A 70,960-nucleotide genomic window follows, 5' to 3' on the forward strand; every position below is an offset into this window, starting at 1 on the left:
GGCGCACAGAACTTGAGTACTGCACCAGCCCCACCTGGGCCAGCTTGTCTGACACATCCAGCGTGTCCACAATCTGGTTGATGAACTTCTTCACCAGCTCAAAGTTCTCCGGCCGCACGCTCTTGGAACCATCAATGAGGAAGACCAGGTCAGTGGCCGAACTTCCACCGCCACCACTGCAGACTGGAGAGTGTGGGAAGGTGAGAAGATGAAGCTGAAGACAGTCATCCATCCTGACCAGTGGCTGGGTACCCACCACACACCAAGCTCTGTGCTGAGGATCATCCCATTTTGTCCTCAAACTCCCTCTAGAAAGCCAAAGTTCCTCGCCCCATTTTACAGCATTGAAAATTGAAGCTCCAAAAGCTCTTAAATCACACAGCTCAGAAAGGCACCAAGACTTGAACTCAAGACTATGTGACTCCTTCCACTACACTAAGCCCACCACCCATTGTGACAAAAAAGAGGGACAGAAATCAGAAAAGAACTTTCTGTAGATACCAAACTCTAGAAGGCCTCTGTCACCTTTGCAGATTGGTCCAGAGGCAAAGTGCAGGGAAGCTCGGATGGGCTGGAGAGTAGCCAAGGCCCCATGCCCTCCCTACTCCACCCTCCCTGGGGCTGCCTGTGTCCAGCCCACTAACCATTGCAGGTCTTGCCATCACTGTTCAAGGTGAAGCCTTCTCGGCAGGCACAGGTGTAGGACCCTGGGGAGCTGACGCATACCTGTTCACAGTCGTGGTCTCCTGTGGCACACAGGTCTGACACCACTGTGGGGACAAGAAGAGACTCAGAATTTCACAGTCACAGGGCCTTGGACATCTCAGCCAGGATGGGCCCTCACACACTCAGGGAAACTGAGGCCCCCAAACAGGTAGTGTCCAGGCCCGAGACCCTCAGCCCGGGGCCGGAATCACTGCATCAGGGCTGACACCCCTGAAGAAGGTGATAATTCTAATGATAAAACTAAAACTTCCTGCTAAAAAGATAAACGTCACAGGGGTAAGACCTTTTCCATCTGTTTTGTTCACTGTTGTATCCCAGGTGTCTACAACAGCACACGCAGCAAAAAACACAGCACACAGAAGACGCTCAACGCATATTTGTTAAATACCACCTACTGAGCACTATACCAGGAGTTATTTCATTGCATCCTCACAATTAAGATACATGTTCTTCTTAGATCCATTTTACAAATGGGGAAAGTCCTTGCCCTAGCTCCGCCCCATCCTACTCAAGACCCCACCCCTTCTGACTGATCACATCCCAAAGATCGCCCACAGGCCCACCTCCTCTCTGCGAAGGACTCAACCTTCTCTTTCTGTCCACTGCTCAAGTTCCTCAGACCCTCCCGCATCGTGGAAGACTTTGGCACCCAACGCCCCAGGACATCGAACCACGCACAGGTTTTTTTAGGCCCTATCTTTACTGCATTCCTGCTCCTCCTTGGTCCCTGACAGGACCCTGCCACATAAAAGGGATCTTGGCATCGCCTCTGCCCAACTCCCTTAAACCTGGACTAGGGACCGGCCCCCGAATCAGGCCCCGCCCCCTAGCCCTGCCCCTGGTGCCGGTCCTACCTCAATCTGACCCAGGTTGCACCTCCAACCTTGCCCCAAATACACTTAGGCCCTGCCCCCAGCTCTGGCCCACCCCAGATGTTGGCTTCTCCTTAGTCCCTGCCCTGTATAGGCTACCACCCGGCCCCTGTCCCAACGCTGACCCTTTCAGCCCCGCCCCCGCCCTGGTTTCGCCCCGCCTTGCGCACAGCAAAAGGCCTCCTGGAACTTCTTCGACAACTTCTCTATGACGTTGTAGCTCTCCACGTAGTCAACGTGCTCGTCCTGCGGCTCGCTGGCGATCTGCCGTAGCGTGGCCTTGTCCACGCGGCCCACGCCGATGGCGAACAGCTCGATGCCACTGGCCCGGGCCCTTGCAGACACGTCCCGCACGCTGTCCTGGGGCCTCCCGTCTGTCACCACGATGACCACCTGCAACGCGTGGGGAAACGTATGAGAAGTGGCGGGTGGGTGGGGAGGAGGGGTTCTGGGGGCCAATGGCCCTTCAGTAAACCCCGGGACCGTTAGCAGAGGAAGAGCCGGAGACCCAGAGAGGCAGAATGGCTTGCCCAGGTCACACAGCTAGTTGGCTGCAGGTGGATCTGATTCCCCACTAGGATTCTGCCCCAGGGAAGAGAACGTGGCTAAAGGAAGACGGAGACAGGTTTTCTCTGGCTGAAAGACATGGCCGGGGTAGGTGTTTGTTCTCCCATCTGACTAAGGCCTCTGAATGTCTCCTCTCTCCGGCTGACAGCTCTGTGACCACAGAGGGCAGGGCCCTGTCTTCCCCCTCAGTCAGGGGCCTTTGAGGACAGGGCCGAACAAGTGGGCCCAACACCGTGCAGTTCTGCCCTTTAGCCACCAGAGGACGACAGAGACTAACGAATGGTAGCTGGGCCTCCAGTCTGGCCATCCTTCCCTTCTAGGCCCCGAGAGGGAGCCGTTCCCACATAGATGCCCAAGAAACGGAAGAAGGATGCCGCCTTTTCTCTATTCCCAGGATGCTACTATATGCCCTTTCCACAGAGGAAAAGACTGTCTGCTCTCCTCCACAAGGCTCCTCTGTTCTGCACCCTGGAAAGGGAGAGAGAAGGGGAGCCTGGCCCTCATTACCCCCTGCCTGACTCTGCCCTGAATGTGGACCCCCACAGCCCTGCCCAAGTCTGGAACTCAGCATCCAGCCCACTTGGCTGCTTCTCTGCTTCTGACTTGGGTCTGCTTCTGATTCCTGGGTCCCCACCCCTGGCCCGGGTGCCCAAGCCCCATCTTGTGACCTGTAGTATAGTGGTTTAGACAAGGCTGGGTTATAAATGCAGCTCCACAAGTTACAGCTCACCTTCTGAGCCTGTGTTTCTTCGTCTGGAAAGTGGGGTTGTGGTGAGGTTCAAGTGAGATGATTCAGGGTAAGAAGCCAGGAAGGAGAACTATTATTTGTAGTGTCGTTACACTGAGCCCCTGGGGAGTGACCTTGTACAATCTCTTCCCCTTCAGAGGCCTGGACTCCTAGCACCGAAAACCTAGCTGTGACTTCATTGCCACATGCATTCCCCCTGAGGTCCTCTGTATCCTTAAATCCCAGCTGTTCCCCTTCAACCACTTTAGGGACTTTGGATCCACCTTTCCCACAGGTGAATTCCAGGCTGAACACCTAATGTCTGCTGCCAGCTCCCCCAGACCCTCTGCCTCTGTGTCAACTAATACAGGAACTCTTTCATCACTTGCGCACCCCAGACCACGGGCCTGATCTGGGGTGAAACGGTAAACTCTGAAGATGTGACAACTGCAGATGTCACCACCATCCTCTTTACCACCTCTTTCCATAAGGATCACCTGGGGCCACCACATCCTCCCAGCCATCATGACCATCTACCTCACCTCATGTTGGAACTTGTAAGTGGCCCCCATAAAATAAGGCCAACAGGCTGCCTGATATCATTTCTTTGAGGGCTGTAATGGCTGGGAGTATATGCTATTGTCTGTGAACACTTCTACCACTTATTAGCTGGGCAAGTTGCTGAAGCGCCCCATGTCTCAGTTTCCTCATCTGCAAAATGGGAATACCACCTCCGAGCAGGACTGTGTTCATTCAACCGTTATGTGTCAGCATCTACTACGTGCCAGAGAGTGGTCTATGGATGAGAATAAGAAAGAGTACCTCTCTGGGCTGGGGCCCTGGGCAGGTAAGTGGTGAGTTCTCAGGCCAACAAGGGCTGCAGTGGGGAGGTGGAAGGACCACTGGGAGAGAAGACACCTGGGCCTCACAGGCCCTGGGCTGAAAAATTACACTGTGGGTACAAGGTCTGTGAAAACGCTCAGCGCTGCCTGGAGCCTTCGCTGACTGTGCGACTTGGGAAACATCGCTTGGTTTTTCTGCGCTCCTGCCCCAAAGGCTTATTAAATAAAAAATTAGCTAATGCTTATATGGGGCTCATTCGGTGCCAGGCACTGTTCTGAGCACTTTATGCGTATGATCTCATCTAGTCCTCCTAAGAGCCCTTTGAGAAGTTTTATGTTACTCCCCTTTTACAAGTGAGGACTCTGAGGCACGTGAGATGAAGTAACTTGTTCAGAGTGGCACAGCCAGGATGGTGGCGCAGGAGCTTGAACGCAGACAGACTGTGGTCATGTCCACGCCCTTAACCATCATGTAAACATCTGGACTGTCTCACTCTAACTTTGAAGAGCTCAGACTGACTGGGGAGGCAACGCCGACTAAACTGAAATAATCAAGTGCTCTCCTGGGATCGGAAGGGTGGTGAAAGATGGGCTCAGCTTTGCCACTTCTCTTAGCTGGGTCTGCTTCCCAACTATACAATGGGCACTTTGTAGGGGTGTTGGGAGAATGAGAAGGTATGCAGGCAAAGTGCTTAGCACACAGTGGGAGCCTGCAAATAGCCGGATCCCAGCAGGGCGGGCCATGTACCTTGCTGATGTCGGGGGAGCTGGCACGACCCCCTTCAGCATCACTGAAGGCCTTGGTGACAGCAAACTGGATGGCCAGGCCAGTCATGGTGCCGGTGGACAGCGGCCGGATGCGATGCACGGCCTGCAGCAGCGCGGTCTTGGAGCCGTGGGCCCGCAGCGGGAACTCCTGCTTCACCGAGCTGGCATAGTTGACGACGCCCACCCGGGTGGCATTGGGTCCCACATTTAGGGACTCGATGACCTGGGACAGGAACACCTTCACCTTCTCAAACTCCACGGGCCGCACGCTGCGTGAGCTGTCGACAACAAACACCAGGTCCGTGGGCCGGGTCCGGCAGAGGTGCCCTGGGAGGGGCAGGAGGAAGAAGGCAGAGATGGAGCAGGGGGTAGAGGTCACTCGAGGAAAGGAGCAGAGTATCAGCAGCTACTTAGGTCCTGACTAGAGGCCTCAGGCCGAGGAGACTGGACTTGAGCCAGGCTGGCTGGGTCCTTTTGCCAGCATGTGGGCACCTGGGCAAGCAACTTGCCAAAGTCCCCACAGCTCAGCCCCTGGGGAAGAGGCTCACCTCCTGGCTTAGGGTAACTCACTTCACTTCTCTGAGCCTCAGTTTCCTCGTCTGCACAATGAGCTTCCCTACAGGATCTTTTGAGGATGAGCAAACGTGCACATAGGGTACTAGCACAGAGCGACGATGGCCTTAATAAAACCCACTTCTCAGGTTGCAGCCCAGAATGGCTGCCATAAACAAGGGGCAGCTGTTTCTCCCAGCTGGGCAGGAGGGCACTGAGGGCGGGCCCTCCAAGGTGGTCACAGTCCTAAAGGCCAACACACTGCCCATCAACCTGGCCACTTTCATCTGCGCATCAAAGCAAATCACCAGTTCCCTCAGCCCGGCGCGGCTGGCTGGCTGGTGTCCAAGGACAGGAAGAAAAGGCAGGAATTCCTAGTGGTCACCTTGGCAGCCTGATCAGGTGGGCCCCAAGACACACCCCTGAAGAAAGATGTCTTTCCAGGCACCCTGGGAAGCAACACCCAGTGCTGGGAAGTGTATGGAGTTGGAGTGAGGCAGACGGGTTCAAATCCTGGCTCAGCCACTCAATGGCTCTGGGCAGGTCATTGCACCTTCAGGAGCTTCAGTTTTCCCATCTGTCCAGTGGGGAGAAAAGGCTTACTGCTTGATGGTGTCACTGGCCTGGATCCGCAGCCTGTGGGGCTCTGGACAAAGGCCCTTCCCTCTCCATACTGCACTAAGTCAAACTGAACAGAGCTGCTTCTAAGCAAGGATGAAGGAAGAATCCGGAACGGAAGGCGTGCTGGGCTGTCCCAGATCCCAGCCACAGTGCTCTACACCCAGGCGTCAGAGTTCCTCAAGGAACCTTTTAAATGACTTTGCAGCCACTCCCTGGTCCCTGCTAGCTAAGGCTACAAATACATAAACTGAGGCCCGGAGAGGGAGGGCGAGTTGGCCGCACCATAAAGCAGGGTTCGGGAGTGAGGAGGCTCTGGGGCTCTCACTGTGTCATCTTAGGTCCTCCTGTTCCGGCCTCAGTTTCCCCATCTGTACAGGAAGAGATGGGTATTCTAGGATTCAGTGTCCAAGGCTGAAACTCTGGGAGTGGTACAGCATGCAGGAAGCCCAATCTGGGCTGTGCTAGAAGGGCTGGTGAAGGGGGAAAGGAGTCTCAGCCTTCCAGGGCTGCACTCATCACAGAGTCATGAGCTCAGCCTGGGCTTGGTGCAGCTCCAGACATCAGCGTCTCTCTGCGTAGCTTCTGCCCTAAGTGACCCAAAAGTCAGCAGTCCCTGCAGCATGCATGATCCCTGAGAAACCAGGGAAGGCTCTGGGCCTCCAGAGAGGGGCCCACTCATGTCCCCTGACAGAACAGACTGAGGGTCACCCCTGACTGAGGGTCACCCTGCCTTTGTGAATGTCACCATCTCTGTCCCTGTACCATCCTGCTGGCCACCGAGCCTCCCTGCCCATCTCCGCATCCTGGATCCCATTGAACCTCTGCCCATCTCTCTGCCCGGTCCCGCAGGTTGTTGGTCAGGGGTCACTCATCCAGGGTCCCCCACCTCATATACGCCCCCTCACCTCTGGACTGAGGGGCAAGCCCAAGTGTGCGCGAGGCCAGGAGCAGCAGCAGCAGACCGCAGAGCACAAGGCTGGTACCAGAGACGACCCTCATGGTCCTGGTAGCGCGGGCACAGCCGGCACAGTTGTGGGGGCCAGTGGGGTCCCAGCCTTATCAACCTTGCTGCCCAGCCTCCCAGCCAGGCGGCCCCCTACTGACGTGGGGGCGCCCTGCCCCGGTCCCTAGCCCCCTTCGGGGGGCGGGGCTGGGCTGAATGGAGGTGTGTGTGCTGGGAGAGGGAGGGAGCCGCCTGGCTTCAGCTGGAGAGGCCCCTGCAACCACAAGGGCTCCTTTGCCTACAGAAGCAACCAGAGCTGCAGCTGGAATTCAGGAAATCTCAGGTGGGTGGAGGGTGGCTCCTCCAGGGGCTGGAGCCTGCACTGACCCATAGCTGCCACTCGAAGCCCAGGGAAACCTGAGTCCGATGGCCTCACACCCCAGCCCTGCCCTGCCCCTCATCCCACACCAAATTCTTCTCTTACCTGCAACTCCAACCCCAATTTCCTCGTTGAACACACTTCCCCTTCTCCAGCCTCGCCTGTCCCCTGCCTCTCCACGGGAGCCCTGCTCTCCAGCTACACCTGGATTCTCAGAGTTTTCCTCCAGGCCTTTGCACAATGCAAGGCCATCTGCCCAGAATGACTTTCCTCCCACTCACTCTGCCTAACAGAATCTTTCAAGATCATAATCGGAGTAACGCGCACATTAGTACCTGATATGAGCAAGTCAGTAGAGAAAATGGTTAAGAGCACAGGCTTGGAGCCACATTAGCTGGGTTTGCTATATATTATTTGTGTGGCTGTTTTTAATTTACTGCATCTTTCTGTGCCTCCAAGTCTTCATCTGGAAACTGGGGATGCTAACAGTGCCTACCTCCTAGGGTGGATTAGAGGAGCAGAGTTATATGAGGAAGTTACTACTTTATCCCCATTTTCCAGATGAGGTACAGAAAGACCGAGGTGAAGTAACTTGTCTGAAGTCACACAGCAAAGAAGTGTAGGGCCAGGATAGGGCCCCAGGCTAGTGCTGTCAGCCACCCTGCCTGCCCACCTTTCCCCTACTCCCCTGGGCTAGGCCCCCCTCCCTGTGCTGCTGTGCATTGTCTGTCTCACCCACAAATGGGTAAGAGTCTGGCTGGTTAATCTCTGCCTTCTGGCCCAGCCCAGAGTCTGCATAAAAGAGCAAAAATAAAGGCTTGTGAATAAAGGAACATAACCAGGAATGTCCCTATAGTTAGTTACATCTCGGTCCAGTAGTTGATGAAATAAAGCAGAAGGAGCATGGGCTTGGCCACCTGAGAGACCCAGGTTCAAATCCACTTCTGCTGTTGACTGACTGTGTGACCTGGAGCTGGTGACTTAACCTCTCTGAGCCTCAGCTTGTTACCATGCAATGAAAATGGCAGTACTTGGCCTGCCCACCTCACTGGGACCGTGTGAGGAGGCAATGAGAGGACAGAAGTGGAGATGAGGGTCCAAGAATTACCGTCTTCCCAGGGGGCAGAATCATTAACACTTAAAGCCTGTGCATGTCACTCTATGTAAATTGTACTTTAGTAAAAGGAAATGTACAGGCTTTAAAAAAAAAAATGATTGCCAGGCACAGTTGACCCAACCAAGCTTCTCACAATCTCCATCAGTAATGGCACCATCATTGACTATATCGCTGTATCTCCTTTGTTCTCCTGACAAACCTGTGATGCCAGCAGATCTGAGTATATTAGCCCATTTCTCAGACGAGGAAACTGAAGCCTGGAGAGATTCATGACTTGCCTGAAGCCACCCAGCCAGTTTAGAGGCAGAGTCAAGCCTGGAACTCAGATCCACTCACCTTTGTCCCAGCTTTAGAGAACAAGCAAGTTAATAGCATTTCCCTCTGACTGTCCCCATTTAAGTTTCATTTATTCATATAATTCATAGCACTCCCCAATTCAAAAACCAAGAGACGGCTATTTTCTTTTCTCTCTACAACTTAGAAGCCTAATTGTCTTCTCCAGAGACGCCAGGCGTGATGGCTACGGTCCACGTCACTTCTCCGAATTGTGTTATAAATGTGTTACCTGTGTCCCCCGGGGGGCTCGCCTGTCTCGGTCCCCGGGAGCCAGTGTGGTGCCTGAAACAGGGTATGTGGTGAGCAAATAAAGAAATGAACTAGAAGAAGAAACTAATGGTGAAGGGTCCGACCAGAGTCAGCAAGGGTGGCCGACCTGTCACCCTGCTGAAGGTGGACGAGGAAAACGTGAGCTGGAGTCCCCTCGCCCACCGCCCCCTCTCCCCAGTGGACAGGGCTGTGTCCAGAGCTCAGGGTACAAAGCTCTCTTGGCCAGGGCAGCAGCTGGGCCCATGAAATAGCTCTTTCAGCTCCAGCCCTGAATGGCAGTTCTATGGACTCTCAAAGGAACACAGGCGCCTTCTCTGTGTCACTTCTCCGCTCATTAGTGGAGCCACAGAAATATGCTACAGGTAAGTTTTCAGGAACAGCGATGGGTTCCCCCAAAAAGGGGCAGCTTTAACATTCCATAGTGGGAGCAAGGGCTTACAGGGGAGGAGACTTGGAAGTTCAGCATATACATTGAGGAAAGAAAATAAATATTTGTGTTTTTAAAGTGTGAAACATTTTTCCCCAGGAATCAAAATTGGGAACAGTATGTCCGGTATTGGCCAGAGGGAAAAAAAAATGTGTTAAGGGGCCTTCCTCCAGGCTGCTCACCCGTCAGACAGCAGCCGTGAAGGGCTCCCGCTGTTCCCTCTTCTTGTTTTCACACACCTCAGGTTTCCAGAAACTTAAAGCTTTTAGTGTTTTATCCAAGAGAGAGCGTTTGTGATAAAGTGAGAGGCTCCTGGGCAGAGTGTTGCTCCACAGAAAGTGCACGGGACTCCCCCTACCAAGCCCAAGTCTCAGTTCTTTTCCTAAAGAGCAGGCCTGGTTATCTCGAGCTGCCAGGATGAGAGATGAAACCTGGCCTAGCTCAGCAGGTCCCCTTCGTTCTTGGCCCTCCACCATCACTGTTTGCTGGATCCACATATACCTTTACCATTATTTATTGAATCTTTCTCCCTTTAAACCTACTTTTTGAAAAAATTTTCCTCCTCCTATGAAATAATAGCCATGAAGTCATTGGTTTGATGTAGTTCGTATGTTCATTCCCATCTGCCTTCAAATAAATTGGAAACCAAGTAAATTTAACTTTGTCATCCACTGAGCACCAAAAATGATTGTGCGTTCTGCCAATGGCAGGCATGCCAGACTTCAAGGAACCCTGTGAAGTGGGGAAAAAAAAAACTGTGGAATCAGAGCTGGATTGGATTCCGTGTTCTGGAACCTGCCAGCTGTGTTGACTTCAGGTGATTCCCTTCTGTTCTTCGGTGTCATGTCTGTAAGTTGGGATCTCAATGCCAGCGTCACAGGGTGGTTGAGAATGAGATATATTGAATGCTGCGTCAGTGTTGTTTTCACCATGGCTTCTGTCTTAGTCAGGATAGAACTAGCTAAGCTGCAGTAATGAAAAAGCCCTTGGGTCACAATGACCTTAATACAAGGGTGTGTTCTGTCTCGTGACAAGGGCTGGTGCTAAACAGGCCCTCTCAAGGCTGCCTCTATCTTCCTGTGATACCCTGTCCAATCCCTCATGTCCAGCCACATGGATGAGAGAGAGACAGCAAGTGTCTCTCTTAGCGGCCTCACGCAAGGAGTGCACCCCACCTGACTATAGGGGTGGGATGTAGGTATTTAGTGAGCAGCGACCCTCTCTGTCACCTTCCCAAGTGAAAAAGCTTCTGTTGGCCCCATATCACCTCCCGGTGCAGATTTAAACTTAGCTGGGCATTTAAGGCACTTCACAAGCTGTTTCTTGCTACCTTTTCCCGGCCACTGCCAGCCTCTCTCCATCCCCTCCTTTGTTCCTCTCTCTTCTCTACCACAGAATGAGTCACTTCTCTTCAATCTTCTCATAGCACTTTTTTCCCTTAATTGCCGCAGATTCCATTTCATATTTTACTTACTGGTTTTAGTGACCCTGGCGCAGGGGACTGTGACAGCCTGAGAGTCTGCTTGTTGGACCAGCATATTATCAGAGTTTGTACTCAATAAACAGTGACTCGTTTTGTTTGGGTGGGGGACATGAAACCTTGAATATTAGGCTCTGAAGGTCATCAAAGGTCATCTAGACAGTCTACCCAGCCTTCCACCCATGACACTCACCTGGAGAAGTTGTTAAAAATACAGAATCTACCCATGTGGGATGCCTTCTTGGGGTCAGAGTGTCAGCCCACAGTCCTGGAGGGCAGCTGTTAGAGCTCCCCGTGGGGAAGAGCTCCCACTGTCAATCACGCTGAGCAGGGAATGAGCATGTGGAGGGAGGGCTCAGGTTTGTTTAGCACTGAGACCCATACCAGATCCAGTTGATACCCTGCCCCACGACCCTTCAGCCCCCCTCTGAGTTCCCCTACTGTTTCAGCGGGCTGTTCCCATCATACTGACAGTGAGCAAGGCAGCCTGAGAGTTTCACATCCTCGGGGCAACCTTCAACCATCAGGGGCTGGGCACTGTGGATAAACACCCCAGGTTTCCCATCCCCCGCTGGACAATTCTGAGATGTGCTCCTCATGGTCCCTCAGAAGGTCCCCAGCAGGAGTGAGCCCCAATTGCCCACAGAGGTGAGCTATTTATTAATGCATTTTTTATTGGCCTTTGTCCCTTCCCTACCTCACTTTCCCCCTCACTATATTTTCTGGGACCACCTCCCAAATAAACTACCTGCACCCAAGTCCTTATCTTGGGATCTGCTTTGTGGGGAACTTAAAAGAAGTTAAGGCAAAGCTTTCTCAAGTGTGAGAGTCCAAGATGCGGTGTTTGGGGTTCTCCTGGGGCCAGGGGAGAACAACCCTAACAGGTGGGGCAGGTGAAAGCAAGGAAAGGAGGTACCTGGGCAGAACCCTGGGGCCATCTAGAATCTGCAGGGCTCTAGGCAGACTCCTCATCTAGATGCATTTGTAAGTTAGTCTCTGTTTTATACTTCAGTTACCCCAAAACTGTCTATAAATTTGGTTAAGGTTTTTCAAAAAAAAAATGCAGATTCTCACGTTCCCATCCCAGACCCAGCAAATCTGGATTTCTAAGCTCTCCAGGTGGTTCTGATGTAATAAATCACCGATCTTATCCAACTTCCCGTATAAAACATAAATAAATCCTCTCTCTGTCTCTGGAAAGCTGTAATCCAGCCTACAACGGAACACCTCTTGGACAGGGGGCTTGCTATCCCCCAAAGTATTCCATCCCGCTCTGAGAGCGAGCAAGTCAGCTGGTGTACCATGTTCAGTGACCTGAAGATCCACTGAGCTGATTCTTCCCTAATGAAAATATCTTCACTGCTTACAAACATCCTTTCCAACACATAGATTTCGGCCCCCTAACAGCCTGGTGCCAGCTCCCAGTGGCATTTCAATTTGTCTCTTTCCCTCTGAAAGATTTGGGCTCTGAATTTAATGTAATCCTCCAGAGAGCTGAACAGAATATATTTTCTCCCACATTTACCATCATACCTAACCTCTGTTCATGTTGCCTGAAATTCCCTGACGTTTTCCCCTCAGCCTCAAAACAGAGCCTCTGGAGATCTGAGAAGAGTACATAAAGATGTGTGCACAGTGGGCAGCTACCTGTTTCATCCTTCATTTTCCAAACTCTGGATCTCCACTGACCAAGGCTTCCGACATTCAGGATTGTTGCTGCTGCTGCTGCCACTTAGAAGAAGGAAAAAAATAAAGCTTCCTCCAAATTGGGAAGAGGTGGTCCATTTGTTTCCTATTGCTATGTAACAAATTACCACAAATGTAGCAGCTTAACACAGCACAAATGTGTTATCTCACAGTTTCTGTCCGTCAGAAGCCTGAGCACAACGAAACTGGGCTCTCTGTTCTCCCAGGCTGAAATCAAGATGCTGCCTGGGCTGCATTCTTTTCCGGAGCTCAGGATCCTCTTCGTAAACTCACACAGTGGTTGGCAGAAATTAGTTCCTTGAGGTTGTCAGACTGATCCACGTCCCTGGCCCCATCCTTTTCCTGGCTGTCACCCAAGGGCCACTCTCAGCTCCTAGAAGCCACCTGCAGTTCCAAGGCCCTCTCACACTTCCAATCCCTCCCATGCCAAGTTCCCTTCTTCAGGAAGAGCCTAGTCCCTTGTAAGGGATCACCTGATTAGGTCAGGCTCACCCAGGATAATCTCCTTTTCTTAAAGTTAACTGTGCCATGTAACATAACCTAATCACAAGAGTGACTATCCCATCAGATTCACAGGTTCAACCCATACTCCAGGGGAGAGATCTATATGAGGTCTTAGTTATTGGAGGCCACCTTAGAATTCTGCCTACATCCAGTGGTGTATATGGGCGTAGAACAAGGGAGGGAGGGAGGAGCGCAGGGGATTGACAAGGAAATACAGCATTTTTCAGTTTAGGGGTAGTTGCTTCAGCATCAGTATGGGAAGGACTAGGTGCTAACTAACATACCCAAATTACACCCCACTGGTTATTCTCATAATTCAGTCTCCAGGCCCTTGCCTCTGGGGTGCCTCAGCGAAGAAGGGTGGTAGGGAAAGTGCCCTGTGGAGTTTGGTGACCTGAGAGCAAAGCCTGGCCCTGTTCTGACCCACGGAGTGTCTACAAGCAACCAAGGAATGTTAGAGTCAAGATTGCTCTACCTTTAGCCTTCATAAGGATGTCCAACCTCGGAAACACTTCAATCTTTCCTTCCCATACTCCCCTAGAGATACCCAAGCAGAGGGCAGGGAAGGCACACAGGAACATTCCTGGCATGGTCCTTGTTCCTTCCATTTGAGATAGGGCTGGGGCAGGGCCTCCAAGAAAACCTTTAACCACCAAAGACAAAGGGCCAGTACATCAAGATGAGACAAGGAAACCAGCCAGAATGACCAAGACGGCCACGAGAGTCACCTCCAAGTAACCTCCACACCATTATACTGTCATTATAATACGTCTCCATGCTAAATGACACACGCACCTGGCCATGAAACCTCCAGAGAGGACCATATAAGAACAAAAAAAGGGGTGTATCCCAAATTCCCAGGAAAACTCACCCCTTCCAAAAACTAATAGATATTCCTCCTCCTTATTCCCATATTAAAAAGCTTAATTAATAAAAACCACAGCCTTGATATAAAAAAAGAAAATCCCCAATAGGAATGGCGGCAGCGAGGTGGTCTTCTTGAGTTCTCCTCCTGAACTTACCACAAATGGAACATCTATAACCCATCAAAGGACTCTCTGCTCATCACGCAGAACAGCTAAGGGACTCGCATGAGGATTACTTGAAGGTGGGCAAACCGGGCGAGCAGGGGACGAGGGAAGGGAGCAGAGTGGAGATGTGGCCTGTATCTGCTGCAGCTGTTGCCAGGACGCGGGGCCTCAGGACTCAGAACAGAGACAACAAGAGCCAGGAGGTGGGCTCTTTCACTGCGTCCCACAGCTGATCTCTCCTGCCAAGAGAGCAACTATCTAGCCTTTGAGGCACTAACCTCAGCTGAGACCTCCAGCTGGGCCCTAGGTCAGACAAAAAAGACAAAAGGCAAACTCCATACCTGGGCCCCTCCCCCCACTATCCCACAGCAATCCTACCCCTGCCCTTCCAGAGTCTCAAGCTGGTCCCTGAACTGAAGAGTAGTGTCAGATTATAGAGAAGCTATAGTGCTTAGGACCTAGAAAAAGCCACTTTACAGCTGTGACCCAGAGAAGAGGCGGGGAAAAGTGTGACACTACTGGGCTGGGAGACAGAAGACACCTCCCTTCCCAGCCCCCACCTTTTCTGGACTGCAGTCCAGGACAATTATAGCTACAGAGACACACGCAGAGGTCAACAGCAGGTGGCAGAGGCAGCTCTGGGCTTTCAGCAGCTCAGAAATCTATCGCCCTCCACACCCGCTACGGAAGTAGTGCCCTAAGACTCAGGAGACCTGGGCACAGGGAAAAAAACCACCTCCCAGTGGCTGGCTGTGGTGCTCTCAGAGCACATTATGTGCAGGTGAGAGCAGAAACTGCACTGACTTTGTAAAAACCACCAACCACACCCCATAGCCCCACTCATCTAGAACTGCTGTGCCAGGGACACTCTGGGAGCCAGGTGGCCGGCTCTGCCTCCACAAGATGCAGAGGACTCTTTGTACAGAAGAGGACAACCTGAAGATTGCTTGGTGGGCTTAAGCCAAGACTGGCGCTACTTTTTTTTTTTTTTTTTGTATTTTTGATATTTCTGCCTGTGTTGAGTGTGGGTTGTCAGTTGTTTTTACATGTGAGTGTATCTGTTTTTTCCTTTGTTGCTGTTATTGCTGTTGTGCTTGTTGATTTGTTTTGTGCTGAAATCACCCTACACTAGAGCCCAGGCCAAGAGGCACAAGACTCAACACACCCAGAGGCCAACTCCAGACCAAACCAGAGTACTACTGGGTTTGACCTACAAGTGACACACCCAGACGGAATTCTCTACAGGCACAGGAGCCCATAGGGGCCAAGGCTCATTTGAGCGGTCAACCCTTACGCAGCAGCTCATCCACTGTGGGCACAGCCAATTCTCACAACTAGTCAGCCGAGGAATCAATCCCATCTACTGACAGGCCAAAAGCAATTAAAGCTCAACCTTAACAGAAGAATACACACAACACAAGGGTCACCTTTGGAGCACACGCACAGGAGAATAGGGAAATGGTGCAAGTCAAATATAAAGGACACATATTACATAAGATCACCCAGCAAAGACCGAGAACCCTAAGGGATCTACCTAATACATCGAAGCAAACACAGAGAGTCAGCCAGAATGGGGAAACAAAGAAATAGGTTCCAAATAAAAGAAGAAACCTCCAGAATTGGAACCAAATGAAATAGAGGTAACCAACCTGTCAGAGACAGAGTTCAGAACACTGATGATAAGAATGTTTAAGGAGCTTAGTGACGACATAAAGAAGGATAGAGAAATCATAAAGAACAACCAGTTAGAACTAAAGAACACAATAACTGAAATACAGAACACACTTGAAGGAATTACCAGCAGGTTAAATGAGGCAGAGGATCGAATCAGTGACTTAGAAGACAAGTTAGCAGAGATCATCCACGCAGAACAACAAAAAGAAAAAAGAATAAAAAACAATGAAAATGATGTAAGAGACTTGTGGGATAACATCAAGCGCAACAACATGTTCATCATAGAAATACCAGAAGGTGAAGAGAGGGAGCAAGGGATCGAGAACATATTTGAAGTAATAATGATCGAAAACTTCCCTAACCTGGTGAAGGAAACCAACATACAAGCCCAGGAAGTGCAGAGAGTTCCAACCAAGATGAACCAAACAGGCCCACACCAAGACACATTATAGTTAAAATGGCAAAGCTTAAAGACAAAGAGAGAATCCTAAAAGCGGCAAGAGAAAGACAGCAGGTTACATACGAGGGAACTCCTATAAGACTATCAAATGACTTTTCTACAGAAACTTTGCAGGCCAGAAGGGAGTGGCAGGAGGTATTTAAAGTGTTGAAAAAACAAAGGCCTACAACCTAGATTGCTTTATCCAGCAAGGCTGTCATTTAAAATTGAAGGAGAGATAAAGAGCTTCCCAGAAAAGAATAAGCTAAGGGAATTCATTACCACCAAGCCAGCAATGCAGGAAATGTTAAAAGGATTTCTGTAAACAGAAGAAAGATGAAAACAATCTAACTAATGAAGACCAGAAATACAAATAACAAACTGGCGCTAACTATGTACCTATCAATAATCACTTTAAATGTAAATGTATTAAATGCTCCAATCAAAAGACATAGGGTGGCTGAGTGGATCAGAAAACACGACCCTTGCATATGCTGTCTACAAGAGACTCACCTCCGATCAAAAGACACACACAGGCTGAAAGGGAGGTGTTGCAGTAAGATATTTTATCCAAATGAAAATGAGAAAAAAGCTGGAGTAACAATACTATCTCTGACAAAATAGACTTTAAAATGAAGAACATATTAAAAGACAAAGATGGGCACTATATAATAATAAAGGTATCGATCCGACAAGAGGACATAACCCTAGTAAACATCTATACACCCAACATAGGAGCACCTAAATACATAAAACAGATATTGACTGACATAAAGACAGAGATCAACAGTAACACTATCATAGTAGTTGACTTCAACACACCTCTGACAACAAGGGACAGGTCCTCCAGACGGAAAATAAATATGGCAACAGCGATCTTAAATGATCCATTGGACCAGTTGGGTTTAATCGATATTTTCAGAGCATTTCACCCCAAAGCTGCATAATACACATTCTTCTCAAGTGCACGTGGAACATTTTCCAAGATAGACCACATGTTAGGCCACAAAAAAAGTCTCAATAAATTTAAGAAAATTGAAATCATACCAAGTGTCTTCTCTGACCACAGTGCTATGAAATTAGAAATCAACTCCAGAAAAAGAATTGGAAGACACACAAATATATGGAGGCTGAATAACATGTTACGAAACAATGAATGGGTCAACAATGAGATCAAGGAAGAAATCAAAAGATATCTTGAGACAAACGAAAAAGAAAACACAACGACCCAAAATCTATGGGATGCAGCGAAAGCAGTCCTAACAGGCCTACCTAAAGAAACAAGAAAAATCACAAATCAACAGGTTATCCTTACACTTACGGGATCTGGAAAAAGAACAGCAAAATAAGCCCAAAGGGAGCACAAGGAAGGAGATAATAAAGATCAGAGCGGAAATAGAGACCAAACAAACAATACGAAAGATCAATGAATCCAAGACCTGACTTTTCGAAAAGATAAACAAAATTGACAAACCTTTAGCCAGACTCATCAAAAAAAAGAGAGAGAGGACCCAAAATAATAAAATCAGAAATGAGGAGAAGTGACAAAAGACACCATAGAAATACAAAAAATTTTAAGAAATTACTATGAGCAACTATATGCCAACAAATTAGACAATCTGGAAGAAATGAACAATTTTCTAGAAGCACGCACCCTTCCAAGGCTAACTCAAGAAGAAACGGAAAACCTGAATTGACTGATTACCACCAGGGAAATTGAATCAGTAATCAACAAGCTCCCAACAAACAAAAGCCCTGGGCCAGATGGCTTTACAGCGGATTGTTACAAAACGTTTGAAAAAGAATTATCACAGGGTGGACGGGTGGCTCAGTTGGTGAGCTCTGGGCAACAGGGCTGCCGGTTCGATTCCCACATGGGCCAGCGGGCTGCGCCCTCCACAACTAGAATGAAGATAACGAGCTGCCGCTGAGCTGCCACTGAGCTCCTGGGCGGCCGGATGGCTCAGTTGGTTGGAACGCGTCCTCTCAACCACAAGTTTGTTGGTTCGACTCCCACAAGGGATGTTGGGCTGCGCCCCCTGCAACTAAGATTGAACAACAGCAACTGGACTAACGGCAATTGGACTTGGAGTTGAGCTGCGCCCTCCACAACTAAGATTGAAAGGACAACAACTTGACTTGGAGCTGATGGGTCCTGGGGAAAACACACTGTTCCCCAATAAAGTCCTGGAAATACACACTGTTCCCCAATAAAGTCCTGTTCCCCTTCCCCAATAAAATCTTGAAAAAGGAAAAAAAAAAGAATTATCACCAATTCTCCTCAAGCTCTTCCAAAAAATCCAGAAGGAGGGAAGGCTCCCAAACACTTTTTACAAGGCCACTATCACCCTGATCCCCAAATCAGACAAAGACATTACAAAAAAAGAAAACTATAAGCTGATATCCCTGATGAACATAGATGCAAAAATCCTCAACAAAATATTAGCAAATAGAATTCACCAATACATTAAAAAGATCATACACCGTGATCAAGTGGGATTCATCCCTGGTATGCAAGTTTGGTTCAACATCCACAAATCAATTAATGTGATACACCACATTAACGAAATGAAAAATAAAAATCATATGATCATATCAATAGATGCAGAAAAAGCATTTGACAAAATCCAGCAGCCATTTATGATAAAAACTCTTAAGAAAGTGGGAATAGAGGGACCATATCTCAACATAATAAAGGCCATATATTATAAACCCACAGCTAACATCATACTCAATGGGGAAAAGCTAAAACCATTCCCCTTAAGATCAGGAACAAGGCAAGGTTGCCCACTTTCTCCACTTCCATTCAACATAGTTCTGGAAGTTCTAGCCAAAGCAATCAGACAAGAAAAAGAAACAAAAGGCATCCAAATTGGTAAGGAGGAACTAAAATTGTCATTATATGCAAATGACATGATACTATATAGAGAGAACCCCAAAGACTCCACCAAAAAACTACTAGAACTGATAACTGAATTAGTAAAGTAGCAGGATACAAAATTAATATTCAGAAATCAGTTGCATTTGTATATATGAATAATAAAATATCAGAAGTAGAAATTAAGCAATTTCCCATTTACAATTGCTTCAAAGAATATAAAATACCTAGGAATAAATTTAACCAAAGAAGTAAAAGACCTGTACTCAGGAAATTATAAGACACTAAAGAGAGAAATTAAAGAAGATATAAATAAATGGAAACACATACCATGCTCGTGGATAGGAAGAATTAATATCATTAAAATGTCCATACTGCCTAAGGCAATATACAGATTCAATGCAATTCCTATCAAACTACCAAGGACATTTTTCACACAAATAGAACATATAATTCTATAATTTATATTGAACCATAAAAGACCCCAGATAGCCTCGGCAGTCTTGAGAAATACAAATAAAATGGGAGGTATCACAATACCTGACATCAAATTATACTACAAGTCTATAGGAAGCAAAACAGCATGGTACTGGCATAAAAACAGACACATAGATCAATGGAATAGACTAGAGAGCCCAGAAATAAATCCATGTCTATATGGTCATTTAATCTATGACAATGGAAGCAAGAATTTACAGTGGGGTAAAGACAGTCTATTCAATAAATGGTGCTGGGAAACCTGGACAGACACATGCAAAAAAATGAAGGTGGACCACCTCCTTACACCATATACAAGAATAAATTCAAAATAGATTAAAGACTTAAATGTAAGATCTGAAACCATAAAACTCCTAGAAGAAATATAGAAAGAAAGTTTACAGATATTACCTGGAGTAATATTTTTACTGATATAATCCCTCGGGCAAGGGAAGTAAGAGAAAAAATAAGCATGTGGGATTACGTCAAACTAAAAAGTTTTTTCACAACTAAGGAAACCATCAATAAAACAAAAAGGGAGCCTACTGAATGGGAGAAGATATTTGTCAATGATATATCTGATAAGAAGTTAATATCCAAAATTTATAAAAACCTCAGTCAACTCAACACCAAAAACACAAACAATCCAATTAAAAAATGGGCAGAGGACTTGAAGAGACCTTTTTTCTAAAGAGGACATACAGATGGCAAACAAACATATGAAAAAATGTTCAACCTCACTAATCCTTAGAGAAATGCAAATAAAAACCACAATGAGATACCACCTCACTCCAGTCAGAATGGCTATCATCAATAAATCAACAAACAACAAGTGCTGGTGAGGATGTGGAGAAACGGGAACCCTTGTGCACTGTTGGTGGGATTGCAGACTGGTGCAGCCACTGTGGAAAAAAGTATGGAGGTATCTCAAAAATCTGAAAATGGAACTACCTTATGACCTAGCAATTCCACTCTTGGGTATCTATCCAGAGAATTCCAAAATGCTAATTCAAAAAAAATCTATGCACCCCTATGTTTATTGCAGCGCTATTCACAATAGCCAAGAAATGGAAACAACCGATATGCCCATCGGTAGATGACTGGATTAAGAAACTGCGGTACATTTATACAATGGAGTATTACACAGCCATAAAGAAGAACGAAATCTTACCATTTGCAATGATATGGATGGACCTAGAGAACATTATGCTAAGTGAAATAAGTCAGACAAAGACAAATATCATATTATCTCACTTATATGTGGAATCTAAATAATAAAAGAAATGAACAAACTAATTAGAAACAATCTCAGAGACATAGAGGAAAAACTGAGGGTTGCTAGATGGGAGGGGGGTGGGGATAAGGGGGAAGGTGAGGGGACTAAAAAACACAGTCAGTAACCACGAGATGGCCACGGGGATACGAAAGTCAATTTGGGGAATGTAATCAATGTTGTAAAGATTTTGTAGGGTATCCGATGGACACTTGTCCCATTAGGGAGACCACCTCAGGGATGATGTAGATGCCTGATCACTGCACTGTACACCTGAAGCTGAAGCTGAACAATAATGAATGTCAACTACAATTTTACATATTTATATATATATATATATATTCACAAGAAGCGGAGTACAGCATAAGGAATAGAGACAGTGGAAGTGTAATGGCTGTGTGCGATGTCAGAGGGGTAGTGGATTAGGGGAGAGAGGTTATCACTTTATATCATTTATATAAATGATAAATGTCTAACTATTACAGTGTTTTGTACACATGAAACTAATAAAAAAAATTTATAAAGTAATTGTTAATAAAAAAAAGAAAACAAACAAAAACAACAGCCTTAAGAAGGATGGGACCGTCTCTTGGAGTAGATCACCGCACAATAAACTACTTTTGTTCTTTTGTCTGGCTCACACGCGAATTCTTTCCTGCCCAAGCCAAGAACCCTCTTTCCTGCAACATATTGTCCCACCTGAATGTAGTGCTTTAGAATAAAAGCCTTGCGTTTTCCTAAAGCCCTCTGATAGGCATTCAGCTCCACCACTCAGCAACTTGGCCCTGTCAAGGTCAAGGCTGAATGTATTGCGGTGTTGTAAGTTGTGAGTTACCAGAGGTGAGGCTCCCACACGTGTGAGACGTGGTCACATCTCTAGGCCTTTGCCCAGGCTGTCTCCCTGCCTGGATTGTTCCCCCAGCAGGTGGAACAGAGGAAGCTGCAAATCCAGTGTCCTGCCCACCCACCTGGGCCCCTGAGGTGGCAGCAAAGCTGTTTACCACACGGACTCTGTTGATTTAGGGCTGTGGCTCCCTTGTGCTGGCTGCTCTCTGCCAAGCCCGCTGCCTATCAGCCGCTCTTGGTAGCCAATTAGAAGGCTTCCTCCTGGAGTCCCGGGAGACCGGCGAGCGAGCAGAGAGCCCGTCTGGGCAGGCAGTGGGGAGGGGCCTGTGGCTGCAGAGACCCACAGGAGCTTCTTACACTCACAGCAGAGGCTCCAGTGCCACCCAGAAACCCGAGGTGGGCCCAAGGCGGAGTCCTCCCCGACTTCCTTTAACCTGGGAACTGCTTTTCTTGACACTTAAAACTATTTCACTGCAAACTGGACACATTCCCAGGGTGCCTGATTGGACGTGAATCTCTGGTCTCCCCAAACGTCAACAGAGACACCCAACGTGGAGAACTTGCCCAAAAGCACAGTACAAGATTCCTCAGCTGCAAAGCAGGCAGACTCCCCCCACCACCCAGGCTGTTGCGGCGTCACTGGGCTTCCCATCCGACACAGGTCCCCTTCGGGCCACAGCCTCTGTGGGTGAGGCTCTCATGCGGCTGTCACACCTCACATGTGCTGCGTTGGTCTCAGGTCCTACAAGTGGTCAGTGAGGCTGGAAGCCAGAGGGTAGACAGGGCAAAGAGGCCTGTGCTTTCATCTGAGGACGTGTCAGCCTCAGGTCCAGCAGATCGGTTAACACCTCCGTGAACCTTGGTGCCATCCCTCCCACGTATCCACAGATGACACTCACCTTCCCAGCTCCCTCCTTCCTCGCTATCCTGAACTCCAGACCTATAAACACAGCTGCTTTCTGGGTACCTCCTATCGCGTGTTCCCTGCAGTAGCTCAAATGAAAGCAAAACTCAATGCATCTTCTTTTGCCCCCCAGCCTGTGTCCCTAGCTCAGAGCTGGACACCAACCCAAATGCTCTCCAAAGCTGGGCACCAGCCTTGATCCTCCCTCTTCCTCACTTCTGTGTCCAGGCCCTGCAGGTACTGCTTCCCAAATGTCTCCTGAGTATACCCAGCCCCATGGCCACTGCTTGCTTCATATCCCCAGAATTCCTCCTCTGGGTCACTTCCCTGTCAGCCTTCTGTCTGGGCCCTGCACCCACAATGGACCCCTGGCTTCCATCACAAGCTCTTGAGCCAGGCCTGTCCTCAGTGCCAGACGTACAGCAATGGTTATGCCTCAGTTCCCTCTTCAAGGGGCTTTCCAAGGTTCTAAGGTCAGGCGATCACTCTGCTCACCTTTGAAGAGGATGAGGTGGGGGAGGCAGGACCAGGACAGGCTCAGGCTGCAGTCAGGCCTGATGGACTCAAACCCCCGCTGTGCCCCTCATCCAGGCATGACTTTGGGCATATGGCTTGCCCACCCTGAGCCTCAGGAATGATCGTCGCACAGCACCTGCCAGGTAAGGCCAGTGGGGGAGTCATGGAAATGACACACTGACGAGTCCACTCAATTATGGGGACCATCCATCCTGCAAACATCAGCGCCTTGAGAAACCGAGGTGCTCCCAGTTTCTGCAACACGGGTTGGATTTTGCAGGCTCTTCTTCCCCCCAAGAGACAGCCTGTCTGGGTGGCCCTCACCTGCCCAGCCTGCATGCAGCCCCCTCTTTCCTGGGGCCAGCTCCTTTCAGGGCTTCTAGCTGAAACAGGCTCTCTCAGTGGGTCCAAACCCAGCCCTGTCAAAGGACCCCTGTGTGAGCTTCAAACAGGGCATTGATAGGACCGTGGTGAGGGCTGCCCAGCCGATCGCTTGGCCGGTCCACGAGACTTCCCCAAACCCAGCTATTTCCTGTTCCTTGGGCCGGCCCCGTCCCAGCTGCCTGGCCACAGGGTACAATCCCACTATACATCTCAGCCTATTCCTTGGCTCCAGGCCACCTCAACTGTTCCTTGGGACACACGGCCATGGCCCCTTGGTGTCCTCTTGATGAGGATGCAAGGTTGGAGACAAGGTCAAGCCCTTTCTCCTGGAACTTCTGTCCCCAATCCTCCATTAATGGGGGCTACTGGGGGACCTCTTTATATGGATCATCACAGGAAGCAAGAGCTCACACAGGCTGGGAGCCCAACCGCTCTTAACAGCCTCCATATGGAGCACAGAAAAAAAAAAGGCACTTGGTCTAATCCCTAACCGCTGTGTAGCCTCAGGAAAGTCACTTGATGTTTCTGGGCCTTGATGCCCTCATGTGTGAATGGGAGGCCACCGAACATCTCTATTAGAGCCTCACTTTATCAGTTGCTTGGGGATCAGATAACGGAGCAGACAAAATCCATAAAGAAATCTGCTATCCCCAAGAAAAGTTGACAAGCAAGAAGGCTGACAACACCTCTCAAATCCATCGCCTTCTCTGCTTCCTTACAGGGCAACTTCACCAGCCTTCGTGTGAGTCCCTACATTTGGTCTCTTCCTTCCTAAACCCCAAACCCAAACCTGACCCTGTAATTCCCCTGCCCAAAGCCCTTCAAAGACTCCCCCTATCCCAGGATAAGTCCACACTACTGGGTGTGACATTCAAGGCTCTGTTAGATCTTCTTTGGTACCAGTGATGGAGCCCAACTCAAACTGCCTCAGGCTTTCTGCTGACTTCACTCTCAGGCAGGCCCCCAGCAGCTCAGCCGGGGAGCAAGAAGGCGAGAGGTAGAGAAAGAGAAAAAGAGATTATTGAAGAATTTGATTCCTAGGTCCAACCATGCCTGAAGTCAGAAATCCCTGGACTTTTCATTCATGTGAGCCAAGAAACATCATGACCACCTTTTTTTTTTTTTTTTTTTTTTCTGATAAACTTGGTTCACCAACGTTTCTGTTACCTGCAACCACCTCCTTCCTGTAAATGCCCTTCCTGGCTAAAGTTAGCCAGAGTGAGCTTACAGCCAAAGAACCCTAAGGTATGCAAAGGCTCTTCCTGATCCAAACCCCAAGAACTCCACAGCCTTCTCTCCCTTCCCTCCACACCTGCAGCCGCACTGAGCTACCGACCCCAGCTCCCCACCTCCACATCCACGGAGGCCTTCCACATCCTGGTACTTTTGCCTAGAACATCCTCTTCCACTTCGCTTACTGCTGCTCACCCATCCTTCAGACTCAAATTAGTGGAACTTCTTCCAAGAAGCCTTTTCTGGCTGTCTGAAGTCCCTCAGACTTTCCCTGGCATGGCATGGTGTTAGCCATGAACTATTCTAATTATTAATGGATCTGTCTTCCCCAACCCAGACTGTGGATAACTGGAGGCAAGTCTGACCCGTCTCAATCACCCCCAGTGCCCAGTGCAGGACCTGGCTCCAGGTGGGTGCTTATGTGGCCCATGATTTGTAATCAGAAACAGAGCCAGGTCCAGGCATTCCCCAGCTGGCCATGACCCCTGTGAGCCTCTGGACTGAACAAAGAGGTGTGTGTGTGTGAGTGTGTGTGTGTGTGTGTGTGTGTGCGTGCACGGGGGGATGACAGAGCCCCTTCTACACCACATTTGAGGAACCACATCAGCCCAAGAGAAGCATGTTGCTGCTTTATTGAAATTTCTTCTCCATCCCACACAAAGCAATTATATGAGCAGGTATTGGCGGGGAGTCTCTTGCACAGCCCTCTCTCTTTGTACCCCCCTAATAGGCCCCAGAAAACCTACCTCTGTGGCCCTATCTCCACCTCTTGGTCAGCTCCCTCAAGAGCTCCAGCCCTCAGGGAAGCAGGCAAAAGAGGGGGTTGTTGGGGCCAAAACCCTCCCTAAGGTACCACCAACACCAGCTGCCATGGCAGGGTCTGCACCCACAAAGGGTTTGCCTGTTTTGACTGAACTAACCTGTGGATTTAGTCCAACAAACAAATTTGCCTGATTTCGAGGCTGAATTTCTGCTTGACCACAAGCATCAGACAGAACCGGGTTGCCCAGAACCAAATTGGTGCTGGATGGACTGGCCTGTGGAATGCACTGACAGTTCGTTACGAGAGGTGATCGTGGTTGAGATGACCTATTTCATGGAGTCCACTGCTAGGTGACTACTCTGACCGTGTGTGACTGATTATTAATGATGATAACTCTTGAGCAAAACCATGTGTATTTGCAGGGATTGTCTGGTGATTGAAATTACTGTGACTTCCTGGAACTAGCTGTTGAATAATGGTTTGGCTATTGTCTGGCTCTTCAGCCACCCGGAAGTACTGAACCGACCAGAGTGGGCAGCCAGTTATTGGATTAGACTGAACTGCATGGTTTGGGGGCGAAGCTGATTTTTTAAATTATTGAATTTAATCACTATTCTAAATTGACTGATGGTTGGCTGGCTTGATAAACATGTAAGCAAGCTATTTGAAGAAACTGTATCTCTGGATTCGGTGGGGAGGACTAATTGATGATTACTTGACGAAATGGACTGACCACTATTTGCAAACCAATGCAACAGACTGTCGTTGTTTGACCAAATTATTTTACTGAACTGACAAGTGTGGGTTTTCAGAAGTCTGTCAGCCTCTTGATTAAACTGGTCAAGCTGAAATTTTTTAACCAAACTCACTCAATTTAGAATGGCCAATTGTTTAAACAAATGTCAGAGCTGATCAACATTAGCCAAGTGCTGTTGGACTGAATTTTTGAGAGACCCAAGGAGTCGTTCAGCCTAAAGGATTGACCCAGTTGTGAGAGTCGCCCAGGCCCCACAGGAAAAGCAGGCCAGGGAGGGGAACACAAGCGGATTGTCCTGACGTCAGCCGGTGGTTCACCCAGGCCACAGGGGCCACCAAAGCACAGAAGTGGATTGCGAGGCATTTCCACCTCTCCCAGCACCAGGGCTGGGACCTGGTGTGTGTCACACCTCGGAGTATGGGGGAGGCGCTGGGTCCCCCTCCGGAGTCTTGGGTGGCAGAGACACGGCTTCCTCATAAGACGGCAGGACCACCTGGGAGGGACAAAGATGAGGGCTGAGGATTGGCCAGAAGTAACCATAGTCCCAACCTGGAGTCAAGGGTGCTCCAACTTCACCTCTGGCAACAGGATGATGATGACAACTAGCACGCTTTGGGTACTTACCACGTGCTAGGCGTTGCATGTACGAGACAGGTACAATTTCTGTTCCAATAGTGGACAGACTTGCCTGTTCAGCACCAAGCCCCCTTGTTTTGGTAACAACACACCACTTTCCCCAGGAAAACTCTCAGCTCATGTGCTCCCAGAATTGACCCCATCCCTCCGATCCAGGGGATGGACATGAGACCTAGGCATGGCCGCTCAAAGTAGAATTTCATCTCCCTAGCTATCGATATATCATCACTGGTTTGGAAATAGGCTTGTGATCCAAGATGGTCCAACCAGACATGCTCCTGTGACTTTCTTTCTGCTAGGGTTACTGAGAAGGTGAGATGTCAGCCTAGGGATTTGGGCAACCCTATTGCCACCATGAGGAAAGGGTTACCTGAAAATGGAGCCAACACTGAGAAAAGTGGAGTCAAGACGTGGAGAGGATGAGATCATGTCCAGATGTCAGGACTCAGCCAGGCCCGAGCCAGACCTACGTTGGACTTTCTAATTCTGTGAGCTAATAACTTCTTTTTTTTTTTTCCTTAACTTAAGTCAGATGGAGTCAGGTTTCTGCCATCAAAAAAGTCTTGACTTATACACTCTCCATTTTACAGGTGAGGAAAGTGAGCCACCAGCAACCTAAACCAGCTACACTTTTCCCATCACTTCTCCAATCAGCTGTTTCTAAATGCACGTCATCTCTCTGACTAGAAGGTCCGACCCCTTTCCCAGTGAACTTGGACCAATTGACAGTCTAAGACATGGTCAAGTGTCACCTTCTTCCGGAAGCCTTCCCACATACCCTAGAAGAGGACAGCTGCCTCTTCTGTGCCCCCATGGCTCACACCAAGTTGTAATCAGAGTCCTGTGTCTGGATTTGCTCTGGACAATATACTCCTCTCGAACAGAGCGGTAGCTTAGTTTTCTCTACACCTCCAGGGTTGGATATGAAGTCAACAAAGAGTAAGAGGCAGAATGCTGAATGCATGCATGAATGAAAGAAGCCTAGACGACCAGAGCTGAAAGAGATCTTCACATTTCTTCTGGTCCAACCCTCGTGTTACAAGTGGAGAAACTGAGGCCCGACGAGGGAGACAGATGAGCCCTAAATGTCACAGTGAATGGCAGACCTGGGGCTTGACCCTGCACCACTCACCTTCTGGAGCATCGTGGAGCTGCTGCTGTCCTCGGCCGAGTTCATGAACTTGATGTTCCTGTAGCATCTCCACACACACTTGAACATGTAGACCTGGAAAAGGCCCATGTCAAGCTATGCATTGCTGACCCCACTCCTTCCTGCCATCTGGTATCTGGGGACAGATGCCAGGCACCTTTTGAGGAGCCCCAGCTCACCCCAGAAGGCAGCATCCAGCTGCTGCGATCAGACCCGCATTCTCATTAGGGGGGTACCTCACCTGCCAGTCCCAAGTATTCCAGGTGTTTTCCTTCCCACTGCCCCCACAGACTCAGCACAAGAAGGCACTTTTTGGAGGCTTCTGGGGTACCCGCCACCCCTGTTGGTAATAGTACTGCAGATCCTGCTTGTCCACCCCTGGGGACTGCGAGCTCACTACCTCTCAAGATGGCTCTGCCCAACTTAAGACCGAGCTGACAGTAGGAAAGATTTTTCTTAAAAATTACTTGTACGTTGTTTTTTAAAGCAGATTACAAAACAGTGTATGCAGTAGTATCCCATGTTTATAAATGCAAAATAATTATATGTACAGATATATGTATCTGTCAGATGATATAAGCAAGTGCTTTCTCTTAGCAGTTGGTGTAAGAATTAAGGAGACAATTTCCAGGGGGGGGTGTGAAGTCCCCAGAGTCACGTTCAGGGGACAATAGCCAATAGTTCTCTCTCTGCCCCAAACTGGCTCCCAAGAAAGGAGAGCGGGTCCTGTCATCTGGAATGTCTCTTGTTTTATGGGGTCCCATGATGTGGACGTAGAAACGGCAGAAATAAATAAGATGAACTATCAAAGACTGAAGCATGAAGGGCCAGGGAAAACCAAGTAGATGGAGGATGGCCAGTGAGGCAGAGTGAGGGGCCCAGAGAAATCCCGACCAACGGAGGATCAAAAGGAGGAGCGGGGCGGGGGAGATGGAGTTGTGTGGTGGGGTTTGGGGAGTTATTCTCCAGTTCACTGTGTGATATAAACCCCCACATTGGTTTCCCCCAAGCCTTCAGGAAAGTTCTCATGGCACATCAGTCATGTGTTTGTGCTAGGTCAATTCTTTGAAGAAAGGTTAAAAGGAGTGAATTCTGCTTTCAGGTCGGCATTGGGTGAGGCCAGAGACTGCTCAGGGCCTCGGATGAAAGGAGGCAGTGACCTCGCTTACACCCACCCACATGAAAAGACTGAAAGGAAATGCAGCCATTTCCTTTGGTGCCGGTCTGAGTGGTAGTAGATGGTGGGCTCCTTGTCTTATTTCTGCTCACCTGTAGTTTCTAAATTTCTACAACGATCGTATGTTACTTTCATAGTCAAATAAGAATCCTTTTTTAAAACCCTTTCTTCTATTGAGTCAACATTAGCCTCCTGTGGCTTCAGGCCACGGTCCTGGCTGTGGCCTCTAGAATCTCCATGAGAGTCCCTTGAGTGTTTGGAGACAGCAATCATGTGCCCCTTGAGTCATCTCGTTTCCAAACTGAATCACCCTCGTTTCCTTGACTGCCTCACATGGCAGAGTTTTCGTGCCTCTTAACCCTCCTGGTTGTCTGCTATTAACACACTTTAGTCTGTTACCATCTCTCTAATAACTGGGACCTGAAACTAGACTCTATCCTCTGGGCCTGACCACCCAGAGAAGAATAAAACCATTCCCCTCCCTCCTTCTCATCACCAAACCTCTAGTAATATGACCTCAGTACCCATCTACATTTTGGTGTCTGAATCACACAAAACTGTGACATGAGCAAAGCAAGATTTATTATGTCCCTTTCACAGCTGAGACCTGAGGCCCAGAGAGAAGTGACTTGAAAAGTAACCACGTAGCTAGTGAGGGGAGAGCCAGGATTCAAACTTAGCTCTTTCTGAATCTAATTCCAGGCAGAATAGTTCCTCCTTCCCTGGATCGGGGCCTCTCTGGATTACACATTAAGTCCCTGACACCCTTCCCTGACCCCTAACAGTCTAGCCTGGGTGAGCCTGGGGCGGAACAGCATCACCACCCACCCCCCAGAGCTGTGGGGCAGGGGCCACTCACCTTGAGGATGAGGATGGTGATGAAGGCAACGGAGAAGATGATCATCACCTTAATGAACTGGTTGTAAGCCATTCCCTCCTGGCTGGGGAGGTAATTCTGCAACAGATTTGGGGGCCACGTCAGTGCCTCTGGCCGTGAGGAACTCTTAATGGCACCCACATGTGGAGAAATGACAGGCTGGCTCTCCACAAACAGGAACACAGTGTGCCATAGCCACCGTTTCCCCAAAAATAAGACCTAGTCAGACCATCAGCTCTAATGCACCTTTAGGAGCAAAAATTAATAAAAGACTGGGTCTTATATTACATTATATTATATTATATTATATTATATTATATTATATTATATTATATTATATTATATAAGACCCGGTCTTCTATTATAGTAAAATAAGACCGAGTCTTATGTTAATTTTTGCTCCAAAAGACACATTAGAGCTGATGGTCTGGCTAGGTCTTATTTTCAGGGAAACAGGGCACGACCTTGGCTGATCCCTGCAAGGACCCTGGGAGGCAGTGGCTACTTACCTTCAGCCTCACCAGACAGGTGAGCAACCCCAGGGAAGCAGATGCAGCTGCTGCCCACCCAGGGGGCCCTGGTGGAGCCCCCACCCCCCAGCTGGCAGCGGGCATGGCCTTCTCTAGAAGGCAGTCTTGGCTGACAGAACCACTTAATCCTGAAGTACCTGGGAGGTCTCCCCCTCCCCTAGGGACAGCTTGCAAGCAGCAACTGACTGACGCCAGGTTACTGCTCGCAGCGGGACAGCCTCTGTGGCATTTGCAGACACGTGCACACATTCTTTGATACTCCTCCCTTCAAAATATAGAGCTCATTTCCCTCCCTCGAGTGTGGGCCAGACCTAGAGACTCACTTCTCACAGATAATAGAAGGTGGCAGAGGTGAGTGTAACCTCCAAGACGTGGCAGTTTCCTCCTTGCTCTCCCGTTTGGATACTCACTCGGCGAGCCAGCAGCCATGATATGACAATGCTGAAGCAGCCTTATTAAAGGTTCAGAGGGTGTGCAATTGAGGCAAAGAGCCAACAGCCATGCGAGTGAGCCATCTTGGGGTGGACCCTTCAGACCTCGCCAAGCCAGCGCCATCTGCCGCCCCATCCCCATCTTGGGTGCGACCTCATGAGAGTTCCTGAATCTGAACAGCCCAGCTAAGCCACTCCCCAATTCCTGATCCCCAGAAGCTATACGAGGTAATTTTTTTAGTATTTTAAGCCACAATGCTTGGGGAGAATTGGTTGGACAACAATAAAAAACTAGCATTATTTCTGCAGTACAATTCATACTCCAGGGTTCCCTCCGGGATCAGGCAGGACTACCCCGAAAGCCACACGTCTGCCTGGCTTCTTCCCTGTGTCTAACATGCTTCCCTCACTCTTTTCAAGGTTCATCCTGAGCACTCTCCATCAGTTAGTCACTCTCACAAGACTCTTCCTCCCAGGATCCCCTTCTAAGAAACCCAGCCTAAGCACTGAGGCACAGACAGGGGAAGCAACTTGCTCAAGGCCACACAGCCAGTGATGGGAGTGACCCTTGGCCCAGACTCACCATGTGGTTCATGAACTTAAAGTTGAGATAGGTGGGTACTTCCATGTAGGAGCTGCAGAGGGTTAGGATGCTCAGGCAGAAGTCCAGCAGCTGCAGGGTCATCAGGGGGACCTTGGCGGGGTGCTTAGGAGGACAAAGAGGAGGAGGAAGACAGACCAGCAATTAAGCCCCAACCAGAGGCCCTGGCACTGCAGGACATATGGTGGGGGTTGGGGGTTCCTCAACCTGACAGACTATCTCGGCTAGAGAGTACCAGTGAATCTCTAGTCCACTGTACCCAGAAAAATGGATGCTCCTTGCTCCGACGTTCACACCAAAAGCCGGTGGCAGACTCGGGACTAGAACCAGGGTCCTGAATCCCCACTCAGGGCCCTTCTGAAGTATATCTCCCCAGTCTCTTTAAGGGCAACCGTCAGGAGACGTGTGGAAAGCAGCTTTGGGGAGCCACGTCAGTGATTGGCACCAGCCATCACAGGCATCCGAGTGTAGGGGCTCAGCGTGGCTTTAGTCAACTTTATCTCCTTTTAGAAGTTGGTTGGGGGGACAAAGCAGGGCTGGGGACTAAAACAGGGCACGTGCCCTTTCCTCTGGTGTGAATTCACCCAGGGCTGGCATTTGTTGAATGCTCACCATGTGTGAGCACCTCTATACACTTCCCTCATTTAATGCTCCTGAGGCATAGTGATAGATGGGATCAGAGACCCATTTGACAGAGGAAGGAACTCAGAGTGATCGGGAGGGGCTCAGGGACGCTGAAGGCCACAACTACGGAAGGCCCTTGAGGGCTCCCATGCGCGGCCTGAAGCCCTCCCACCTCCCCAGGCTGGGCAGTTTGTGGATGGGGCTGGGTACTCACAGCCCTGCTCCGGGAGGCAAACTTGAGGTAGGTAGGCAGCTCCACGTAGGCCCCCAGCATGGTGAACAGGCACAAAAGGTAGTCCATGATTTGCAGGGACATGAAGGGCAGCAGGTACTTCTCCCGGTTCTGAAAAGCAGGCCCAGCACTGTCACAGGTCCCTTGCACTCCACTTCCCCGCACGCATCCGGATGCCCCCATGTGTCCCCTCGCAGGCAGCTCCCTTCCCTCCCAAATCCTCCCGCCCCATGTGGATCCACATGCCCTCCTCTGAGTGAGGCTCTGAGAACAGGGAGAAGGCAAGACCCAGGCCCTGAGTGCAAGGAGCTGTGGTGTCCCCGGAGACACAGGAACAGTCCCCACCGACAGAGATTAAGTACTCCAGGGGCTCCAGGAGCAAGCTTGACTCAATTCCCTTTTAAGAACCCAACCAGAATGGGCCATTTTACAGAGGAGAAGGGATAGAGAGGACTCCCTGGAGGGGAGTCACCAGGGTAGATCCGGAAAGAAGCAGGAGGGAAAGGAGGAGAGTACTAGGGGGAAATGAGCTGGCCCTGAGGTGAGAAAAAGCCTGTGCTGCTGAAACAGTGAGAGCATCCTGCATGCGGGTGCTCCTGGGGACGTTCCTCACGGTAAGAGGCCCTCAGACGTTGAGGCTGAAATCCCTCCCCTACTGAGAGCAAGTGACCACTATGACCAGTTTTGGTGCATCTGAACCCACAACTGGGGGCAAAATCACAGAAAGGGTGGTTTTGTGGTTTCTCATGTGGTTGTCTAAAATCACTCAGGAAGTGGCCGAAACAACCCAGACCGAGTGTCAGAACACCCAGGGAGGACCTGATCTGTCTGTGTTTCTGAACAAGCCCCTAGGAGTCACCCCTCGAGCACGGGGATGGGAGAATGGCATTAGCCGGGATGTGATGCTGACTGACGTTTCAGGCCAGATGGAGGCGTTCCAAACCAGCGCCAAGTCAGTGCGCCTTGTGAGTGCCAGGCCACTGTCTGCCCAGGAAGGGCCACGTTTCCGGTCCTGCTCCAGTGGGCTGTGTGGCGAGGCCCTGGCTTCCTGCCTCCCTGGGGCCAAGGGACCGGCGGTTCTTCTTTGCAGGAGGTTGAGCCACAGCCCGTCTCTCTCATCCACTCACTGGATAGAACTGAGCTGGATGTGGCTATTCTCTCTCTTCTGCTCTCACTGATTACAAAACCCGCTGCATTTTCCCCTCTCCCCAGTCCTCAAAATGGCTCTTCTTTTCTCTGTCAAAATTCCCTGCCTCCATTTGTAGTTTAAAAGGATGTGGGTCACCAGTGACAATCTCTAGGGTACAGGGGGGTCTCCCACAATACTCACCTCCCACCCTCTGGGCAGCCAGGGGGTGTGACTAGGAGGAGGGCAGGAGGGAAGCGGGGGCTCACCAATTCCTGGCTCCCCTTCCCCTCTCCTAACAAGGCCTCACCTTGACCACACCGATCAGCAGGCTCATACTGATGACAAAGAGCATGGTGATGAGCAGGAAGCTGGAGATCAGGTCAGCTGAAAGGCAAGCGAGAGCAGTGAGGGCCCAGATGTGCCAGTAGGGATTCCCCACCCGGGTTTCAAGGGCCACACTGTGGGAACCACTGGTGTAGGGGTGATGACTAGGAACATGAAAGCTCAGGCCCTGCCCTCCTGCAGTTCTCAGTCTTGAGGGGCTACAAAGACATAACTAGACCATTTTGAGTGACACAGGGAGGGTGTCACAGAGGGTGCCGGCTGGGAGAGCGGGCTGGGGGTCTGCTTTAACCAGGGTGAGGTCGGGAAGGCCTCTGAGAACAAGGCATCCAGACCAGGTGTGGTCAGCTGGAGAACTGGGAACCAGGGGGAGCCTGGAGGAAAATTTGAGATGTGGCCAGAGAGGGGCTGGATTTCAAGGTGAGGAATTTCAATTTTATTACAGTGTGATGGGCAGCCATTGACTGCGTAAGCAGGAGAGTCCTGCTGGCATCTTTCTAAGCTGGTCAGGCTTGCAAAGCACCATCCTATCTTCTGCCACACCTGGAGACCCAGGTGGGGACAGGTGGAATAGCTCCATTTGCAGATGAAAGATCTGAGGCTCAAAGAGGGGAAGTGGCAGGGCCTCAAATCCCAGCCTGTCTACCCCCAGCCAGGGCCCCTCCCCTCTCCTTCCCCACTACCCCTTCCTGGACCTACCGATCCTGAGGTAGCCTGTCCGTGAGAATTTGCAGGAGGCCTTGCCGTGGGCCACCTCCACTGAATGCTCGATGAACAGTAAGACACTCATGATCTGGGGGCAGAACAGAGCATTGGTCAGCCAGGGTGTGCACCACTCCCCCACCAGTCCTCTCCCTCCCCGAGGGTGTGCAGTCAGGGGGCCTGTGAGGAGGGGTCTTGGAAAAGACAGAATGCTAGGTCAGTGGAGCATCCTGGATAAAAGTGTGGCCTGTACAGATAGACAGCTGAAGCTCATGATCCTGATTCTGCCTCTTCCCAGTTGTGTGAGCTTGGGCAAGTTACTTGGCCTCTCTGTGCCTCAGTGTCCCTCTCTGTAAATTCAGGATAATATGGTAGCTCCCTTAGGAGGCAATTAGGAGGGGTAAATGAGAACATCCCAGGAGAACACTGAGAACCATGTTCTCGGGAAAGCGGTGACTGGAATTATTGAAGGTCAGGCTTGAAAAGGAGGTGCGGGACTAAGACTGGGTCCCTCCTATGCTCTGCTTTTATAACAACAGGCACTGGGCATCATGGGGTCTTAGTCACAGCATCTGAGCATCAGAGAGCACCAAGTTCCTGGAGTCATCAACACAGGCCTGGAAGCATCTGATCAATGACTCTCCAAGGTGCCCTGCCAAACCCCTCCCCCACGGCTTCTCAATTTCCCCATCTGCAAAACGGGGATAATAACAGGACCAGCCTCATAGGGTTGCCATGGGACCAGAGAGGAAATAATCCACTTACAGGGCCTGGCCAATCATAAGCACTCACTCTACACTCCCTATTGTTATTACTAGTGTCCCCACGGGCTGTAGGTCCTTGTGTCTCTTGTTCACTGTTCTAGCTATTGGATTTGATGAATACATTAATGGATGGATGAACAAATGAACCCCATTCTTTCAGGGGACCCTTGCTAAGAATGATGGCGAAGGGACAAATCTGATGGGACTGAGTTTTGGGGTGGCCCTGGTAACCTCGGAAGTCCAGACACAAAGCTACAGCTTGAAAGGACCTTGGGGGTCACCTGGCCCATGCCCTCCACCTTCTAATTCTAATGCAGGAATCCTGGGTCATGGAGCCTCTACTTAAATGCTTCCAGCCACGGGAAACTCACAATCTTATGTATGTCCATGTCCTTATCGCAAGCCTTCTGCCCTTCCCCCACCACACACATACACACACACACACACTTCTCCAGGCACCATCCACCCACACTCAGAGCAAAACCATCTCCTCCCTTATAGTAGGTGTCCTACCTCTATTAATATGGCCTAAGTTTACATTGGCTTTCTAGGCTGCCCTGCACTGGTAACTCATGCTCATCAGACAGGCCACCAGACACCCACCATCTGTTTCCCCCTTGCTGACTATGTGGGGTTTTAACTCAGACACAGGTCTCAATCTGTCTTCCTGCCATGTTACATCCTGTTCAGGGGGGCAGAAAGGGACAACACAGAAGAGTGATGAAGAGCTGGGCTCCAGAGTCAAATATAGATGGACTTGAATCCAGGCCATTATTTGATCTTGGGCAAGTCCTTTCACCTCTCAGTTTTCTCATCTGGAAAATGGCAATCACTGGATTGAGTAAGGAATAAATTGCAGAGTATTTGTAAAGCACTGAGCTTGGGGCCTGGCAGTAAGTGCTCAGCAAACATAATCTGCTTTTGGCTAATGTGAGCTTACAAGGGGAGGTCGGGCAGTACCAGGAGCAGGATGCCAGGGGGCTGACAGTGAGCTCACTTTAGCTGCCCCCTCTACCTGGGTGAACCAAAAAGGTTTTGTTTCACCAGGAAAGTTGAGAGCAGCCCAAAACGGAAGGCAGATGCTGTGGAGGCTGTGGCTGGCACCCACAGGAAATAGCCCCGAGAGAGAAAAGATGCTCCTCAGCCCCTAAAGCCTGGAGCCCCAGCCCCTCTCCTCCCAGGTTTACCTTCAATGAGGGAAAGACAAAAGGAGACAGACAACAATTCAGTCCAGGACAGAACAGGGCACCCTGCAAGATGGTGAGCTCCCCATCCCAGATGAGTGGCAGCTGGGCTTAGAAAGGCACATGAGTGTCTACCAGGTGTAGCACAAGAAGACTTTTGAAGTCCCAAGAATCCAGGATTGTCTGAGATCTGGAGCAAAGCTCAGAATCAGACAATCCCAAAATCCAGTTGCTGGAAAGAGCCTTCGTCCACTTCTTTTATAAGTTCCTTCTGCTTGTTTTATGAGCTCAGAGAGGTTAGGTGGCTTGCCCAAGGACACACAGCAAGTTGGCGACAGAGTGGAATTGGAGTCCAAGTCTCCCAGTGCTGTCCTGGTCCTTCCCTTACACCCTGCCCCCCCCCCAAAAAAAAAAACACACCTCAGAGCCCCTGCTAGCATCCATCCCAGAGGGCTCAGATATTTTGATCGTCCATTTCTGTCAGTGAACCTTCTGAATGCCCTCCTCTATATTTTTGTATTTCTAAATTATATATCCTGTGCTATTATCCTGGTTTATCCATGAACATCATGAAACATACATACAAAAAATCCAAAAATTAATACAGAGAGCAAAAATTAATACTATTAGAATTTTATAAATTCTAATAGTGTCATCCTAAGGCCCCAGTGGTAATCCTGACCATCACCCCATTTTGGAGACCACCGAAAACTCCCAAACCTCCCCACCTCCTTTAATTCCTCAATTCTGTCCTTAAAAACCTCTCACGGCCCTGCCACCACACCTGCAATCCTGCCAGTAGCATCCAACACCCCTCCTGAATGTCCTGTGACCTCAGCAAGAGGAGGGCATGGGAGGGACATTTGTACAGCCTGACTTCACGCCGGGTGTGTCACACGCGCCATCCCAATGATTCTTCCACAACCCAGTAAAGGGACTATTCTTAATTTTCCCACCCCCATTTCACAGGTGAGGAAAGGGCGGCTCAGAGAGCTCCAAGGCCCTCCTAGCTGGTAATCTGTAGAGCCAGGATTTAAACCCAGGCCGATGGGCTCTAGATCTGATTCGTGTCCCCCCTCCACTATCTTCCCAGCATCTCTCGGCCTCCTGGCTCTGCCTGAGGTCTGACCGCCTTCCCCACTCCCATGTCGGTGCCTCAGTGGAGTCAGAGAGGGGCGCCAACCTCCTCTTCCCTCCTAAGTTTTCTCTCCCTCCCAACAGTTTGTGCAAGCAGCAGCAGCAAGCACCAGAACTATTTCTACTTTTGTAAAAACCACCTGTGTTTAAAAACAGGCTCACCCTTCACCCATGTCACCTTCTCAACAACCCTGTAGGAGGAGGGAGATGATTCTGTCCCCATTCACCGGATGAAAACCCTAAAGCTCAGAGAAGGCAGGAACCAGCCCTGAGCTACAGAGAGAGACAACGTCAGAGCCTGACTCAGAACTTCTGCGGGCCCCTAACCTTCGACAGAAGACACCAGCTTCTATCCAGAGAAAACTAGGAGGCTCAGCTCCCTAGGACATGGGATGGAGAGAAATTGACATTTATTTAGCACCTTCTATGTGCTCAGATCTGTACACAGAGGCTTGCACTGCAATCTCCCATAACCTTGAAAGAGGCACTATTTTCCCCATGTTACAGATGAGGAAATGGAGGCTCATGTGCCCTGTGTCACGTGGCCCTGCTAGGAATGGAACACTGATGCCTGTGCTCCCAGGGTCCAGGGCTCCACTCAGGGCTGAGCGGTGTTCGGGGGCCGAGGCCCTGGTCTCACCAACCTTCTGCCCACCCTCCCCCAGCCCTGGACACAGCAGCTGGCCATGGGAGGTGTCTCCCACTGCCTCACTGCTGTCTGACCCTGGCCAGATCCTGGCTCCTCTCTGGCCTCTGGAAATAAGTTTCCCCCTCTGGTTAATAAGCAGAGTCACCCCATTTGTACCCAAGGTCATTGGGATCATTGAACACAGGAGAGTCAAGGGAGTGGAACTCCTGCAAACTGTGGCACATCACACCCAGGCTTCCCGGGGTCTCCCACCAAGAGATGCACCCTGCTCCTTAGAAGACCCTCACTGCTCCACCCAAGTCCAGAACCAAGAGCCATTTGCAGTTCCCGAAAAGTACCTGGCGTACCTACAGCATAAGCTGGGAGATGCCCAGAAACCCCAGCAGTCAGGATTCCCAGGGTTCCTGGCCCTCATTTTCCCTCCACCCACACCTCCCCAGTTTCTACCTCTCCCTGTACTTGAAGGGCCTGGCTGGCCATGACACACGCCCTCCTGGAACAGGGCTTCTCTCCTCCCACAAAGCCCAGGCAGACAGCACGCATTCACCCACCTGTTCCTCATTCACTGTTCCTTAATTCTACATGGTGAGATTATATGGCTAAGAGCTGGGGTGCTAGAGTCAGATGGTCCTGGGCCCAACCTGAGCTCTGTGCCCTTGAGCAAGCCACTAAACTTCCTGAGCTTCAGTCTCCTCATCTGGGAAATGGGGATCATGACTGAACCTGCCTTGTAAAGTTGCCGTCAGGTCAAACAGCATGCTGGCCCGGAGCCAGGCATACAACAAGCGCTCCATACACTGTTATGCAATTGAAAATAATTGCAAAAACTGCAATTACTTTTGCACCAATCTTATAGCACAGCTGGGCAGTGTTCATTAATCTCTGTGGATATTCATTCTTTCCCTTGCTTGTTCCTTCAGTAAATACTCTCTGAGCACATACCGCCTCCAGGCCCTGACTGGATAAGCCACTGACCCTGGCCTGCAGGTGTCACAGTCCCCAGGAGAAACTGATGGATGACCGGTATGTTCAGAGTTACGACAGGGGACACACAGGGGTCTTGAGGTCTCATGCGAGAGTGATCGCCGCTGTCTGGAAGACTCGGGGAGGGTTTCACAAACCAGAAAAGCTTGAGCATGGCTTTGAAGGATAAGGACCAGTTTTCCAACAGAGAAGAGAGAAAAGCATTCTGGGAAGAGGGGACACCGTATGCCACGGCCTGGAGCCTGGTGCAGATCCAGGGAACTGAGGGCGGGAATGCCTCCTCCCTAAACAGGGGGTGTTACCAGTGGGAAAGCAAGGCTCAGAGAGAGGTAGTGAGCTGCCCAAGGTCACACAGAGGGCCTGCTGCGAAGCCAGAATCAGCCTCAGCCCCTGATGCCAAGCCAGGGCTCAGGCTGAGTGACTGGGTCAGTCCGGGCCATGCCCAGCCCCCCTCACTGCCACCCCCCACTTTCCATTCCCCTTTTTCACCTCTTTCCTCTGCTTCTCTCTGGTTTTGGTTCCCACTCCCACCCTGTTCCTTCTTTCTCAATAACCAGCACAACTTCCCTAAGCTGAGCAGTGGGGCAAGTGGCCAGTAGGCCAGGAGATATTTTTTGTTTCCTAGAGGTTTAGATGAGCAACTAATAACTTGAGCTGAAACAAAGGGAGCAGGGGTTGGAAGAAGAGAGGAAAAATCAGGGCGGGTGGGGGTAATAGTGCACTGCTGAATGTGGGCCATAATGGTGGAGACGCCACGGCTGAAGGCCAGGGAGGAAGAATTGAACAGGTGGGGTTACAATGGCGACCGTGCTGGGAGGTGGGGACTGGCTTGCATGTCACTGGGTTTGGCATGGTGGTGACAGTTATGATCACATGAGTGATGATTATAGAAGTGACAGTGGATGTGGCTGGCATGGTGGTGATAGAGGTAACACCAGCGAGCATGCTGGGAGGTGGTGATTAACGGCAATGATCGCACAGCCTTGATTCTGCGGCTGATGTTGACGGAGCTGGTGAATTCATGACACGATGATAGTGATGAAACCATGGCAACAGCAGACTGACTCCCCTGACTCCGGGGTTCAAACACCAGTTCCCTCTACAAAAAGGTGGGCCCACTCTCTAGGACCTCCAAGGGACTCAGGACCTAGCCATTCAGAAGCAGACAGACAGAGACCCACCCTCCCAGATTTCAGGGGGTAAAACTGACAGAGAATCCAAATCTCAGTGAGCACCTACTGTGCACCAGCTGGCGCGAGGGCACTTCCCTATCTGTGAGCTTGGTTGCCTCCTCCTAACAAATCTATGAGGTCAGGATTGTTCCCCACTTTCCTATGAGGAGAGCAGAGGCCTGTGTGCAACTTGGCAGAGGTTGCACAAGGAGTCAGGCCCGGGCTTGCCCCCAACAGATAACGTAGGTTGCAAAATGGGTCCCAAGTGCACACCCTTTCCTACCCTCTTTCCCTTTTCACCCTGACCTCCTGCCGCTAGGGGAGCCTAGGGACTCAGGGGCTCCTGCACACGAGGCCACCATAATTACTATTATCACCCTCTCCCTGAAGCTCAGTCCTCTCAACCTCCCAGGCCCACCCTGTTTTCCCTGGAGGCCCTGAGGTTGTCTGGGAGGAGGATGGGAGAAGAGAACCAGATGCGTCAGACTCAAGAGGAAGCTCCCCTCCCTGACACCCACCCCATACTTCCTGTTGAGGCTTATCAGGGGGCCAGCCGGTGGGGGCCATTCCCCAGCAGCACAATCTCCCCAGACACATCCCCAGGAGCCCAGATACCATCACGAGGCCCCCACTTCCAGAGCCTCAGCTCAGTTACAGCCCCAGCCAAGCTGCCCACACCTCTTCCAGAGCCCTACTTCTCTCCCGCGGCTGGTGTTCTGCTGTCCTCCCATCCCTGTCCCCTTCATCTGGCCACTTTACTTCTCTGTGCCTCAGTTTCCTCACCTATGGAACAGAGAGAAGCATCCACCCACTAGTAGAGCAGTTGTGAGGAGTAGGTGAGGTGACATATGTCTACTTCCAAAGGTGAGGGTCCAGAAACACGGACTGACGAGCAGAGGCGCTTGTGTGTGGATGCCACACTGCACGTCCCTTTGGCAGTGGCTGCTCTATTTGTAATGGCCCAAGCTGGAAATAACCTAATGTCGCTTCCCCACCTCCCCCGCCCCAGAACAGGCAAACACATTGTGATATATTCAGGCATTAAGTACTGTACAACCCCACAGCAATGGGGCTGGCTATACACAGCAATGGGGGGATGCTGACAAAAAAGATGTGGAAAGAAAGAAGCCAGGACTAAAGAGCATATGCTGTGTAATCCCATTCCTGGGACGTTCTAGAACCACACATGCTGGGACAAGTCAGTGGCGGCAAGGTAGTGACAATGGGGGTAGTAGGTGCCTCTGGTGCTGGTCTTGTCCTATTTCTTAATCTGGGTGGAGGTTACCCGTGTGTGTTCACCCTGTAAAAGTGCAAGATGTGCAGTTATGATGTGTCAATTACACAGCAATAAAAGGTTACCAACATAAAACAGAGATCAGCTGGCCGCTGCTCTATCTGGCCCCGGGCGTTACAAAAATGAATCAGGCCAGTCATGCCGTAGGTGAGCCTCCCGGCCTCCAGACCTGAGGACGTGAGCACAGGGTCCCCTTATCTGCAGGTGTGCAGCCGTCCTGGGATGGGGGTAAGCTCTGGGAACTCGAGGTCCAGGAGTGACGGCTCCAGAAAGGCTTCTGAGACACAGCATGTCTTAACGATTTCTCTCAAAGGGCAGTGGAAAGAGTGTTGCAGGCAGAGGGAATGGCAAGAGCAAAAGCAAAAGTGGGTGAGATGCATTCAGGAAACTGTAAGACGTTTCTCTCGGGGAACTGTGACTTGGGGTGATCACATGCCTGGCACACAGTTGGCCCCCAGGAAATGGTAGCTGCCATATGGTGGGGCTGGAGGAGGGATGTGAGAGACGCTGGGGGGGACACATGGTTTTACAGGTGTGATGACTCTGGGGCTGGCAGGGACAGGAGAAAGAGCAGTCCAGGAAGAAAGGACAGCTCATGCAAAGGCAGGGAGACTGCAGAGAACACAGTTCAGATGACACTCGCCGTAGTCTATCACTCTGCAGCATAGAAATTGCCGTGAGGGCACTGTGCAGGGAGCACCTAGCTCTGGCCCGGAGCCATCTGGGAAAGCCAGTGTGGCGTCCTTGGAGCTCCCTCCCCTGCCTGTGCTTGGCCTGTGGCTGCCCAGGCACGCCCTCTGTCCTCTGACCTTCCAGACCCGCCCCTATGAAAGGAGACAGGATGGCAAGCCTTCCTTCCCCTGAAGGAATAGGTGCTAAGGGTAAAATTCCTGGCCCTGTAAACCCCACTGGTCTCTGCCACTCTTGGGGGTAGGAGGGAGGTCATCAACTCTCCTTTTAAGGTAAGCCTTTTGGGGGCTGAGATTCAGATTCAGCCTCCAGGTTTGGCCGAAGCCTCCATCCTCCTCCATTTCCTGAGTATCTGGAGAAGCAGCCTGCACCCCTCAAGCTAGTCCCATAAACCATCACTTCCCCGTTTACATTCAAAGCAAAGCCCTCCCACACCACCCAGGATAGTATAACCATTACTGCTGAGCCTTTAGGAGAGGCCAGGTCTCCTGGAACCCTGCCACACACATCGTTTCCCCCTCACCTCAGCCTTATGAGGCAGGTTCTGTTACCAGTCCCATTTTTCCCCCATGTTGCAGGTGAAATCAAGACTGCATCTTCCCATGTGGGCTCTGTGTTAATAAGAACAAAGTTCTTGAATAAGAGGTACAAACCTCCAATTGTAAAATAAATAAGCCACGGGGACGTAGTGTACAGCACAGGGAACATAGTCAATAATACCGTAGTGAGTTTTCACAGTGACAGATGGTTACTAGACAGATCGTGGTGATCAATCGTAAGGTATATAAATGCAGAATCACTGTTGAACACCTGAAGCCAATATACTATTGCATGTCAACTATAGTTTCATAAAACTTTTAAAAAAGAAAAAAAAACGAAAAGGACATGGCTCCCGGATATTACAGCTGACAGCCCCCACCCTCCTACCCCTCCCTCACCACCGTCTGGCGCAGCAACGGAGCCTGGCCTCTCTGACCCTGTTTCCTCTTCTGTCAAGTGGAAGCTCTGGTGGCAGCTGCCATTTGTGGTGTGCTCACTAGATGCCAGGTGTTATCTCCTACCTGGTTTCCTTTGAGTTTCCAAATGACCCTGCAGGTCATAGTTATTGAACCCCATTTGACAGGGGAAGAAACTGAGGCTGGAAGGGGTGCACCAGCAGGGCTAAGACCTGGAAGGGCAGGAAGCCAACACCCTTACTCTGCACAGCTCCTTGGTCACCTTCATGCCTCATTAGGCATTCTGTACCCTGCCTTTCCCTAGAGGGTAGGGTCCCCTGGGAGACTAACACAGGCTTATAGTGACCTCAGAGCAAAGTCCTAGTTCCAGACCACTGCCCTGGGCTCAAAATAAAAGCTTCACTTCCTGGGAGCTCGGGGACAGGCTGGTGATAGAGAAGCTTTGGTGCACCCAGGCCCTGCCCCCAGCCATGGGCCTGTCTGAGTGGCCCCCAGCCCCTGCACCAGGGAGGACCCTCTCCCGGGCTGGTGTCTCCCCCAGCTATGACCCTCTGACAGCAATGAGTCCCTCCAACCAAGATGACTCCCCCTCCCCCGACGGCTGGGACTACCAACCACCTCCCATTTCCAGAAGCCTGTTCCTTCCCTTCCCTTGGGCCTGAAAACCAGTAAGTGTGGAGAGGATGAGGCCTAGCCTGGGGTCTGGCCTGACCTGGCCCAGCTCACACAGGTGACTGACCATCATCACTCGGCCCACCAGGCCTAGTGCAGCAGGAAGAGCCTAACTTTGCCCCCAGAGGCCCTGTGTGCCTCCCCTCATTGGCCTAGTGGGTCCAGGGGCTCTCTTGAGGGCCTCCAACATTTTATAAGCTAGAGGGTGTGATCACACCCGAGACGAGGAGCAAAAGTCAGTTCCCTCAACCATGGTGCTGAGAGGGGCTGCAACCCCACCCTACCCCAACGGCCCCCAACCCCTCCAGGAAGGGCACAGAACCACATGGGGGCATTGGGCGTGAAAGCAAAGAATCTAACAGATTCTTATCTGGGGCTTTCCCCACCTAACAGTTGGGGCCTATTTTAAGACCCCAGAGAGCTGAGATTTCAAAAGGAGAATGGCCTCTGTGGTCCACTCTCACAGCCCACTCTGGGCACTTGCCTACCAATCCCCCCCGCCCTACTCCAATGGGGCCACATCAGCTCCATACCTCAAAACTGTTACCCTGTAGGTAGCGACCACTAGCCCCATTTAACAGATGAAGAAACTGAGGCCCAGACAGCAAAGGCACCTGCCTGCTCAAGGTCACATCACGAGTGAGTGATGGAGATAAGTCTGTGATTTTTTCAATCCCAAAGTGGAGCAGATAGAGGAGCCTCTGGAATTCTGAGGAAGACAAATCAGGAGGGCTTCCTGGAGGAGAAAACTTCCTGTGAGCTGGACCATAAAGAAGAAATGAAGGGCCTCCCAGACAGATGGACCACTCCTGGCCCAGGAGCCAGGTAAAGAATTCATTCGTTCACTCATTGGCTCATTCCACACACCTGTGTGCCAGTAGTAGCGGCATGGTACAGATGCCTGCCCCACCTCCCTGTGTGACCTGGAGCAAGTCAGGGACCCTCCTGGACCTCTCTTTTCTCATCTATAAAATGCAAGAATCGGGCCAAGCAGAGGTCCATCCTTTTAGCTATGAAGCCTAAAAGAAGGGAGGGACTTGGTCCAGTCCCACCATGCCTGATCTCTCCAGCTTCCCCCGCCACACCTCACAGCCAGCCCTTCCTCCACCCCAGCTTTATGAACTTCTCAAGGTTTCCAAAGCATTACATGGTCCCCCACCTCCAAGCCTTTGCTCGTGCAGCTCCCTCTGCCTGGCATGCCCTTTCTTTCCCCACGTACCCAAGCAAAGTCCTGCTCATCCCTGGTACTCAGGCCTCCTCCAAGAAGCCCTTCTTGAATCCCCAATCTCCACCCGTGGCTGGGCTAAGTCCCCTCATCTGTGCCTGAATAACAGCCGGCACTGTCATCCATCAAAGCCATTATCACAGTTGTTCCTGGACAGACTAGAACCCCTGAAGGGCAGAGGCCATGAATGAGTCAGGCCTGGATCCTGGCCTGGGGCTGGACACGTAAAACAAAGACTTGTTTGAGAATGTAGCTTCATTTCACTAGAGACTCCATTAAATAATAAAAGTTGCTTTCCTTTTTTTTCCAATTTAAAAAGTAGTATACTTGAGCCACCAAATAAAGTAGCATTGGATTATAACACAAAGTATAAAATAAATATCCATGAGTCCCTGCTGATTTAAAAAAAAAATCAATCATTTATTTACATAATAAATGAGGAGAACAGGCAAATCTCCCATGAGGAATTTCAAATAATTTATATAGCTACTCTGCCCTCAAGGAAGGGGGAGAATACCTCCCCACTCCGTAAGTGTAGGCTGTGCACGGTGACTTCCTTCCAGAGGACAGTATAGGAAGGGCAGGAAAAACAGTAACTTTACAGTGGAGAAGCCTGACAGATGTGCCTCAGCCCGGCGATCAAGGTCAAGACCAACAGTGACACGACTGAGAATGGCACTTTACCTCAGCCGTCTTCCTCCTAAAAACGCCTTACCCAAGTCTAACCACAGAAAACTATCAGACAACTCCCATTTGAGAAATACTCAACAAAATGTACCACTAGTACCCCTCAAAACTGTCAAGGTCATCAAAAACAAAGAAAATCTGAAAAACTGTCCCAGCCAAGAAGAACGCAAGGACGAGATGTAACATGGGAGTCTGAATGGGATCCTAGAACAAAACTATAAGGGCAGTAGGGGAAAGCTGAAAAAACCTGAATGAAGTACGGACTTTAGTTAATAATAGTGTTGATCAATCAACGCGTCAGTTGTGACAAATGTGCCTTATTAAATGTAAGATGTTAACTAACAATAAAGGAAACCTGGTGTGGCATGTATTAGAACTCCGTACAATGTTCACCATTTTTCTGTAAATCCAAAACCGTTCCAAAATAAAAAGTTTATTTTAAAAAGTAGTATATGCTCATTGTACCAAATGTAGAGAATACAGGAAAGTAGAAAACAATTAGAGCTTGCGCAAACCTACAACCCAGAGACATCCACGACGAGCATCAGCCTCCTCTCATCGCCCAAGTCCTGTTGTTACGTGGTTGAAATTACAGGTGTAAGCTTTGCATCAGGCAATGCATTTCTAATGGAATTCAAGGGGCCTTGAAGAAGAGAGGTCGGGGAGGGAGATATTTCTGGGCAAAGGGGCCTTCTAGGGGTCCCCACCTCCTGCCATTGATTTAGGACATGCTTTAGGTTGCCAGACAAGCCAGGACTAAAGTGGCCACTTTAAGAAAGTTCTCTGACTCCCCTACATGTGCAAGTTTGGGTCAGGAACCCTCTGCACAAACGCAGCAAAATCCTGAGGAAGACCCTCCAGCCCTTGGACACAGGAGGGTCCGCGAGTAATAACGCCCCTGATGACTCCATATGGGTGGCACTGTCCCAGGACACCAAGGGCCCAATTTAACCCTCCCCAGAGAGGCCAAGTCCACAAATAGCTCTCAACGTGCAGGGTTGTCACCCTTGACTAGCTCCAGATGATAAGCAATCTGACTAATCAACACATCTGGAGGACGGCTCATCTTTTTCCATCCAGATGTTCAAGGCCCTGACAGCACACTGGCCACACGACTGCTGGGCCACAGGAAAGCCTTCAGCCCCTGCCCTTTCTGGGAAGGAGCAGAAGCCTATCACAGAGCGGACAGGAGGACCATCCCCCACTGGAATCAACTAAGTGCCGCAGCCCAGAGATGACCGCCTAAGCCACACAGCTTCACGGCTTCGCCTCTGTTCTCATCCTTCTGCTCTAGAGTATCCCGTGACTCATATTATAGACAGTGGTTTTCAACTGGGAGCGATTTTGCCCCCAGGAGACATTTTCGGTTATCACAACTGGAGGGTGCTACTGGCATCTTGTGGGTAGTGACCAGGAATGCTGCTAAACATCCTACAATGTACAGTTCAGTCCCCACAACAAAGAATTCTCCAGCCCAAAATATCAATAGTGAAGGTCCAGACTCTTTCGCTTGTCACTCCAAGCACTTACCACCTCCTGCTCCACAACCGGAAGCCTCAAGGTTGGTCTGTGTAGTGTCACAAGCCACTGTCCTTCAGCCTCCACACCTCTGCACACCCGTTCCTCCCCCATCCATATTCCCCGCAACCCAACTGTACACCTCTGCTAACGGCACCACCTTCAAGAAGTCTTCCCTGATCACTTGCCCACAGATTCTCCAGCTCTGCGGGTGGGCGCTGAGGTCACTTAATGTCGTGTATGTCATGTCACTGATGTCATGTACAGGTGAGGACTTCAGATGGTATGATCAAGAAGAAACCTCAAGTGTCACAAAGTCCAGAGTTTCCAGAACAACCTCCTGGCCCAGGCAGCCTGCAGATGGATTCAGTTGGTCCGCACAGGCATTTCTTTTCTACCTTGAATCAGTCACCAACATGGAAACACCAGAAAATGTGACATCCAAGCCTGTGTTCCCTGCTTCTCTAAACATCGGAAGAATCGCCGCCAGGGCCCACATCCCTTCATGGCACACTCAGTGGAAACAGACAGCAGCCACCAGAGTGGACACAGAACAGGCTCCCCAGGTCACCACAGGTGCAGCTGCCCCACTACACTCACTTACATGACCTGTCTGGCACCTGGAGGCACCACGGAGTGTGAGACTTTTGAGCCAGTCCACACCCTCCCACACACACCCTTCATTTTATAAAGGAGAAACTAAGGCCCAAGAAAGAAACTTGTCCAAGGTCACACAGACAGTTAGTGGCAGAATGAGGGCAAAGATCCAGGGGCTTGCATCCCACAGCGACACCTCTGCGTACCATACTGTCCTTCCAAGAATGTTGCACAATCTCAAAGCTTGAAGGGACTCTAAGGACTTGATGTGGGGATAGCTAAGGTGCCATTCGCTTCTCTCAGAATCACTCTTGCATTGGCAGAAACTAGGCAAGGCCACCTTGGAGCGCCTCCCGAAACCAGAGTTCTGGGGTCTGACAGCTTGACAGCAAGCTCTACATCTGATACACTACTAATAAGAAAGTACTCCGCTACATGTCAGGCAAGGCCTGATAGATGTTAACTTCCTTGATCCTCATAACCACCCTATCAGAGGTTGCCCTTATGCCCATTTATTAGATGAGAAAACTGATGTTCAGAGAGGTTAAGCAAGTGGCCCAAGGCTGCACAGCTAGGAAGTGGTGAGGCCAAGATTTGCATACAGAAGTCTGGATCCAGAGACTGTGCACTGACCACTGAATAGCACCACCCCTCTGAAGCCTGGTCTCTTGCCACAGCCCTGCCTGTTACCAGAAGCAGACGCAGCCAGGTCTAAGCATTTACAGGAGCCCACCACAATGTGCAAATTTGGGCTAATTTTGAGGAAGCCCTTCCAAGCTCATGAGAGAGCTGTTAACCTCAGGCTCTGAGTCACCCTAAAAGGAAGGGGCCTGGGTCTGGGGGAGCTGGGCGTGGTTTGGAGTTGTAGGTTGCGGGGTGGGTCTGGACAGAGCAGAACAGAGACTCTCAACCTTCGGTCACTGAAACAGGGGAGCCTCTGGCCCCAGGGTGCTGTGACTCACCCCGAGTCAAGGCTCCACACTCAAGCGGTGCGCACCAAACTCCAAAATGGAATTACTGGGCCCATTCCCCCTCAGGGTGCCCCACAGAGATTGAGCCAGGCAAGTCCCCCTCCCTGCCACTTAGCACAAGGTCTCAAGCTTTCCTGGTGGAGAGAAGGCAGTGGTTTGCCCAAGCTGTAAACACAAAGGGGAGATTCCCACTTGTCAGCCCGTCCAGTGGCCCAGGCCCCACAGACGGGACGAGTCAATGCTGCCTCTGCGGCCTGGCTCCATATCCTGGCAGCCACCCCAACCCCCATTTCTCCCAAGATTTCTGGCTTCCAAAGCACTTTCACATCTGGGATTCCGTTTGCAGCCAGATGACCTGTGGCTGCTACTTCCTCCCATTTTATAAAGGCAGAAACTGAGTCTCAGAGAGAAGGTGAGCTATGTTCTCGAAGAACAAGGACCCCTACTTCCACCACTGCTCTGCTCTGATAGCTGCTGCAAGTTCCCCTCCCGTCCATTTGACAGAGAGGGAGACTGAGGCCCAAGTAGGGTCCCACAGAGAGGTGGTGAGCAGTGGCCGTCCCATAGGAGGGGGCTCAGTAGATTAGGGGCCCTGTCTCACACACACACTTACACATACATGCACACACACAGAGGCTCCTTGGGCCTGCCTGCACACTCACCACATGGTAGATGGCCAGGGCAGTGGTGGCAATGCGGACGTTGAAGCAGCAGCAGGTCTGGCGGATGGCCACGTTGGGGGCCATGGTGCTGCCGTCCCCTCCTCCAAGGCACTGAGGCGAAAGGAGCCCTGCGCCTGGAACAGGCCAGAAAAAGGGGAAGCTGCCGGCTGCCCTGCTCACTTCCTTCCTGCCCCTCAGACAGGCAGGGGTAAGATCGTCATGACTGGGGCGGGGCAGCTGGGAAGGATTGTAGCCGGCCTCAGAGCACCACAGAGGGCCCTCTACCACTCCCAGGAGGGGCTTCCCAGGGAGAGCAGACCCTTACGCCATCAGCACCTACCTACCGGGTGCCAGGGCTGGGGTTTAAGCAATTTCACACGCCCGGCTTACTGGACGCTCACCACCACCCTTGGAAGCAGAGACTGTTACCAAACCCATTTCCAGATAGAGAAACAGAGATCCAGAGAGGTCGAGGCATTCACCCAAGATTACGCAGTAGTTAGTGCTGGTGACAGGATTCAAACCGAGGTCTGGCTGGCTGCCTGCAAAAATAACTATTGTCTAGTAATTCCTACCTGTTCTAAGTGTGCTCCTGGATTAACTCTTTTAATCCTCACCTCAACCCTTTGAGGGAGGTACTATTAGTATCCCTATTTTACAGATGAAGAAACGGGGGCACAGAGAGCGGAAGTAATTTGTCCTAAGTGACATAGCTAGTCCGTGGGAGAAGGGGGATTTGGACCAGGGCTGACTGGTTCTAGATGCTGTCCCTTCAGAGCTGATCTCTTCACTCTATCCCCAACCTCAGAGAAAAGTATGTCCTTCCTGAGCTCTGTCCAAACAGAAGAATAATTACTAAACAAATCCATCAACCGTGTGTCAGACTCTGGGCTAGGCTCTTCTTACCGCTGGGTCATTCATACTTCACAGCAATCAGGGAAACCTTCAGTCAAACCCCTCTTTGAGGGCCTCAAGGCCCCCAATGCTCACACACGTAATCAGGAATTTTTTTTCCCTCACTCTTGGGAGAAGTTGGAATTAATAAACCATGACTATTAAGCAAGGAACACTGGGATCTCAGATAATAAATTGTCTTAGGTAATAAATTATCCATATTGCAATAAAGGGAATATGAGGCACTTGCAAAATTCCTGTAAGAAGCCTGCTCCGTCCAGATGCTGAGCTCACTTGCAATGTAAAGCTTCTGGTGGAGAACATGGCACCACCTGCCCTGAAGTCCCACCCTCACACAAGATCATAGAGCTGGGATTGACCACTACAGACGCCCATCATTTCTACCCTAGGAGAGGTTATAAAAGGTCTCTAAGCTCCTCCCTCTTGGCAGGAGTTGCTCTGATGGACCCACAAAACTTGCCTGATGGACTTAATCAAAATTTTCTGTTTGCCAATGAAATCACAGGGACTCTGCCAGCTTGGGGCTCCTGGATGACTCAGCCAATCCCTTCCCTACTTCATTTTCAAGCCTGTTTGTTTTTCATCATCGGCCTTGTTGAGACCAGACATTATAGAAAGGTGGTACAGTATAGTGATTAAGTGCTTGGGCTCCAGTGCTCATGGCCTGGGTTCAAATCCTGGTACCTTCTGGCTGGATAGCCAGTGCAGCAAGAAAAGTATCTGCTTTTCCCAATGATAAGGGAGAGACTCTCACCACAAAAATTTTAAGTCTCCTTTTCCCTAGTTTCTTAGCTCCTTAGTCCCTGGTTTTGATTACTCTTCTAATCAGTTTCTGAATCCTAGACTAAAGATTGCTCCTAGCCTGAATCATGGAACATCTCTCACCCCTGCTTCAGATGACTCCTTAAAAACCTGTGACTTCCCAACATCCCCCAGGCCATTCCGGACCCCTCAGGCCAGTATACCTGTTGATTGTAGTCATTGAAGCCTAATGTTCTTTCCAACCCATTCTGCGCCCAGCTCCTGGACAATTGACACCACCTAAATGACTGGTTGAATGGCCACAGGCCTATAGAGCTAACGGATTTATTAATTAAAATCTATTTTTCCTCATTCAGGGGACTTGGGGATACAGAGGATGCCCCGGCAAGGTTGCCAGTCACAACCAAAGAAGCCAACACGGTCTTCCAGGTGGATCTCTGGACCCCTTCTTCTCATCTAAGATCAGATAGGGCAAGAGTTCCGTGAAACCCCCAATAGGTAGGTATAGCTCTACGCCCCTGCTCAACAGGAAGCAGAAAAACAACCCTCCTGTCCCTCAACTTCCCATAGAGATTTTACGGGGATCACGTCTCTCAAGGGGAAAACAAGGCAGGCAGTTAGAGACAGGCATCGGGTCTCTGCATTACCACCCAAAAGACCTCCCCTCTTTGTCCAAAACTTCCCCTTTTCATTGTAATTATCTACCCCTATGAGGAAACAAGTGGGTACAAAATACCCAACTATACTAAATCGGCCATTTACACCTGTGCAGTAAAGGCCACAACGGCCTTCGTTTCACCTGGGCCTCATTACCACTCTAAAAAAATGAGGTAGTAGCCTCTTGTCAATCACAGGTGTCAATCAAGTGACCCCACGCCCCCAAAGGAACAGCCCATTTTGGAGAAAAAAGGATCAAAACTCCAAGTCCTCGCCAGTCAGGGCCTTTTTTGAGTCAGGGCCCTTGGCCTTTGTGGCCTTTTTGTCTTTTGAGCCTCTTCCTTTGTTCCACTTTGAGCCCCTGGACCTTTTTGCCTTTGAGCCCCTTCTTTCGCTCCTAATAATGCCACCTTGGGCCCTTGAGCCATTCTCTACTGCTCGGGTCCGCTCCTATTTCCTTGAAGTGTACTATCTCTCCTAATAAATTGTTTTGTCACTACTTTACCTCAATATCTCATTCAATTCTTCGCTAGAGATGCCAAGAGCCTGGACACCGCGGAGGAGGGCCCACCCTCCGGTGACACCAAGAACAGCAGGACAAAAGTGACTGGAGATGAAGAAAGCAGGGGCCAGTAGAGCCCCCGAAGCCATGCTGGGGAATCTGGATTGAATTGTGCTGGGAAGCCACTTGAAAATTTAACACCATTAATAAATGATAGTCATTAATAACATTATGATTTGGTGAAACTGGAGCAGGTGAGCCGATTCCCAAAGAAAGGGCTGAAACCCACTGCTGGTGTGAGACCATTTTACATGGTAGACGGATGAACACTTTTTATTTTTATGATGATAGATTCATTTTAATGTGCATTATAAAAATATACATAACTAGCCCGTCAATTCTGTGATTTTTTTTTCCATTTATGGGAGTAATATAAGGTCTTGTTTTAAAACAGATACATTTAAATTAAAAAGCAGTAAGTTAAAGAAAAATATCAAGGCAGCCACAGGCCAGGAGGCAGGCAGATGTGGCAAACACGCACCGAAGTGGTGTGGGTGTCACAGGTTTGGGAATCCTGGTGGGTGAGAAATCCCATAGTAGCTGTGTGATCTCAGACAAGATGTTTAATCTCTCTGAGCTGTTGTTTCCACATCTGCAAAACAAAGGCAGAAGCTCCACCTTGGTGATGCTGAAATGAGGTCACGTGCAAAAGCCTCTTGTTTGTTTCCTCCGTTCCCCACCCCCTCAACCCGCCTTAGGCTGCTGGAAGGAGGCAGAGCTAGGATTTGAACCCTGATGTATCAGAGGCTGAGTCCTGGGCGACACCTCCAGGAGGGGCCAATGACCACGAGGGCAGCCTCTTTGTGAGCAAGTGGTATCTCCCAGGCATTGTCTCCCTCCCAGAAGCACTAGCGTTCTGATGGGTCGTTTGTTCCTCTCTGAGTTTCCAGCCTCCAGAACAGCTGGTCCTTTGGTTGGAGCCTCTGTCACTCCCTATGGATAGAGGCCCATTCCTAATTTTCATCTTCTCCAAACTTCCTGAGAGAGATGGCTGTGATCCCAAATATCAGGCTCGTTGGCCAAGGTGACTGTGGTAGGCAGAATAGAGGCCAATCCCCAAAGATACCCTAATTCCTGGAACCCGTGAATATACGTTGCCTTGCCTGGCAAAAGGATTTTGCAGGTGTGATTAAGCTGAGTATCTTTGTTAGGCCGCATTTAGGCCAGGAACAGGAACCTTCTTATCTTAAAAGCCATCTTGTCTTGTTCTGTACCTTGTACCTGCCAACTTGTGTTTGCCTTCGGCCTGGAGAAGCCGCCTGGAATGTAGAAACCATCTCATCTTGTCTTGCTTTGTATTTTGTCTGTCTCCTGTTTGATCAGCGGGCCTGGGCCAGCCGGGGCAGTCCAGACAGAGGCCTGGGGACCAGGGTGTGGAGCCCGAGGGCTTGGTCATGCCCCGAAACCTTTTGTTGCTAGAGACGATGCAACGAAAACCCCATGAAGCACTGAAGGGGGAACAACCTCATTTAGCCCCTCCTATAAAACTCCATACCCCTTTTTGCTCGGGGAGGTTATGGTGTTTTCTAGCCTGACCTCCCGCAGCTCAAACACGCCAAATAAATTCTAATAGACCAATTTTGGTCTCTTGCGACTCATTCCTCTGGCCGTGCCTAACAATCTTGAGATGGGGAGATTACCTTGGAACATCCGGGTGGGTGCAATGTAGTCAAAAGGGTTCCCATAAGTGAAAGAGGGAGACAGGAATGTCAGCGTCAGATAGCGGTTGGAAGACACTAACCGGCCAGCTGTGGGGATGGAGAAAGGGGCCGCAAGCCCAGAAATGCATGCAGCTTCTAGAACCTGGAAAAGGCAAAGGAACAGATTTTCCCTTTCCAAAAGGAATGCAGTCCCATTGACGCCTTGATTTTACACCAGTGAAACCCACTTTGGGTTTCTGACCTCCAGAATTGTTAAGATAATAAATTTGTGTTGTTTTCATCCACTGAGTATGTGGTCAATTTGTTATAGCAGCAACAGGAAACTCATACAGCTCCTCAGCAGAGTCTACAGTGGAACCCAGGTCTTTCTGACCCCAGAGCCCAAGCACACTCCACAGAAACCACAGTCCCCATCTTCACAAGGACAACCGTGACCTCCTTGCTGAGTGACCTCAGGCAAGTAGTGAACGTCTCTGAGTTTCACTTTCCTCCTGTGTAGGGTGGGGATAATGATAGCACTCATCTCATGGTTTGTGATGCTTCAATAAGAAAATGCCCGTGGGGGTGGCAACTGCGTAAGCCCCTTGCTCCTATTCTGCCCTTTTCCGTTAGAAATGCCAAGTTTTGAGCTCCTCTAGGCTGCTTTTTAAACTTTCTTTCTTATCTGGTGGACTCTTGAAAACATCAGGCCCTCCGAACTCCTCAAGATAAGGAGGAAATGTTCCATGTTTCCGCAGTCACTAGATAGAGCCCAAATCGCTCTGAAACCACCCTCCTGAACCTTACTTCTGACAAAGGAGTCTTTTAAGACTTCCTGATTTCAGCGATGATCGCATATCCTAGAAAGTCATCTTTAATCTCGAAAAAGTCTGTAATGCGGGCTGGTTGTCTTCTTTAATAATTTGCTGCCATGATGTATTAACATGTCAACGGATGTCTCTGTTTTCTCGAAGGCAGAGTTACTTATGAGTTTTCTTTGTTCAGCCAGAAGAACATCATCAGAACTTCCCTCTTCACCCACATGCCTAGAAATAAAAATAAAACCCATGACTCTGCCAAGTTTCATATTTAAACAAAGAGCTGGGGAGTCTTGTGTCCTTTCAATTAATGCAGGTCAAAAGCACTGAGGAGGGGCCGGCTCAGAGTCAGGACTCAGCAGCGGGAGCGATTTTGATTGTGATTGCTACTAGGATTATTTCTGTTATTAGCTAAGCCCTTTCCCACCTTGTAGCTCAGCTGAGCCTCTCCCTGCCCCAGCCCGGAGAGAAAGGCAGCAAAAAGGTGTTGATCTGTGCCTGGCAGGCCGAAGGGGGCAGGGGCCTGCCTCAGGGTGCACAGCTGGTCAGCAGCAGAACCAGGATGCAGGCCCTGCTCCGGGACAGCTGCTTGGGAGGCACCTGAGTGGTGCAGCCACAGTAGCTCTCTTCCCACGGTTGGGGGGGGGGGATTCCCGGGTGCCCTCTACAGCTCGCCCAGGCCAAGGGGTAAGCTTCCAGCCAGACCACAGGCCTGTAATTCCCTCTTGGCTGCCCTCACCACCTCACTCCCACCTTTGAGATTTGGAGCTATCCCCCGGAAAATGTAAGACACCACACACCACTCCCTCCCCTTCTCCTGATCCCCAACTCAGCAGGCTCACCAGAGGCCGGGGCCTGAGCACGCAACCTCAGAGACCCTCCCTTACTCCCCTGTCCCTCAGAGGGTCCGCCTAGCAAGGACAGCCCACGGGCCTGGGGTTGGAGACAGCAGGCCCTCCAGTGACCAGTCGGTCAGTCCTACAATCAGGCAGGGGCTGCTGAGGCTGTCTATCTGACATCCTATCAAGGAGGCTGACTCTTGGCCAAATGTTCAGAGCTGGCTGCCTGCACCCAGGGCACAATCATGCCATATGCTGGTCTGTCAATGTTGCATGGACTCTGCAGGCAGAAGCCGCCTGGGCAGGAGGTTCCAGGGGGATAGCATCGCAGTCAGAAAGGGCGCTGTCTGTGGGGAGCAGAGCACTGACCCAGGAGCTGGGAATCCCACCCTCTTCCTGACTCTGGCCTCCATCCAGCCTCCATCCCGCTCTGAAGCTCTAGAGTGGGAATTGTCATACTGTGTCCAGGGCTGCTGAGAGGGCTAGAAGGTCAGTACCTCTCTCCTCCCAGCTAGTAACTTCGCCCTCGGAAAGAACCTCATAGATCCAGGTCCCTGAAAAGTTGGTGGCTACAGTAGCACACCTGCCAGTAACATAATAGTAAGTATGACCTCATTAGGGCATTTCCCCCAGAGAGGGGATTTTTACTTAAATAAAAACAACAACCACCAAACAACAAAAACAACAAAAGTGATAGGTCTTGCTAAGGGCCAAGTCTCTGGCAGAGATTTAAAAGAAAAAGAAAAGCAAAGCACCACTATTTATAGTTCTGGCCAATGCCCTATTAAGAGACTTCTAGGAAATCTATGGTTATCGCGATTAAAAATGGACCGACTGTAAGTACGTGCCTTCTACCCTTTGTCCTAACTCCTCTTTACTGCCAGGGACGCAGGCACAATGCCCAGAGCAGCAGCAGCCATTTCGGAAGCTCGAGGACAAAAGCCATAGCCTGAGAACGCTAGGAGGGAGAGAGAGAGGAGCCTGAGGCCCTGATGGCATCATGAAGCCTCTGTTCCAGCCCTGATCCCTCTTCCGCTGGACATCTTGTAATGTGAGAAAGGGGAACCCTACCCAGGTCTTCTGACGACATTCAACCATTCAACAAGAGGCTTGTGTTAGGTGCTTGGGGCACAGTAGTGGACGAGAAAGACGAGGTCCCTGATCTCATGGGGTGAACATTCTGGTGGGGGAGACAGTAAACAAGGACCCCTAAAAACAAGGTCATTTCAGCAAGTGAAAATTCTCGATCTCTGTGCTCTGCAGCCATCACTCGTCTGGCTTCTGCTCTTGTCGAGAGGACAGACTCGCTGTGGGACTTGGGGATGATCCCTTTCCCACTCTGACCTCTGCTTCTCTGTCTGTAACTTCAGGGACGGGTCCAAAGCCATACGCTCTGAGGCCTGGCCCCCCTCAGCCGGGCCCCGGGACGAGGCAGGTTACTTATTCTGAGCAGCTGCACCCAGCACCTGGACCCCTTCCAGCCTGACTGGGCTGGTACTGCCTTCAAATTCCTCAGCGCTGGGTAAACAGCTGGGAGGCCCCGTCAGCCAGCCCAGGCCTCCTGACTGCACCCCTTTCACGGCCATCTATAAATCTCCAGCAACTGCTGAAAGGTCTGTCCCCAGCCAGCTGCAGGCTGAAGAGCCCGATTGTGGCCAAGGCCTGTCGCCGCCAGCACTAGGCACAGCCCTGGGCAGGTTGAGAAGCCAGGTCATGAGGCCAGGCTGTACTCTAGCCACCACGGCTGCTGTCCCAGGGCCACCGGCCCTGCTCTGGGTATCCCAGCGGCTGCGAGCCCCCTGCCCAGGTCTGCTACTGAGCCTCCACACCACCCGCACCACCCCTGCAGCCACCCAGAACTCAGTACACCTTAAACCGAGCCCTCCGGGTGTGGACCCCTCGAACCTCCACACTGCCCGGCATCCCCCTCTCCTCACCCTCACCCCCACTTCTCACAGTCACCAAGCCCTCGGTGTCCCTCTTACTCCCCAAATCCCTCTGTCTTCCCCCATCCCCTCCGCCAGCGCTCAGCCACCACCACCTCCCACTAGACTTAGCTGTGGGAAGACGCTGAAGGCAGAGGGAGAAGGAGGCCCTGGGCTGAGCAGGTTTTGGGGGCTGCTGCCCAGGCCCAGCCCCTGCACCCTCCCAGCAGGGAAGGTATTTCTTTGGCCCAGGGGCATGGAGAGCTGGATCAGCTGTCAGATCTGAGCCTCTGGGTTCTCTGTCCTCCTCTGTATAAGTGTTTGAAGAGCAGGTGACCTGGACCACCAATTCAGAATATATATATATATACTGTAATAATTAAAAACACTGGCAAAACGAGGAGGCCACCTAGGCCATGTGCCTGACTCGAAGGCCATGCCACTTGGCACAGAATCTGCCCAGTTGTGTGAAGTCCAGCCCTGTGCTTTTGAGCCTTAGCCCCTGTGGCCCCATCTACACTGGCCTTATGGTCAAGGGAACCTGGGTCTGTTCCAGGGCCCTCCTCCAAGAGTAGAGGGTGGACATGCTAATCTGACAGGTAACTGCATCATTGTGTGCCTACTATGTGCCAGGCCTTATTGTGTGCCTACTATGTGCCAGGCCTTATTGTGTGCCTACTATGTGCCAGGCCTCGTGTTAGGCCTTGGGCATAGAGCAGTGAACAAGACCAAGGCCTGCCTGCAAAGGGCTGCCATTCAAACAGGATGCCCACGAGATCCCAGCCCTGACTCGTAAGTCGGAGTGGGGGCCTCCCTCCCAGTCAGGGCGGCCTCAAGGCTGGGCAAATCTAGGGCCACAGGTGGCAGCCCCACTGACTGCCGCCAAAACCCACCTGGGGAAGAAAGATGCCAGTAATAGTCACAGCACTAGTAATTGTATCTCAGGGACGGATAACAATACCACTTCTTAGTAAAAGGAATGATCGAGATGACACTGGTGATCTAAAAATAGCAGACCCCTCCGTTGGTGTGGTATCAGGTGTAGGGAAAGTCCGCAGACCTGGCGGGGACATATCTGGGTTCACATCCACTTTTGCCCCCGGCAAGCTCTGCGACCGAGGGCCAGTCGCACCGCCTCTCTCGGTTTTCTCATCTGTAAAGTGGCCATAAGAGCATGTCCACCTTTTCGTAGAATTACTATGAAGATCACGACAGTGATGTGGGCATCGCACTGGACAGGTGGCCTCTGAGGCATCTGTCCTCCCACACCCGGTCACCTTGACCCCCAACCATACTTCCTAAAAGCTAATTCTGAACAAGCCCTGTCTCGCTCAAGAACTTTCAGTGGCTCTCTAAGGCCTGAAGGATGCATTTTTGACACCTCTAATCAGGGGTTGCCACTGTCTGTGGCTCCCCAGTGGAGCCAAGACCTTCTCTGAGGCAAAGCTCTTCCGAATCCCACAGAGCGGGGCAGCCATGAGGCCCAGAGCCCCAGCAGGTTCCCTCTCCAATCCCCACCCCCACCCCCAGCCCCACAAGGATACTTTGGCCAAGAGGGCTTGGGGGATACCAGGCCTGACGGTGACACTGGTATCACCAGCCTCAGCCCCACCCCATTCCTCCAAAACCCCCTTGTGCTGGAGGGAAACGTGGGGGTGTTTGTGGTTGGAGAAGTGTGCTATTTCCCAGCGGGCTAATCTGATGTTGACATTTTCCACCCCACCCTTCAGCTGCCGTGTTAAACAATGTGTGTGTGCCCGGGCTGTGTGCCCCTGTCCTGCAGGGCAGGGATGGGGTGGGCCTGAGCTCTGTCCCCTCCGTGGTGTTCCCAAGGATGGTAGAGGGGTGATAATGTCCAGGGAAACTGAACGGGCAGCAGCACGAGCCTCCATCATCCCTGGGAACCTCCTCGGGGGTGACCGTGCACCTACAGAAGGTTGGCCTTTCACATGCATTGTCTCATTCTAACCCTGCGAAGGTGCCGTGCTTGTCTTCATTTTACAGGCTAAGAAACGGAGGCTTCCCGTAGTGAATTCGTTTGCTGGGAGTACATTTAGATTGGGGTTTAGGCTTGAAATGCTTCCTACTTTCCACGCCCCCAACCCCCACAGGCCCTCCTGAGGCTGGGATGCTGAGATACGCACAGGCTGCAGACCTGCCCCGCCCGCTCCACCTCTTCATTTCATGGTGCCTGAGATCCTCCCGTCAGCCCTTCTCCATGTGGATAAAGTCACGTCCTTGCCATTCACTTTTTAAAAATCATATTTAGATAGATAACAAATGCACATGGTATAAAATTGAAAATACGCGAAAGGATATAAAGTGAAAAATTAGTATCATTCCACCCTTGTCCAGCAGCTTCCCCAGTACCCTCCCCTGGGGCAACACTAATACCTGCTTTCCAGTGGTTCCTTCCAGAGATTTCTACGCATATACAAGCACATCCAAATACATACCATTATCAAAAATGGTAGCATAGCTACACATGTGCTGCACCATGTGTTTTTCACTGAACGATATGTTCCATTTAAGTACATAGTGTTGCCATTCTTTATCGTGGCTGTATAGTATTCCTTTGATTGGCTGTCTCATAACTAAATAATCTTTAACCAATGGATATTAGATTGTCTCCAATTTTTTGCAATCACAAACACAACAGCAATAGATATCATTGTACATGCATCATTTTCACGCTTGATTACATGGATAAGATGCATTTAAGTGGAATAACTAGGTGAAAGGTACGAGCGTGCCAATTTTGGCCAATACTGACAAACTGCTCTTTATAGACACATCGTATCAATATATCCTCCCCCCCGGTACTGTAAAAGAATGCCTGTTTCCCACATCCTCACCAACAGTGAGTTATCAAACTTTTTGATCTTTACCAGTATGATAAATGAGAAGTGGCTTGTACTGCAGTTCAATTCATTTTATAAGTAAAGTTAAGAATATTTTCATATGTTTAGAAGCCATTTGCATTTCCTTTTCTATAAACTGTCAGATCCCTCACTCATCTTTTCTGTCAGTTAGTGATCCATTTCTTAATTGATTTTAAGGTGATCTTTACATATTAAGGAAGTGAATCTCATCAATAATATAAGTTGTAAGTATTTTTACACAGTTTATTTTTTAATGTGCTGATGAGTTTTTTTCACCAGTTTTAAAAAATACTTGAATTCATCGATGTCTTAAGTTATAGTATCTGTTAAAATGTTAGATTATAAAAATATTCCTCCATGTTTTTTTCGAGTACTTTTATGCTGTTGTTTCTGGATCATTCCCTCTTCTGAGTTACTTGTGTGCCCTGGTTTGCACTATTTTTCAGTTACGCTGTCTCTTCATCCTGTTTGTGTGTTAGGTCTGGAGTAGAGGCTCACCCAGGCAGGCGCAAGGCTGGGCACATAGCGAGTATCCATAGACCTTTGTCTACAGGCCACCTGGGTTACTGGAAGGGTGGGGGTGTGGATCATAGGAGGCCAGGTGTTGTGCTGGGGATGAGAAGAGAGGTGTGTACTGAGGCCCAGCTTTGTAGCACACTCTCTTACCTTACCAGGTTCAATCCTCACAACAACACAGTGACCCAGCGAGGCTGGATTACCTCACTCTCCCATTTTACAGGTGAGAACACTGAGGCCTTGAGAGGTTGAATAATTTGCCCAGGATCCTACAGCTAGTAAGCAGCCCAGCTGGGACTTAAATGCTGGCCTGGGATGAGTAGAAGCAGGTTTTCAGCTTCTATGAAGGCTGAAGGGGTTTACAGAGGCGGTGTCAGGGTGTGGAGACACGGTTGGTAGTCAGTGACTCTCCTTCATGGTAGGAGGGTGGGTCAGGGAAGCAGCTGGCGTTGGGAGATAGGAAGCCAAGGGCCACAGATAAGGCAGGAGGTGGGCGGGAAGTGTGCAAATCCGGGCCACTGAAGTTGAGATGAAACCTAGACTCACACAAAGGCTAGAAAAGGGACCACATGACTCCCAGGCCCGGCTGGGCCCACTCCCTGCTTTCCATGGTGGCATCTCAGAGCCGAGCCTTCTAGCATCCACTGGGATTTTTCCCTGCACCTGGATGCTGTAGCCCCCACCAGGCTTCCCCCTCTTCCGGGGTCCTGTGTGGGAGACAGAGTGACAAGGAGACAGAGCAAGTGATCTGTCTTTCTGTCTCCTACCAGCAGGGTCTGCAGACCGGCAGAGCTTCCTGTGACTGCACGGTATGTTGATCTTGTTGCTGTTTTACTTTGAATACCTTCATGGCGGGCACATTTTCCAGCTCTCCACAGCCCTCCCCTTCCACTCTCATCACACACGTGTGCACGTCACACACTTACCTTCTCTACCTGGCCACTAGCGACTTTTGAGTTTGAAGACCTGATGAGGGGGCAGATGGTACTGGCAACCAGGGTTTATAGTTTGCAGGGAGAGAGGGTCTTCAAGATAGAGGAAGAAGGAGGCCCTGAGGGAGGCTGTAACATCCCTGGAGTCGCACCGCAGAACCGGGCAGGACCAGGAATAGAATCCAGGAGCCCTGACTCCCCGTCTAGTGCTCTCTGACCTACCTTCTGCCGCCTCCCAGGAGCCACAGTGGGAGAGGAGAAACACCCTAAAGAAAAGAATGGAAAACATAAATCATTGTTCTGAGGCCAACCGGCCACTCACACTGTGACGCAAGACACATCCCTGCCACCTCCAGGCCTTGGTTTCCCCGTCCACACAGAAGGAGGCTGGACCAATGACATCAAGGGCTCCTGTGAGCTCCTGAGGCCACTCTCCCTCTCCCTCCCCAAGGCCGCAGGGGACACACCACACATTCCTCGGGCCTGTTCCGCACGAGCTAATATTGACCCAGGGCTATTTCCTTTGGCCATATGCAGGGGCTGTGTTTGCTCTGGCGGGACCCTCAGCCTCGCCTGCGCCCCTCTGGGCTTCAGCTGTGCTGGCCAAGGCAGGAGGGGCCAGGTGGAGGACATGGGCCTCATGGGCCAGGGACAAGGCAGAAACCACCAGAAGCCCAGGGCACAATCCCATGACACCCCCACCCAGCTTTTAAAGCGTCTAGTGTAGTTTTTAAAAATAAGAACTGCTCAAACACAGTTATAAACTGTCTGGGTTTTTTTTTTAAATGTTGTATTTCATTAAAAAAATGTTTTTAGCACACATAACACACACACACGATACAATAACCATATATTCTACCTTATTTGGGAATCACATGGAAAATTTAAAATTCGGCCCTTCCTTAAAGAAATGGCCGATTCCAGGGTTGAGCCAGGGTAGAACAAGATAAAGCCACAATATCTTTTTGTACCAGGAAGTAAGTAAGTTCTCAAAGAATGATGGGGACACAAGCGTCAGCATGAAGAGGCTCCCTCCCGCCCCTTTTAAGCATCGAAATAAAAAAGCGACAGTAACATGTTCTCACCCACTGAATAAAACAGGAAACTGTAAGTCCACACTGACATAAATAAATGAACAAATGCATTAAACGTTTGATGAGGGTGGACCATTTACATTGTCTCAAAGTACCTCCCCGCAAAATGCTTTTTCATTACCAAGGGGAAAAGAGTAACTTGACAGTGGAGAGGCCTGCAGGCCGACCGCGGTTGAGGGATCCAAATGGACTTCACCAGTAAGGGAGAAAATCCTAAGCAAGGGCCACCTGGTAGGGTGCAGAGAGAACCCAGCATCCCTTCTGTGACGGACAGCTCAGCTGAAGAGGCCCCAGCTTGAATCTAATCAGAGGGAACAAACCCCAAACTAGGTACACCGTACAAAGCAGCTCGCCTGTAATTTCCAATGGTGTCAAGGCCATGAAAATTAAGACGAGATGAGGAAGTGAGGAACTAACCGTTCCAGGCTGAAGGCAACTAGAGAGACAGGACAACTCAATGCAAGGACATTCCTGGGACAACAGGAGGACCTCAGATGGAGCCTGAGGGTCGCTGTAGATACGCGGTGTCCTGATTTCCCCTTGGTATTGTGTTTGTGGTGGGAGGTGTCCCTGTCGGATGGGTCACCATGGCAGCAACTTACTCTCAAATAGTCAGGGGGAAACGAGTTTTTCATGCTGTACTTGCAATGTCGCTATATGTGTTTGAGATTGTTAGAAAATAAGATGGCTAAGTATGTGTGTGTGGGGGAAGGGGTCATGAATCAAAGACCTCCACCAAGATGCCCAGAAGAGGCCAGAAGGAGAAACAGGCTGCTTTGAAGGAGGCCGGCTCCTCCTGCCTCCTCATCTCCTCCTTGCAAAGCGCCTCCAGCAAATGAGATGACAAAAGAATGTCCAGAGAGGGCACAGCCCTGCCTGAGGCCACACAGTGAGTGGGGCAGCCAGGCACCAGCAACTCCCTTCTTGTTGTGTTTCTCTCTCCCTCCTCAGGATTTCTGATGCCTCCTGGGGATTCGGGCAGCAACTGGTCCCGAGGGGCCAACATCAGACAGACGGGAGCCCTGAGTTCTAGTCCTTGCTCTGCCTTGGTTTTCGTACCCACTTAGGGAAGTTTCTTTCCCTCTCTAGGCCTCCTTTCCCATCTGGCCTAAGGGGACAAGCTCAGTCTCTCTGATGCTCTCACTAGTGTCTTTCTATGGGCAGTCAGGGACTTGAGTTCCGTCTCTGACCCACTGGGTGGCCTGAGGCAGGTCAACCTACCTACATTTGTTTCCTTATCATTATGTGGTAGGATAACAAGTTGAAATATTCACCCATGACTCTTTCCCCAGAATTTCCTGTCACCTTCTTCCCCTCCCAGCCCCCCGGCCCCCAGTCTCCATATGGGGCCAGCTAGGCTGCTGCTGTCCTAAGGAATAACAGAAGAATGCAGATAACAGAGGAGTCAAATTCACTGCTTTTGCGAGTCATAGTTTAGAAAACGTGGAAGCCTATGTGACCAAGAGAAGCCCTCCTGGGCTTCAAAACCAGGTAGATTTCAGGGCTACAGGAGGGACGCAAGGAGCCGTGGAGAGAGCTGGGAGGCTGAGGTCCTGAGCCCTGCCGGAGTGAGAGTTCGCAGATGGCTCTGGAGACCCAAGACAGAGGGAGAGCCCCGGGACAGGACATGGTGAGAGCAGAGGGCCCTCCTGCCACAGGAGCCGGGGACACGGCCCTTCCTGTGGGCGGATGAAGCAGCCAGAGCCCCGCCCCATGGCAGGGGACCAGAAAGCTCTGCCCTCAGAGGGGAAGTGCCATGAAATGTCTCCCCTGTACCCACAGTGGCACAGGCATAGCACCAACATGGCCCCAGGGAGCTGGTGGCTCTGAAGGTACATTGTGATCAGGGATGAGGGAGAACTGAGCAGTGCCCTGCAAGAACTGGACAAGAACAGGGACAACATGGGGGAAGCTGGGAGGTGACAACACCAAGGTCTAATGTGCCCCTCCCCACCAGTGTCCCAACGCTACCTAAACCCCCAGACCTTAGACGACCCTGGGGCAGGGTCCAGAGGACCAAGAATGACTAGATGTATGATATTTCCATCACTAATGGGGTGAAGGCATCAAATAGAAATTAAAGTCAGTTCAGAAAATAGAAAGAAAGCTGCTTTCCTCACACACCCAAATTAGCACATGGCGATCGCTCCCCACCACGTGTGAACCAGAAATATGAATAGACCAGTGCCGTGCTTGGAGCAGGCTCCCCACCCCCGGCATATGAGGCCAGCACTGCACAGCTGTCCTCACTGGTTCAGTGACCTTATCGGCCACAGTGCCAGTATTTACACCACAGAAATTGGCAAACACTACCAGTCAGTAATAACTGTTGTAGTTTGTTTTGTTTCATTTTTCAGAGAGCCTGTTGAGTGACACACTCCTGAATAGAACCTCCCCCACAGGGTTGCCATGAGCATTAAATGAGATTGTGCAGAGTGCTTGGTACAAGGTCTGGCACATAGTAAATGCTCAGTAAGTGGTGGCTGCTGTCATGGCTGTTGCCCTAACAGAAAGACAAGGAGGTCTAGCCCCATCTCCGAGCCCTGTCTCTTACCTGTCTCACTGCTGAGATCAGGGTGAAGGGGATCTTTGAGCCCTGTGAGTCATCAGAGCTGTTCTATGTGAGGGACCCACCCCCCCAGGCCCTGAGAAAGCCTTGTCTTGAGAATGCTGAGCAGGAAGATTTGCAAGGACCCAGGCCTGCTTGGAGGAGGACAGTGGGACCTTCTCTGGCTCGCCCAGGCCATCTGAGAACACCTGTCTGCAGGCAGGAACCCGTAGAGAGCTAGCTAGCATCAGGGGATAAGCCCCTGGTTGGTGGGGGGACAAAGCAATGGCAAAGAGAGACGGACCCCTGGACACCCTGACACTCAGCCGTAGCCAACTTTGTAAGGGCTGAAGCACACTCAGTGGAAAAATTACAGGGTTGTTTTGCCCCGGCCTGTGGCTGTGGATGTGTTTGTGATCAGCTGACAGGAAAATGGTTTTCTTCCTGATCTGGGCTATATCGCATGCCTGTCACACACTGGAGGCCTCACAGAGGGGTGACATTGGGATTGTTTATGTTTATTTTATTTTTATTTTTAATTTTCTTTGGTTCAGGATGCCCCTGCCTGGTCCAGAGACCACAGTGCCATTAATAGGTAAGGACATTTTAGGGTCCTGTGCCCACTCCACCCAGCCCGGGCGTAAGGAATTCAAGGCACACACCAGATTCCGGCCACTGAGCACAGCAGGGTCGTAAATGAGGGTGGGTGGGGGATTTCCGGGCCAGTTTATTTGGTCAAGAGCAGAGAGCACTGGCCAGGGTGTCCCAAAATAACTCACGTGGCCAGGGCTAGGAGCCAATCCCTCCATGGAAATTTTAAATGAATTCTTCATGGCTGCGAGGTCCAGGGCCCCAGATGGGCCACCCAGAATCACCTGATCACTGTGACTCTGAAGGTTCCAGAAGCCCAAGGAAGCCAGTCCCCTGCCTCTGGGCTCCCTTATGTAGCCAGAGGTCATATAAGCCCAGAAAAGGATGACCTAGCTGCCAACTCCTCGGACTTTCAGGATGCCACCCCTTCCAGCATGGTACAGACAGGGAAACTGAGGCCAGCGAAGGAAAAATAAAACCATAGAGCAGAAGTGAAGTTTGTCCAGTATTTGTGGGTACCAGATGCTAAGTGCAAATTAAGCCTGAAGAGAGCCACTGAGTAAACGGAAGATGGGTATGGAAGGTTGAATAAGTGAGTAGAAAGAGGGCTGCCTCCGAAGGTCAAGGAAATGGACTGCCAGCTTGGGCTGGAGCAGCCAGGGGGCTTGCCAAAGGTGATGGGTCTTGGGGGGCTGGCAGATGCACTCTGTGCCCAGGAAAGAGGACAACAGTGAGAAAGGGACTTCTGATGGGAGAAATAGCACAGGCAGAGTAGACAGGTGGGAGCAACGATGGCCACACCACGTTGTGGACCACAGAGCACTCAAGCTACAGATCTCCTTTCACAGCCAGAGGCCACCCTCAGGCCCCAGGGGAGGAAGGAGGCAGGACTCGCGACTAAAGCCCTTGTCCCAGATCCTGAACAGCATTCCTCTCCACGGCCTGAAGCTGCCCACGGAGGGGCTGCAGAAGCCAAGAGCCAGCCCCAGGGACCCACCACCACCCTGCACTTGGGCATATCAGAGGAGGTAGAGGCCGTGGATGGAAGCCTTGGGTATTTTCTTGTCCCCAAACTCCTCAGGGGGAAAGAACTTGGGCCATTGGAACAGCTCGGACTTGAGAGTCAGACTGATGAAGCTGCTCCCAACTCAGCTCCGTGGTTTGCGGATGGTCATGGCCAACACAGCTGAGCTCCTCCCAACCGGATGTAGCATCACATTTAATCCCCCAGCAGCCACGCAGGAAGCCCTGGTATCCTCCCCATTTTACAGATGAGGGGCCTGAGGCACAGAAGACAAGCGACATGCTCAAGTCGCACAGTGTGAAATGGCCAGTCCAGGACTTCAGCCCCAGGTTGCCTGACATCAGAGTTGTCACCAATTGCCTCCATTTCCAGCAGGCTGCTAAACCCCTCCTGGTTCCCACCCTCACTGCCACAGTGATTCCCTCCTGCCACAGGGGGAAATGGGGGGCGGGGGGTGGTTAGGAGAGGAGTCAATGAGATAATGCCTGTCAGGGACCTGGTCCCTTCCCAGCCAGGCAGCCTTCATGCCCCAAAGCCCCCACCCCCTTGACCTTACCCAAGGTCCCTGGCACCAAGGACAAGGCAGGGCAGGGGGTCAGAAGAACTGGGGCCACTTGGGGGCCCAGGTAATGCAGGGACGAGGCAGCCAGAGAAACACAGGTCTACTTCATCTTCTGCTCAACCAGCTGAATCCTCCATGTCCCCTTGGACCCACTGGGGACTTAGGGTTTTCATGCATCTGATTAGCATAAATTAGCAGCTGCCAGCAGGAGAGAGGAATGCAGCATGGGGCGGTGGGGCAGTCTTGTTTTTGGAAACCTTATCGAGTTCTGCTAAGGGCTCCCCTTGTTCACAGAGCCACTGGATGGCAGACTAGTGTTTGTGTACCCAGCAGAGGCCCACCCAGGCCCGTGGGGAGCCCATGATCCACAGGCTCCAAGGATAACACAGAGAGAAGGAGCGTGATGCCCAGGAGGGGGCACGATGCCCCAGGGGAGCTGGCACACTCAGACTCCAGACCCGACCCCAATCCCTGGCCCTCACCTGGGGCTCCCTCCTCACTGAGAGAGAGACCTCTGTCCAGGGCGGTGGGGATGCAGGGGGAGGGACCAAATGGCAGGGGAGCAGGGGTCTTCCAAAGCTTTGCAGGCTGAGGTGACATCCACAGAACCCTTTCAACTGAACATACCCGCCCGGTTCCTTGGGGGGAAAGCGGGTTTGCCCTGATTTTCCAAGGAGAGGGAAGGAGAACTTCCATTCCAAAAGGCCCACTGTGTGCCAAGCTCATATCTTGCCTTCTGTGTTGTCAAAGGATCCCGTGGTTGTAGAAGGGACGTGGATGGCTTTTGTCTGCCAAACAATCCTTCCCTCTGCTTTTGACAATTCTATACCCTTTAGAGGCATTCTTCAGGTGAACTAAGAGCTTGAGCTCTGGAACCAGACTAAGTTCAAACCCCAGCCATACCACTCACCAGCTGCATGCCTCTCTGCCTCGGTTCCTTTGCCTGTAAAATGAAATCATTGTTGTAAGAGTTAAATGAATTTGTGCATTTCAGGTGCTTAGAACAGCTGGTGCATGGTTTGATGTGTTAGCTGTTACTGATTGCCTTGATGCCACCCCAAGTGGTTCTGGTGAGACCGTTAATCACAGGACCCCTCTTCCCAACCATAAGAGTGGACACGTGACCTAGATCTGGCCAATTGGAAGGTCTCATCTCCAATTGACCACAGTGATTGGCCTAGGAATAGACAAGCCCGGCCAATCAGACTCTTTCTCTGGGATTTTATATTTAGACATTGGTAGAGACCCTCTCTGTTTCCCTGTGGCTAAACTGGAAAGATGCAGCCCAATGTTGCCTGCAGCCCTGCCCTCCTGTCCTCACCCCACATCAAGGAAGCCCATCTGCTACCACCTAGAGACAAGCAGTGCCAAGAGAGATCTAGAGGCCGAGTGAGAAACCAAGAGACACGCAGAGACTGACAGAGTGACTGGCAGATAGAGAAGGCCACCCCATTATTTCCATCCCTGAGATCAGCTATATCCCTCCCCCACTTCCCAGACTGTGAAAATCCTGAGTAACCCAAGGTTTATTATCTCTGTTGTACATACAAGAAAACCGAAGCTTGAGACGGAAACGTCTTTGTCCATTTGGGCTGCTATAACAAAATACCACAGACTGAGCGACGTATAAACAACAGAGATTTATTTCTCACACTTCTGGAGGCTGAAGTCCAAGATCGAGTGTCTGGTGAGGGCCAGCTTCCTGGTTCATATTGAGCCATCTTTTCACATGTCCTCACATGACAGAAGAGCAAGAAAGCTCTCTGGGTCCCTTTTATAAGGGCACTAATCCCGTTCGTGATGGGTCTGCTCTCGTGATCTAGTCATCTCAAAGTTCCCACCTCTGAATACTATATCACTTTGGGGGTTCGGTGTCAACATATGAATGGGGGGGCACAAACATTTAGCCCAGAGCACGGAATGATCTGCCTATGGGGGCACAGCTAGTAGGTGGTAGATAAAAAGGCAGATAGCCTAGTCCCAGGAGTCCAAGGAGGGAGGGAGACAGGCAGGGAGGGAGGAAGGCAACTTTGCCTCCTCATTTCCCCTTTCCTTCCTCAGACTGCATGGCAGCCCTTTGTTTGGATGGCTGCCTGGAAGAAGAGAGGAAACTTGAACTCCAGATCTGCCCTTTTCTGGCCACGTGAGCTTTGAGTAACTCACTTCTTTTCTCTGAGCTCAGTTTCCTCATCTGTAAAATGCGGACAATATTCCTTATTTCATTACGTTGGCATAAAACAAAATGTCTCATTGAGAGCACCCAGCCCAAATTTAGCACCCGGTAAATGTTCACTTTTCCATTCTCCCAAATAGAGCACCATTTATTTCAACCCTCCAGGAAGCCAAAATGCCTCAGACTTGAAGGGCTTTTCATGTTCTCAGTGGATTCTCAAGGCAAGGATGATAACCTCCATTTTAGTGATGGAGAAACTGAGGCTCAGAATGGTTGAGCAATATTTCCAAGGTCACACAGCTTGTTAATGGGACCTCTCAAACTTTGACCAAGCTGCCCCGAGTCCCAGCCCCAGGGTTCTTATACAGAGTCCAAGTGGGAGGGATTTGAGGTCGGTCAGTGGTGCGGGATTAATGGGAAATGAGCCCTGAGAATCCTGCCTAGCTTCCTTGCAGGGGCTCCAGAACTCTGTCCCCACTCCCTCCAAGCCTAGACTCGGGGCCCTGAGTCAAGGGCTCCCCCTGCTGGCCATTCGGGGAACACGAGTCCAGGCGCCCAGTGAATCCCAGGGAAGGCACCACATAAGCAGTTCTGGAGCTTGAAGTTCCTATTCTGTGTGACAGAGGAAAGAGACTCTGCCTCTCTGAGGCTCAGTTTTTTTATCTGCCAGATGGGGATGATGATGATGATGGTGATGATGATGTCATAAATGAAACAATGCTGCAAAGTGTCTGGCACAAGGCCCAGACCAATGGTTCTCAAATGTATGTACCAGAATTACCAGTGTTGGTTAAAACCCAGATTGCTGGGCCCCAAGCCCAGCATTTCCAATTCAGTCGACCCTGATGGGGTCTGAGAATTTGCATTTCTGACAAGTTTTCAGATGAGGCTCAAGCTACTGGTCAGGAAAAAAA

General features: G+C 50.5%; 2 protein-coding genes across 2 annotated transcripts in view; both read right to left on the reverse strand.

Annotated features, from left to right (window-relative positions):
- The window catches only part of MATN1 (matrilin 1), a 9,971-nt gene extending 3,083 nt beyond the window's left edge, over positions 1 to 6,888 (reverse strand). Inside the window, exons 1-5 of the mRNA XM_033114806.1 lie at positions 6,581 to 6,888; positions 4,483 to 4,829; positions 1,769 to 1,991; positions 645 to 770; positions 1 to 183 (exon numbers count right to left, since the gene is read on the reverse strand). The exon at positions 1 to 183 is cut by the window's left edge and continues 234 nt beyond it. Coding sequence (XP_032970697.1) covers positions 1 to 183; positions 645 to 770; positions 1,769 to 1,991; positions 4,483 to 4,829; positions 6,581 to 6,674 — 973 coding nt within the window. The 5' untranslated portion in view covers positions 6,675 to 6,888. The remainder of the gene's footprint in view (positions 184 to 644; positions 771 to 1,768; positions 1,992 to 4,482; positions 4,830 to 6,580) is intronic.
- An 18,213-nt stretch (positions 6,889 to 25,101) lies between these two features.
- On the reverse strand, positions 25,102 to 49,728 carry LAPTM5 (lysosomal protein transmembrane 5). Its single transcript, XM_033115520.1, has 8 exons — positions 49,607 to 49,728; positions 34,442 to 34,535; positions 33,708 to 33,784; positions 32,254 to 32,382; positions 31,398 to 31,520; positions 29,836 to 29,931; positions 27,782 to 27,874; positions 25,102 to 26,506 (listed from the first exon to the last, which is right to left on the reverse strand). The coding sequence occupies exons 1-8, from the start codon at positions 49,688 to 49,690 to the stop codon at positions 26,417 to 26,419; spliced, it is 786 nt and encodes a 261-aa protein (XP_032971411.1). The 5' UTR covers positions 49,691 to 49,728; the 3' UTR covers positions 25,102 to 26,416.
- Positions 49,729 to 70,960: the final 21,232 nt, after the last annotated feature.

The sequence above is a fragment of the Rhinolophus ferrumequinum genome, chromosome 9 (assembly GCF_004115265.2).
Source record: "Rhinolophus ferrumequinum isolate MPI-CBG mRhiFer1 chromosome 9, mRhiFer1_v1.p, whole genome shotgun sequence".
NCBI classification, from domain to species: Eukaryota; Metazoa; Chordata; class Mammalia; order Chiroptera; family Rhinolophidae; genus Rhinolophus; species Rhinolophus ferrumequinum.

What these genes read in the sequence shown, in the direction of transcription:
- LAPTM5 (XM_033115520.1), bottom strand. Translation starts at nt 49,690, where the DNA reads ATGGCCCCCAACGTGGCCATCCGCCAGACCTGCTGCTGCTTCAACGTC. An exon ending in CCCTGGCCATCTACCATGTG is followed by an intron (nt 34,536 to 49,606) that starts GTGAGTGTGCAG and finishes TTCTGCCCCCAG; the next exon opens with ATCATGAGTGTCTTACTGTT. An exon ending in TGCTGATCGGTGTGGTCAAG is followed by an intron (nt 32,383 to 33,707) that starts GTGAGGCCTTGT and finishes CCTGCTTTTCAG; the next exon opens with AACCGGGAGAAGTACCTGCT.